Source organism: Setaria viridis, chromosome 2, assembly GCF_005286985.2.
Source record: "Setaria viridis chromosome 2, Setaria_viridis_v4.0, whole genome shotgun sequence".
Taxonomy (NCBI): Eukaryota; Viridiplantae; Streptophyta; class Magnoliopsida; order Poales; family Poaceae; genus Setaria; species Setaria viridis.
Genome location: NC_048264.2, coordinates 9,024,551 through 9,096,027, shown reverse-complemented (window position 1 = coordinate 9,096,027; position 71,477 = coordinate 9,024,551). Strand labels below are relative to the sequence as shown.

The following is a 71,477-nucleotide window of genomic DNA, read 5'->3' as shown; positions in this document are numbered from 1 at the left end:
ATAAGAAAGTTCCGTTTCAACTCCAATTCGGTCAGGACTCCAAGATTCATCTTGGACTCGAGATGACCGGTCTGACTGCGCCAGCGATCGTGCCGACTCCTCCGACCGCTCGAGACTAGTCAAACCGCCCACCCATAGAGACCGGTTTGACCAGCTGGTCCAGCCTAGTCGGCATTGCTGCCACTTTTAGGCTCCAACACTTGCCAACTCCAACTATTTGTCCTTACATTTGGACCTAGGCCTGCATGCCGGCCGAAACACTGCAAAACTGTGCCGCCGATTGTCACGGACATGGGCCACTGAACAGGAAGTGCTAGTCGAACAAGATGACCAGAAGTCCGGGGTTACCGAGTAGTTCAAGGCGAATAGTTCAGATGAGCACGCTTGGGGCATACTACATCTGGATTTCGCAGGGTTATTTAATTGGAATATATGGAAAAATAGGAATTAAAGATTCCAGGCGAAGGGAGCGCTACTATCTTCCTAAATAAGTGACGTAAATGGGTATCTGTTGTAAACATGATGTTGATTTGGTTACTAACTGGTTAATAAAATATAACGGATTTTTTATTACACAACTAATAAGTTGATTACCAGAATACCGCGCTGATGTTATGGTAATAATCTTCTTGGCAACAAAAATACCACTCATACCTTGCATGCTCATATTCTCCATCCTACCGTGTAAAGGAAGCTAGCTGCTAGTTGCAAGACATCCGCCTTTGTAAATGCATCTAACAAAACCAGTCAGCTGCAGTTGGCCTCCACTCAAGAAAAAACAACTTCACTCCACCAACTTCACTTTTCCGCAGCGCCACCCAACCAACTTCAGAAAAATATGGAGTTGATCAACCTGTTTGGCTAATGACATGACTCCAGCTCTCAAAAATGTAGGATTGGGTGGGAATAGTCCCTTGTAAATTGGTCCCACATGTCAGCCTCTCCGCTTTTCCCTCTTCTCTCCCTCCTTTCTGCTCGCGCTCACCTGCACCAACGCAGCCCCACGTCCAACTCCTCTCTCGCAGTCTCCACCGGACCACCACTGAGCACATGGACGGCCACCCCCAAAATCCACCTCTGTCAATCTGCATCAACGTGTCGAATGCAAAAGGGGAAGTTTTTAGGCTCTCAGCCATGCCCTGCACCCAGCGAAATTCAACAACAATGGTACTTGCACGCCTCTGTTGATCAGAACAAAGAAACCAAAAGATAATCTCTGGTCCTGAAGGTTTGCCAATTCCCATCCCAGCAGCACGTACATCTTCTCGTGCTTCCACGAGACAAAAAAAAATGAATACATGCTTCTTTAATTCCTGGTTGCGGTGGCCACTGTAGGCAGCACCAGTGCACCACGGCCGTCCAGCCAGGGGCCGGGCGGGGCAACGCCATGGCTGGGCAGCACCTGGGTGCTGTAAGGCCGACGAAACACTGGCCGTCGTCCAGGGCAGCATCTAATTGAGGCCATTGCTGGGATCTATTTTGCTTGTTTGGATGGCCAGGGGCGGCTCGATCCGACGAGGCTAAGGCTGGCGGCGGCGGAAGGCAATGGGGCGTGAGGCACGACGGAGAAGAAAAGATGGGTGGACTGTTCTTTCTTTTCTCGCGAACCGGTACGAGAGAAGTATGTAACCAATGGCATTGGCGGTTTGAAATATTGTTTCCTGGAGCACCCTTTGAGGAGCTCCACAGAATACTTGGAGTTGACCTTTAGATCCACATTTTTCGTAAAGTTGGAGTTGGTGGAATAGGAGGTGTTTGGCTTGAAGATTTAGAAGTGGAGCTAAAAAATATGGAGCGAAGCAGTCCCAAATAGACTTTTAGTCAATGGAACTCCTGCAGGCTGCGTCGCAGGAGCAGGGCCCAAATAGAGGCTGGGAGTAAGCATATATGTGGATCCCTTGGGCTGCAACAAAACTAGTCATGCCAGTGACAGGAGATTTTGGGTAACATCCCGATGTATCCTAATCCCATAAGAGCTTGCAGCGTCTGCGAAAATGATTAGTTAATCTGGCAGATTGGTTTCTTTTGCATCAAGTCAAAATGTCCAAAATTGCTAAAGGCCGACCAGACGGGTCTTCACCATCCTGCGCTCCAAAGAACTAGTCCTCTTGTAATGCAAAATGGAGATAAACAGCTTGCTGTATTATAAATAGAGGTTTGTTATGATGGTTGTTAAGTACCAGTGGGTATTTCCTGATACTTATTTTCTATAAAAATTTTTGACCGTTGATCTGATGAATATAATTAAAAAATAAATTAAATTAGTAATTGTACCTTTAGTACCATGTCATAACAGCACCCAGTACTAAAATGCTTTCAGGGATCTCTAAATTTGGATCCGGTACTAATACTAACATAAGTACCCGGGTCAAAATACCACCGGTACTAAGAGATGGGACGAAAGGTCAGTATGTTCAGAAAAACTCACGTGTGTTCTTGCTGTTAACAACGTGGACTGCTGTTCTTCATTTTGTAGTGGATGGTATAAGCATGATTACACATGTATACGTAAATTTGATGTTCAACTTAGGTCAGTGTGTAGCAGATATATGTTCTGAATACTACTGGCACTTTCCAATGGAAAAAACAGGCAAAGAACACCCAGGAGAGTTCTCAGGAGTTGAGAGATTGAGTAACCCAAGTGATGATCTGCCTCAGCTTAGTGCTCATCTTATCTCATTGTGGGGCACAAAACAGCGGAGAAACACTTCAGTAGCACCGCCGCTCGCAGTCCCGATGCATCCCACGCCCATGCATATAATCGATACCTTGTTCGGAGCATCAAGCAGCTATGATACCATTTGCTTGGACTGGGATAATGGTTTTGTAGGAGTCAAATAACATAATGATGATAATATAACAATAATGAATAAAGGCAGATGATAAATAATAGGGGTTGACATGTGTTGCGACGGCTGGTATAATGTTTATCACTCATAGTACACGGAGGCCTGTGCAATAAAGGCATCTGCCATCTTTATCATGCTGTGACATATGATATATAGTCACGACCCCATTTTGTAAGACTAGTCACAAAAGAAATCAAACCTATGAAATGATCACTTGTCCGTGCACGTCAGGGCAACATCTATGTAGATGGGCCTAGGATGCATCAGGATAGTAGCCAGTAGAGACACTGCTCAGCAGCGGCAGTGTTTTCCATCCCTGGGACCCACCATGCTGTCTCATATATGCCCATGAGAAAAGAAGCCCTTCAGGAGCGATGTCTACAATTTCAGGAACAATAATCACAAGATTCATGGTGTTGGGTGTCCCTGGCTGATAGCACGTCTTGGCGTCCCTGGCTCATAGTTTCACAAAAGCAGTGAAACAAACTTTAATTTCCGGGTGAATTTTTTATTTGACTTCAATATTAATGGAACAGGTCCCTCACGATATGACTCAACTATATCGAAGGGTCTTTTGACCGTACAAAGACATACATTAGATTCGTTAAGAGGAGGCACTCCATATCCTTCATCAACAGTATAGGATAAAAATATCAAGTCATATAAACAACACAAATTAAAAGGAACCTTGGCACCAAACATTCCACAGTTGGGCATATTTTGTGCTAGTGAAATCATCGACACTATAGGTCTGTAGCTTATCGTATAATGAAGCACACATGTACAATTATTGTGCTGCGAATTCAGCACCGGTTGTTGTAAAAGTATAATTAAGGAAACGGGCCAAGTAACAGGAACATTAAACTCGTAGCTAACCTTATACTCATGGTGCACCGGCTGACTACTAACGTTGTTCCTTCTATGAAGATGTTAGTTACAGCAAAGGGTGAAAGATTATGTGGTACTATCGATCTATTTTTAAACATGAACTAAATTGCATCCCGCTTATGTGGTACTTTTGGAAACAAAATGCTCATTGAGAATGCCCGGTTACATCCATATATAGTAGTTGACGGAATACACGGTGAATGATTAAAATGTGTGCCGTTTTGTGTCGGTGAACCTCGCCATCAGTTTGAAGCCTGTTTGGCTGCTGAGAAGATCGGTTGGTGACTCATGCTGCAAGGTCCTCCGGTGCTACAAGGCATCAAAGGAGTCCTGCACTTGGACTTTCTGATGCCTTCAAATCGTGTTCCAGTGATTGGAATCCAATCTGTTGTACCAACAATTCTCGAAAATACAAATTGCTGCGACAACAAATTATAGTCACCCTCAACTGGAGCAGCTAAATTCTTTCTGTACGTGCCAATGATGGGCCTTATGGTATCTATTATAATGATATTTTTGGGACCAGGTCACGTAACACTGCATCAGTGATAAAAATATATACGAGCCTTATCGATTCGTGTGAACTCGATGTTAATTATCTAAGGCAAGGGCGATTTTTCTCAATGACTCATTAATTTCTAGTGGCATGGAGCTGACTGCCCTCCCTGTCCCCACTGCCACGAGCTCACTGCCCGCATCGCCCGCATCACCCAGATCGTCATCACCGGTGAGAATCCTTCCCTCTCGTTCTCTTCTCTTCACTGATGTTGTTTGGTGTTGCCTAAATTGCAATCTCCTCTCTGATGTTGTTATGTGTTGCCTAAATTGTATTGCTCTGCAACTATGAACCATACCTTTGCTTGAATGCTTCACGCTCTTACCATGATGTGATGTGAGAATCCAAAATTCCTTAGGGACTTCATAGTTTTATTTTGCCAACTTGTGTTCTTGGTTCAGTGTTGTTTCCTAGTTAAGTTAGATGACTACAATAAATTGATGTTTTATTGTTTGATTGAGATTCATGGGTTTAGTGCTCATAGAAGTTTTTGTTTGCATCAGTGCTGATATGGAAAAAGGGTGGATGACAGCACCTAGGTATTTCAGTCACGAAGTCCTTGTAAAATTTGAAGTTATTCTATAGCTGAATCTGCAGCTTACTATTCGCCAATCTATACTAGGTCCACAGATGAGTTCCGTGAAGGAGTTAAAAGGTTCATTGAATTTGGTTGTGCCAAGTCAGCGGAACACAATAGGATCTTTCGCCCATGTAAGGTTTGCCGAAATGCTTATTGGTTAAGGAAAGAAGAAGTTTTCAATCACTTAGTTTCTGATGGGTTCATGGCTGGCTACAAATCATGGATTCATCATGGAGAGGGAATGTGGTCTGCTGATCCAGTTGTTGCATCAAGCTCACAATGTGAAGATGGCAATGCCAGCCATGATGACATAGACCGGATGCTCTTGGAGGGGTTTGGGATGTATGACACTCGTACTCTAGGAGGGGATGATGGATTGAAGGATGAGTTAGATATTGATGCTGAAACTTATTATCTTTATGAGTGGACATCAATAGAGTCTATCTTGCTTTTATTTTATCCTTATGAGTGGATTTTATGCTAATTTAGACTGGTCAAAGGCTTTTGTCAATGTTGATAAATCTTTCAAGCCTTGGGTGTTGAGATCTGCTAGCAAAAAATGGAAAGATTTCAAGGTTTTTTTGAAGAGGACATATTTCAATCCCAATATAACACGAAGACAAAATATCCGTAATAGTTGTGGCCAAAGGATACCAGATCAACAATGGGAGTGGCTGGTAAGGTATTGGAAGACAAGTGCAGCACATGTATTAGTATTAGGAGTTTGGTTTTCCTCTAGTTGCTAGGGCAATGTACCATGATTAATACTTACTTTTCTGTCACTTTATATCAATATTTCTAGGCTAAAAGTGAGAAAAATAAAGCCATTCGTGCAATGCAGCTCAATGGGACCCACACCACAGGGTCTAGAAGCTTTGCTGTCACACTAGATCAATTGGTATTGATTGAAATTCATATGCTTTCATTTAATCTGAGTTTCTATTTGCGCATATAAACATTATTAACTGATATTGTTGTAGGAAATGAAAGAAGCTAGACAAGTTGGGCGTGCTGAACTATACATTGTTACACATACCAAGAAAAATGGCGAGCCAGTTGATAAATACAGTGGCGATAACATTGTAGGTTTATTATTTGATTCAGTTTATAAATTTAAATTTTCATCACAAGGAAATCAGAAGGAAATATTGGTACCAACATTATATATTAACTCGTGATTTCAATTTTCCAGAAGGAAATCAGAAGCCAGTTTGCTGCTAATCCATCACTAGTTGGTGAGGAAGCTCGTGATGGAGATGTTTTCTCAGGGCTTTTTCCAAAGGAAAGGAGTGGAAGGTGGCGAGGACTTGGTTTATTAGTAGGTGGACGAGCTTCAACAGAACTTGCTGAAGTTAAGGCTGAACTGCAAGAAACCAAAAATGAGAACTTGAGGCTTTGGAGTGTAATCAATGCATTAGAGAAGAATCAATCTGTGTTGCAGGAGCAACACAATGAACTGAAAACTATGTTATTAGCATCTCAGGGGCGAGAACCTGCAGAGAGCAATCAGAAAATTGTACAAGAACCCAAAGACCCTCTGGATAATCAAGACAAAGAAACTTCAATTTCATCTAGAGACAGCAAGAGATCTAAAGTTAAAGCTGAGGTATGTCCACTTAAAATGAGTTCTTACAGCTGACAGAATGCATAGACTTTTCTTTTTTCTATGATTTATTTGTAGCATCAGCTTACATCAATTTTGTTTTATTACATAAATAGTTTGTGGAAAGGAAGACAATGTCAACTCAACAAACATTAAAGAAGGGACAGCCGACCCGGCAAATGGAGAAAGCACCTCCTAGTCTTCAGCAAAAGTGGAAGCCCATTGTTTCAGACAAGGATTTGCATAAGAAGCCAATAAAATTTCAAAAGGTGCGATGCTTTTTTTCTAAATATATTCAGTATTCTCCTGTAAGTAAGTAGAAAAGAGTCTTAGTAAGAGTTGGTTTTTGTAGGGTGGATTGGCTGTTCTTAAGCGTGGGTTGGATGCAACGCTTGGGATGGGGTACCAATTTAATTAAAGCCTCTTCACCAAGAACCCGCCTGCTGCAATTGACTGCCTCTGAATGCAGAAAGCTTTATGAAGTGCTTTTCAATGTCTACCATAGTACAGGTGATGTAAATATAATAACTGTCTTAATGTAATAGATAATAAGGAAACAATTACGTCCATCATTTTTTTGTAAATATGCCAATTCATATTGGTGTCATTCACAAATAGTCTTGGGTTATTGAGCAAGCTCTCTATCCACAATGTGTTTCCTTGTTCATGAAGCTCTATGTCTACAACTGATATTAATGAATCAGAAAGGGTAAAATATATAGGCGGTCTCCAAACTTGTTATGGGGTATCATCAAAGTCCCTAAACTCTCAAAATGTGTTTTTAGCTCCCTGAACTTATCTCAAGATGTCATCCGAGTCCCTAAACTCTCAAAACACATTTTCAAGTCCCCCAATTTATCTCAGTGTGTCATTTGAGTCCTTAAACTCTCAAGTGCATTTTAAGATTCCCCAATCATGCGCCAAGCAACACATTCGTGATCACTAGCATAATGTGGTTGTGAAGATAACGAGCAAGAAGGAAGCATTGCCATCAGTGACAGGTGACAAGTTTTAAGATTTGAAAATCTATTTTGAGAGTTTAAGGACCCAAATGAAAGCCAAGGACAAGTTTAGGGGCCAAAATATGCACTTTGATAGTTTAGGGATCCAGATGACACCTTAAGATAAGTTTGAGGACCTGAAAATGCATTTTGAGAGTTTAGGGACCCGGATGACACCACAAGACAAGTTCAGGGACCGCCGATGTATTTTACTCAATCAGAAAGATACACCAGTTGCCGGTTTTAACAAGAACTGTCTCGGGTATGTTGAACACCGCTTCAGCTGTTGTTATGAAGTATGAATACACGAGGATTTATCCATGTAAAGAAATCCCTGAGCGTCTACCATGTCGACCACATCACCATGAATCACCTGGACCTCAATGTGGACGGAACCGACAACTCCTCCATCAAGAACACCATATCTACAATCCTATTTGAACCCGAGCAATATGACAATTATAGGTCTGGAACGAGGTTGAGTACTGCTACCGGCTCATCCCGGCAGGAACGGCAGCGGCCTCGCTGCGGCCGCTGGTATACGACGACTACCCGCAGGCTGCATTGTCACCTTAAAAAAGAAAAAGAAGCACGCCAGGCAGAGCGCGCAGGTGCGTCCATGTCTATGACTCGTACGTGTACCCAGTCTAGCTGAGTATGCTATAGCTCGCTGTCAATTTCATTGGTTAAGACAAATATATTTGCAGGATTCTGGCTCGTTCGCAAAATGATACTAAAAATAAAGAAATAGTGGTAGGGAACGACTGAACAGCAACACACAATACAAGAACTAAGTGTATTAAGCATGGGAGAAATCCATGAACGTTTAATAGTGATGGTGTGATATTTAATTAGCGGTATTTGTGAAGGAAAGGGTATCTACATACTTGTTCATCTGTGGTGCAATAAAGATAAATCACCAGTTTTCACATGACAGAAAAATGTGGTGGACTATTATTGATCTATTCCAAGCTATAAGAGGGATGAGATAATTTTGAAGTGGAAGTAGTAGTATTGTGCACCGTAAAGAAAAACGCTTAGAGGAGGCACATTGCTCATTGCTTTCGTAGCAAAAGAAACCAGTCTGCTATTATGTACAATGAGCAAACAATTCATTAGCGAGCACTGTTGCCATCATATCGGGATGGGATGCATCTGGATATACGCTAGTGAACCCTCCCAATGATCTTGCCGTCTCCAACTATTAGTCCTTACAATTGGACCTAGGCCTGCATGCCCGCAGGAACACTACAGAACATTGCAGACGATTGCCACGGACATGAGCCACTGAACAGGAAGTGCTAGCCGAATAAGATGTCCGTAAGTCAATGGTTGTCCAGTACTTCAAAGCGAGTAGATCAGATGAGCACGCTCGAGGCATACTATACAAGGTCCTTCCTCTTCCTGATATTGACGAGAAATTGACATCATAAATGGTGTGTGGTGTGCCTAGGGAGATCCATGATCGAGGTTGACCAGGACCACGCAACATCGCACGACTACCTCAATGTTGAGTAAAGGGCTGTCTATGATGAGATTCTTGCCATGATTGGCAGTCACAGTCCAGGAGGCATAGGCAAAACTTTTTTGCACAAAGCAGACTACTTGCAAAGATAAGAGGGCAGGCAAAGATTGCCACGGCAACGGCCACGTATTAATTGCAGCTTTGGTAATGTCCAGAGTATGCCTTGCAACTCACTGTTCATGGCTATAACACTGATATGATTATGCAGAAATAGGAACGATTCAGAAAGTAATTAAATGAGAAAGCTATACCGCATTTGATCCAGAATTTACATCAGAAAAAGTAATCCTTACAGAAGCAATACAGCACTAAATATAGCATGGTAATTCATTATATGAACAGAATCCTCACTTGACAGATTAAAAATTCAATGGGGTTGTACTACATACTTGCACAGTGCATTCAACTACTCCCTCCATCTCATGAAAAATGTAATTAGGTCACTCTTAATGGAAGTTTCATTCTCATTAAATTGCATGACACCTAGGATTGTTTTGATGATGTGGCAAATAAATAACGAAGAGAGATGAAACCAGTTTCATCCCCATAAAACTGCATGTACGCGGTTTTTTCCGACTATTAATGAGTCATAGGATTAAATGTGATGAGAACCTATGAAATACTAGCTAGTAATGATGAAACAATGCATTATAGAAGGAGTTTCATACGTGGTTTCATTTCTATTTTGTTGATGAGGAACTTTTGGACGAAACAACAAAATGAAATCTTCCATTGAGATTGGCCTTATAATTTTCCTAGACAGACACTACTGGAAAACTGAGCAGTGGTCCTAACCCTTAGTACCGGTTGGTTTTTGACCCGGTACTAATGTGAGTATTAGTATTGGGTCTAATGGCCAGTTCCCAGGAGCCCCCCATGACCACGTTTAGTACCGGTTGGAGGCTCAAACCGGTACAAATGTGCCTGAGGGCCTTTAGTACCGGGTGAAACCTCCACCTAGTACTAAAAGGTTCTCTCTGGCTCTCTCCGACTCCTCATCTCTCTCCCTTATCTCCCCACCCTACGCCTTATCCTTATCTCCCCACCCTCATCTCTCAACCAGCCATGCACTATCTCTCCTACCTCTCTCCTCCCTCTTCTCTCACTACCGCCGCCTCTCGGGGCCGTGCTGGAGCCACACGCCGCTGGCCTCCACACTGGAGGGCCGCTCGGAGGCCTGGAGGCGCAACGGCTGCAGCTGGGAGGCGCAGTGCTCAGAGGCCTGGAGGCGCGGCAGCCGCGACGGGAGGCAAGGCGTCGGTGGCCTGAAGGCGCGGCAGCCGGGCATGGCACGGCGGTGGAATGACGTGTGATGTGACAGAAAAGGAAAATGAGAAAAGAAAGAAAAGAACAGAAAAAAAAATGAGAAAAGAAAAGGAAAAAAAAAGACCTCAGCCACGTGTGACCTTTATTTCACCCGGTACTGAAGGACCTCCTTTAGTACCGATATAACAATACCGGTTGCACAATCGGTACTGAAAGGGGGTTTGGAACCATTGGTGGAAATATGAGCATTAGTCCCGGTTGGTAAGCCTCATATCTCTCAAAAAACCAACCGGAACTTAATCATTCGAGACTAAAGGTCCCCCAATTAGTCCCCGGTCAGGGGCCACCATGCATGCACATGCACGTGACCCTTTTAGTCCCGGTTGGTAATACCGGGACTTAAAGGTTAAAAAAATAAAAAAACTGATCCCCCGCTAAATTATTGCAGATAAAAAATAAGAAAATATTCACTTTAGAAGAAAACAACCTGCTAACAAAGAGGAAAAAAACACACGCAAATAAGAGAACCGAGCCAACAACCATTAACTTTTGTTTTTCTGATTTTGTTCTGATCAACTTATGTGTTCCGTCAAGCCAATAATTACGAACATATTTCATAAAACAACTTCTCAAAAGCTTTGTACAACCTATTGTACACCATTGGCATTCACCTTCAAAAAAAAAGTAAGAGGATGGAAGGAAGGAAAATAAATAGTTTGCAACAAGCATAACCATCGGGGCACAATAAAAAACAGATGGAGGCGCTGGCAAAAAAACAAGAAAGGTTAGTTGGTAATGAAAAAAATGAGAAAGTAATAAGACAAAAATCAATTTGTTCTAGATTGGTGCGGAAGACTCAACCTGTTTCTGAATTCCATTTCCACCTGCAGATTTAGATGGCACAGCCGCACACTGAGAATTGGGGATGAGCGAGGCATGAAGGAGATAGGAATGGAGCGCACCGCTGCAAGCGCCCGCACGCCACGTTGGACGGCGGCTCGGTGGCCGCCGCGGCGGCATGGCGGACGTGCTGGGTGGCGCACGGCAGCCAGGGGCAAGGACCGGCACAGCAAGGTCGTGACGGTGCGGGGTCTCCGGGATCGGCACGTCCAGCTTGTGCCCACGGCCATCCAATTCTACGACATCCAGTACTGCCTCGGCATCGACCAGCCTAGCAAGGCCATCGAGTGGCTCATCCACGCCGCCAAGACCAGCACGAGCTCCATGCTTTCGCTTGCCAACACCCCAGCCCACACTGCTCCTCATCTCGATCCTTGCGCTCATCACCGTAGCTGCCGGGAGCCACCGGCCCCGCACCGCCACCGGCTACGGGGGCCAGTTGGGGAGAGCCCGCGCGCCGGTGGCGGCTAGCGGCCAGGGGCCGGCCGGGAAGGCCTCGCGCGCCCACGTGGCCGACGGCATGGGAGGCCCGCGCGCCGGCGGTCAGGGCCCGAGCCGGGGAGGCCCCACGCACCGATGGCCAGGGGGTGAGCCAGGGAGGCCCCGCGCTCCGGCGGCCGAAGGCTAGGGGGCGGCTGGGGAGGCCCCACGCGTTGGTGGCCAGGCAACCCGGTCGGGGAGGCCCCTCGCGCCGGCGGCAGACAGTGGAGGGAGGAGAGAAGAGGAGAGGAAGCGGTGGAGGAAGAGAGAGAGAGAGGCCGGTGGTGGGTTGGGAAAGAGGATAAGGTAGTGGGGAGAGAGATAAGGCTGTCGGTGGGAAATAAAAAAAGAGAGGATATAGTCCCGGTTGTTGGTTTCAACCGGGACTAAAGATCATCCTTTAGTCTTGATTGGAACCACCAACCGGGATTAAAGGCCACTCATTTAGTCCCGATTGGTGTTTTCAACCGGGACTAAAGATTTAGTCCAAGTTGGTGGTTCCAACCGGGACTAAATGTCCCACCTAATTTCCTCGTTGTTCCTAGCCATTACAACTGGGACTAAAGGGGCTCTTTAGTCCCGGTTGATATTACTGACCGGGACTAAAGAGCCCCGTCGGAGCTAGTTTTTGGACCCGGGACTAAAACTCCTTTATTCCCGGGTCTAAAAATAATCGAGACTTTTGTAGCTGGATGGACCCTTCCAGTGAATCGGTACTGAAGGCGCATTCCCCAACAGTGAGAGGAGTATTTATTGTCGAACGACCTAGGTATCCTTATTAATTAGTCAAGTCTACCTATTTAGGTACGGTGCCTTTCCGATTTTGCTGGCGCAAATCATGGCCTGCAAGATAATTATGGCTGATAAATCTGTTTTGGCCACTTGATTAGGCATGGTAATTAAGTAGGCTCACATGTGGTTCATTTTCTAGAATTGCATTCTTTGTAGGATTTTTTTTCAAATGCCAAAATTGTCGTTTTCATGGGATGGAGCAAGTATACATTAATTATTTCAAAAAAATATAGTATACTCTAGTTAGCACCAACCTAGATGTTGTGTTGTGTCAAAATGAGGAAATAGACGATAATAGAAATCACAAGAGCAATCAGAAAATATAAAAATTAATTAACCGTAATGTGAGTACCATAGGTAGTATATGACCAAAGTGACGTAAATGTGTATCTGTTCTAAACATGATGTAGTTTGGTTACTAACTGGTTAATAACATATTACGGATTTTTTGTTACACAATTAATAAGTTGATTACCAAAATACCACTGATCTTTTGGTCATAATCTTCTTAGCATCAATAATAGCACTCATACCTTACATCCTCTTATTCTCCATCCTACTGTAAAGGAAGCTAGCCGCTAGTTGCAAGACATCCGCTTTTGTCAATGCATCCAACAAAACCAGTCAGCTGCAGTTGGCCCGCCGTTAGTCCATGGACCATGGACCATGGCCCAGATGGAGGCTGGGAGCAAGCATATGTGGATCCCTTGGGCTGCAATAAAATTAAACTAGCCAAGCCAGTACCAGGAGATTTTGGGTAACATCCCAATGCATCCTAATAAGAGCTTGCAGCGTCTGCGAACATGATTAGTCAATCTTGCAGATTGGGTCCTTTTGCATCAAGTCAAGATGTCAAAAATTGCTTAAGGCCGACCAGACGGGTCTTCACCCTGCAGCGCTCCGAAGAACCTGTCCTCTTGTAATGAAAAAATAGGTTACTTAGCAACTCCAGCAATAACCCTCAAACCAAAACCCCTAGAGATCTAATGGGGTTATCTCTATTTTTTAGAAGCCATAAAAATATTTTTAACTTTAGCAATAATCCCCATGGATAGAGAGCTCCCTAGAGACCCCTAGGAATGGAGGGTGGAAGGGGGAAATTGGAGGCCTCCCTAAAATAGAAAGCTAAGTAGAGGGGCTGCTGGAGTATGGGGCTGTTTAGAGGGTCTGGGTCTGCTGGAGTTGCTCTTATAAAACACTTATGGTGACAAATATAATTGATCTATTTCCATATGATTCATAACAGTTTAAAGTATATTGAAATAATGCAGTTTCCATCCACGAAGAAACAAAACAGGCCAAGGACAGCAAAAAAGTGAACCAAAATGGAGCACTTCGATTGAGAGACTCTGCTCGTTAGTCAAAATATATATGTGGTTACAGAAGAATGCATATATGCTTACATTTTGTAACATTTGGGAATAGTGCCACCTTTCTTGTTGACAGTGGAATAGCACAACTTATAAATGTGGGGGATTGGTCACTTATCAGACTAGCCATTGGATGGCCCAAATATCACTTAATTTGTTGTTATTGTTCATGCTAGGCCGGCTTGTCATGCAGCCCAAAGGTAGGGGGGTACCTGAGCGCTGCGCCCAACGCATGTGCTGACTCCATACATCGATGATAATAGTCCCTGTGTTTTTATTGTAACATTTTCTATCTTCTGTAGTGTTGGGGATAGTGTTCATAGTTATAGCGTTACATTTAATTTGCGGTATTCATGCAGGGAGGCATATGTACATACTCTCGCATCCTACAGTAGTGCAATAAAGGTATATCCTCAGGTTTTCACATGACAGAATAATGTGTTTAGCCATTGCTCTAGCACATTCATGCTATAAGAGACACGGGAGAGTCTCGAAGAGTTGCATTGCTCATTGCTTTCGTAGCAAAAGAAACCAGTCTGCTTCAGTGAGCAAAAATAGTTTATTTTCAAGAGCATCTTGATCATCGTATCGGCATGGGATGCTCAGGATAGAAGCATCAGGATATATAATGCAGAATCAGAGCATGTGCATAACATCAGCGGAGGGCAACAAAGCAAAAGAGGCACGATGATAGTATTTTCTGTTTAGTAAATGATGATATCCTCTGCAGTAAATGATGCTCACATCTACTCTGCTTTGTCTCCATCATTTGTTTCTTTGGGTACGTCTACAATCTACAGAGAAAGAGAACCCATCAGTACCGCATGTCTGCTCAGCATGGAAAACTGCAAAAAAAAAAAAAGTAACTATAGGAGCGAGTTCCACAATACCATATTTGATCCAGTTCGAATACAATTTACTTCAAAAAACTACATCTTGTTTACTACAGCAACTTGGCGCTAAAAATCTCGGCACTTATATCTGCATCCAGGAGGTGCGGTAACAACCCTAGAACAGCGCTAGCGGTGAAGGGAACGTAGAAGGCACTGTAGTGCAAACCATCAACACTTGCGTCCACAATCTGACTGGGACTAACCCGTGCCGAAGGGTATCCTTCAATGACTAACCGCTCTCCGACTGGCCCCTTCTCTGAGGTACGAGCTACATCCTTGCGGCGCCTTCTCACTGTGTTGCATCCCTGCAGACCGCCGTATGTGTCACAGCTGAACTATTGAAGCTCTGCAGATTAACCGCATGCACAGTGGCGGAGCCAGGAATTTTTGAGAGCCTGGATGAGACAATACGCCTAGGAGCCCAGAGCAGAAGCAACGGTGCTGCCCCTCAGCGCTGGCCTTTTGCTCTATATATACTTGGCCTTTGAGCCTAAAGCGCAAGTAGCCGGGGAGGTTGGGCAACAGCCTAGGGTGGCCGGGCCTCGGCTCCGCCACTGTGCGTGCAGCAGCAGTGGTGAGAACCTGGAATAGGTTTTGGCGCGAAGGTGGGTTAGTGTTTCCTAGAATGAACAATCCTTCGAGGCAGATTTGGGTTTCCCGATGCATCCTAATCCCATGCTATCTCTACTGTTTTTCATGGCATTTGCTCAAGTGCATTGGGTTTTCGGCGTAGGCAGCAAACGTGCAACTGTGCAAGCAAGTAGTTCAGAAGGATTCTGCAATGTTGTATATATACTACAACAAAACCGGAAATTCCTATCAGTTTGAACCTTTCCCGTCGGTTTAAAGAAAACCGACAGGAACCTTCACGCAATCCTGTCGGATGGGGAAAACCGATAGCAAACAGCGTATGAAATCCTGACGGTTTAGTAGAACCGTCAGGGTAGCGAAAAAACGATAGGAAAGGTCTCACGGTTCCTGACGGTACGGTAGAAAACCTCGCTCCCTTGGTAGTGATATCTGGGTCATCCCACCAGGGAGGCATGTGCAGCTCTGCCGCCAGTTTTACTGCATCCAATGTTTTCAATTATTGTAACATTTTCTATTTGTAGTGTTGGTGAGAGTGTTCACAGTAATAGTGTGATATTTAATTTACGGTATTCATGCAGGGAGGAATATCTGCAGACTCTGGCATCCTACGGTGCAATAATGGTATATCCTCATGTTTTCACATGACAAAATAATGTGTTGAACCATTGCTTAGTTCATTCATGCTATAAGAGTTGCATTGCTCATTGTTTTGGTAGCAAAAGAATCCAGCCTGCTTCGGCATGGGATGCGTCGGGATAGAAGCTAGTATGTCCTTCCAATGGCCTTGCTGTCTCCAAACGTTTGTCCTTACATTTAGATCAGGATCTGCTTTCTCACAGAAACACTGAGTTGCTCATCAGTGGAGACGAGTTGCAGAAGTCAAGTGTACCGCATTGTACCTCAGGGCTCATACTGGCCATGAAGTGGTTCGTTGGGCAAGACTAAAATTCAATAACCAAGTGGCCTAACAGTCAGTGTGTCCATAACAAGTGTCATTGCTAGCTGCTGCCGCAACTATAATGGAGAATCAGAGCATATGCGCAACATCAGTAGAGGGCCGACAAGAAAAGGAGGCACGATGTATGATACCATTTTCTATTTATTAGTAAATGATGATAAATGGTGCTCACATCTACTCTGTTGTGTCTCCACTCTCCATCATTTGTTTCTTTGGGTAAAGCCTACACAGAAAGAAAACCCATTAGTACCACTTGTCTGCTTCAGCATGGATCCAGTTGGAATACGATTTACATCACAAAAACTATGACTTGATTACTGAAGCAACACGGCACTAAAAATCTCAGCACTTGTCTTCATCAATCAGGCATGGAATAAACTATCCAAGAAAAAAAATCATCTTTCGGAAAAACAAAGGGAAAATTGGTTCTATAGCATTGAAAATATCATTGAAAAATTGATCCGTGAAAATAACATTCTGTCATAATTCGTTGTCACGTCGTGAACCCGTCAAGCTACGACCTCCTGGAAAAAGGAAAAGAAAAAAAAAACGACCCACGAGCCTCGCCGTCCACTTCGAAACGCCCGACGCGCAGCTCTTCGCCCTTGGCCGCCGTTGCTCGCTCATCCCTCTCCCTCAGGCGGTCAGGCCTCTCACTGATTCCCTTCCTCTTTTCACGAGGACACACAGCAAGCAAGCAGCCAGCCAAGCATCAGCACCATCACGCCATTGATCTCTGCTTCTATTTCTGTTCCCGATTGAAGAAGCAACGATAGTTTCCCCCACCAAGCCAGAAGCACCAGCAGCATCTCACGCCAGCCATGCCTCCCCGCATCATGCAGCTATGTTTGATTTCAACTTCCAATCAGCAGCGAAGCGAGGCCAAGCCACACGACGGCGGGAAGCGTGCGAGGGCGGCGGCGGCAGTCGAGCCATCGGCGATGGTGCATCAGCTCCAGAGCGAGCTCGCGGCCGTTGACCCGCAGCAAGCCACGTGCTGGGTGCCTGGGTGCGCTGCCGCACGATGGAGGTGGAGGAGCAGCAGGTGGCCCTAGAGTCGCACTAGTACGAGCGGGAGCAGCTGCTTGCACGGTGTTTGCTCACTTCGAGCTCCGCGCCGCAGCCGCTTGCACAAAGCTTCGGGAATGGGACCTCGACGGGGAGCGCCCTGCGCCACCTCAGGGATCCGCCCCCACCCAGGATTCTCCTGATCTACATCGCCACACTCTTCCGTGCGCTGACTCGCCTCCGCCGGAGCTCAAAGAAGGGGGGAAAGAATTGCCCATCCGAGCTCAGCGTGAGAAATGAAGAGCTGCACGGGTGGTTCACGACGTTAACTCCAAACCGTGATGGAATGCTATTTTCAGATAATGGATTCTTCTTTCGATGGTATTTCACGTGATCGAGATCTTTTTTCAATGATATCTTTCGAAAATGTTGATCTTCCGATGCTACGGAATCAATTTTTCAAAAACAAATGGTGCCCGATCACTCAGTGACTAATGGCTCTAGGACTGGCCACTTCTCTTATTTGCAAAACGCATTGATTTGCAAGCTGCACATGTCCTGCATTTAGGAGGTGCGGTAACAACCCAAGAACACCGCTGGCGCTGAAGGGATCGTAGAAGAAGGCACTGTAGCGCAAACCATCATCACCTACGTCTACAATTTTGCTCGGATTAATACATGCCAAAGTATATCCTTCACCTATTAACCGCTCTTAGACTGGGCGCTTCTACAGGTTGCGAGCTCACTTGTAGAGAAACGACTTTTCATCCTCAACAAAAATCTCGATCGTTTTTGGACTTGGAACTAAAAAGACTTTAGTCCCGGATCTAAATTTCGTAACCCGTGGGGACCCTTTAGTCCCAGTTGGTATTACAAACCCTGACTAAAGGATCCCTCACAGGTGAATATAAAAGAATAGCATCCCCTACTCAATCAGATGTGCTGTGTAGGTGAGATGGTAAGGAAGCAAGCTGCGAGTTCAAACTCCCACGCACCAAGGCAAGAGCTTTTCTTTCTTTATTTATTTTTTTTTCTCTTTTTCTGAACTCATTTTTTCTTTTGTCTTTTTGCCTCCTCAGAAATTTTTGCAATATAATACTTACTCCGGGGATTTCTATTTTTTTGGCGCAAAACCCTTTAATCCCAGTTAGTATTATGAACCGGGACTAAAGATACCTCTTTAGTCCCGGGTGGAATAACCGAGACTAAAGGTCTCGATTAGTTAGTCTCAGTTGGATTTTTTGAGACATATGCGTCTCTCCAGCCAGAAAAAGCTCAATTTTTGCTTTTTTGAGACCTATGCGTCTCTCCAGCCAGAAAAAGCTCAATTTTTGCTTTTTTGAGATCTATGCGTCTCTTCAACCAGAAGAAGCTCAATTTTTGCTCTGCCGCGTCTCTGAAGTAAACCATCATTGATCTGTTGCAGCTCTGCGGATTCACTGCGTTCAGCAGCAGTGGTGAGAACTTGGGCCAAGTGTTGCCCCCAAGAGCTGGGTTAGTGTTTCCTAGAAAGGATAATCCCTCGCAGCAGATTTGGGTTTCCCCATGCTTCCTAATCCCATTTTATTTCTGCTGTTTTTCATGGCATCCGGCGTAGGCAGCGACTGTGCAGGCAAGTAGTTGAAAGGGATTCTCCAATGTTGTATATATATATGGGTTGTCCCGCCAGTGAGGCATCATGTGCATCTCTGCAGACAATTTTACTGCATGCTGTGTCCATTACCCGTCTGTGCAGATCAGAAGAAAAAGATGGTGACTGGTTAACTCCATAACTTATTTTTGTGTTTAGAAATGGTTCAGGAAAAAAAAAGATTTTTGTTCGAGGAACATAGAGAGAACATAGGGGGTAGTTATTGTGCTGAGATATAAACTGCGCAGTGCTCATAATGTGGAGGCTTCATTTATCTATTTTCATCTTTTAGAATTCACATCAGACCTTCGAGGAACAACTCACTTAATTTGCACTAGATAAACGTGGTACTGTTCAGCACACGGCTGAGGGCCTGTTTGGATACAACCTCATAAACTTTAGGACTTCACTTTTAAGTTACTTTTAGGACTTGTGCATCCAAACTGGTGTCATAAAAGTGCATTCATAATGTTTAGGAGTGTTGTTTTCATTAGGAGGACCAAACCATCATAATGGGTCATTTTTCTCATAAAAGTGGTCCCCAACCCATCCTTTACCCCTGTTACCCCTCCCCTTCTCTCTCCACGGTCGCACCCTATCCTTTTCCTCCCCCGCTCTTCTCCCGCATAGCGCATCTACGCCGCCTCCTCCTCCCTCCGCCGCCTCCTCCTTCCTCTACCGCCGCCTCCTCCTCCCTCCGCCGCTTCCTCCTCTTCGTACCGGCATCTCCTCCCTCCGCCCTCCCCGTACTCCTTCCACCGCCGCCATCCCCTTCCGGGGCCGCATCTACGCTGCCGCCCTCTCCTTCCTGGGCCGCCGCCTCCTACTCTCGCCGCCTCGTCCACCTTTCCCCGCCGCCATCTCCTCCGGCCATCGCCTCCTCCCTTCGCCGCCGCCTCCTTCCCTCGCCGCCTCGTTCCCATTTGGCCGCCGCTTCCTCCCCATTTGGCCGCCGCCTCATCTCTATTTCCCCGCCTCCTCCCCATTTCGCCACTGCCTCCTTCCCTCGGCACCTCGTCCCCATTTCCCCGACGCCTCCTCCCCAGTTCCCCGCCGCGTCCTCCCCATTTCCCCGCCGCCTCGTTCCCTCGCCGCCTCCTCCCCATTTCCCCGCCGCCATCTCCACAAGATCCACGATTTCCTCAACCCCTCCAGTCCTCCGCCATGCTTGAGTTCCGTCGGTTCCTAATGGCGGGCAACGGCGATGACGGATTGGAGGATTTGTTCCCCCAGCCCGATCCACAAATTCCCCCCTGCCAAATCGATTTTTTCTCTCAGTCCGAGTCTTCCAGTGCCCCCCGTCACGGCTTGGAGAACTTGGACCTCAATTCCCAGGCTAAGGAGTACGCAGATCTGAGCATATACTCAGAGTACCTTCGGGGAGATGAGGTTCCCCGGGGCCGCGGTAGCCGTACTCTTGGCTTACGCGCGGCTCGCAATGGTGGTGGGGGCAGCAAAGGGGCCGGCGGGAGCAGAGGGGTCGGCGGGAGCAGAGGGGCCGGCGGTAGCACAGGGGCCGGCTCCAGTCAAGGTGCAGGCGGCAGCAGGATGGCTGGCGGCAGCAGGGGGCCTGGTAGCAGAGGTGGAGTAGGGCGTGCAAGATCATTGTTTCGCGGTGGTGGTTCTGGCAGTGCAGGTCGTGGAGGAGGCCGTCGAGGTGGTGCTCGTGGTGGAGGAAATTCAGGCCCTCCAGAAGATGCTTTTGATGCCTATGAACACAATGTAGTTGATGATGCAGCTGTGGAAGTTGTGTTTCCTGCCTCAAAGGTAAAATCTGTGACTTGATAGTATGAATTTAGGGTCCATTTAGAACTTCATAGTTTCTGAAATTGTGAATTGTTTGAATTGTGACTTGATGCATGACAAAGCTTCATGAATTAGTGGCTAGATGAATTAGTGGCTTCATGAATCTGTGACTTACTGATATTGTAACATGCTGAAATTGTTAGATGTTGAATTTGTGAGTTCCTGAAAATGTTGCTTCATGTATTTGTGGAAATTCTGTCTAGATAAATTGATTAAATAGTTGCTGAAATAGTTAACTATATACTACCTGAATTAGTTGGTGTATTACTTTGTTGATTGCTATTTGTGTGTTGCCTTGAAATTCACTGTTCTTTATAGGTTTATTACAATACATTTTTTGTATTGGTATCCAATAGATTAAAAATGATAAAGCACAGTGGACAGAAAGGAATACTGGGATATTCTGTGATTTGTCAGTTGAGCAAATTAGAGAAGGAAACTGTCCCAAAGGCAACATGTCCACTAGAGGGTTGAAGATAATTTAGCAAAAGTACTACATGGCTACTGGTTTGAAGCATGATCTTGGACAGTTTAGGAATAGAAGGGATCAATTGAAAAGGTTATATACCTTTTGGAAAAGCCTACAGAAGGAATCAGGTCTAGGTAGAAATTCAGATGGGACAGTGCTAGCTCCAAATTGGTGGTGGGATTTACACACAGAGGTGAGAGATAAATTTTGTACTAACCCTTTAATTTTCAGGATGTAGTGCTCCTAACTTAGAATGACATGTCACTTGCAGAAACGTCCTGATTTGAGGAAGTTGCAGCATGGTGCTCCAGAGTACTTAGATCAGTTGGAAGAAATGTTTCATGAAACTGCAGTTGATGGAAGCACAGCATACATTCCAGAAGTGGAGGAGGAGGAAGAAGAAGATGGTGAAGATGATGACATTGGAGACCCTTCAGTTGGTGGAGAGGACTATGATGGTGAACCTGCCTCTTTCTATGACAGCCCAAAGAGCTCAAACACCAGGAAGAGGTCCAATGCAAGCACCAAATCAACTGCTACTAGCCCTCCCAAGAAATCAAGAAGCTCAATGATCACTGCTGTGACTAATTACTTCAACAGACAATCAGAGAAGGATGATGTGACCCATAGTATTTTTAGGAATGTTGGTGCATCAATTGTCAAATTCACAGAAGATAAGAGGCAGAAGATGAACACCAATTCAGTGGCAGATGAAGTTAGGAGATGCCAACAGTTAGCACTAGATTGTGGTGCAAGGAAGGACAGTGCTGAAATGTTTGCTTGTTGGGACATATGCAAGGATAAATTCAACAGGGAATTCTTCTGCAACCTTGATGATGCAGAGGCTAGAATGGCTTTTTTGAAAAGATGGTGCAAGAAGGAGAACTTAGATTAGAATTTAGTAGTAAACTTATGTGGTTGTTTGAACCTTGAATTGTTGGTTTGTGAACATGTTATTTCGGTTGGTAGAACATGAATTTGTGCCTGTTTGAATTTGTGATCATGTGAGATGTTTGAATTTGTGGTTGAGTCAATATGTGGTTGTTTGAATATGTGGCTGTTTGAGTACTGGACTATTTGATTTTGGTGAACATGTTTGATTTTAGCTTGTGAACATGGCTCGGCTACAATAGTAATGTGCCTGTTATGGATTTGTTTGACTAATGCATGCCTTTTTTTTGTAATGGTTAATTAGGATGATGGTGAAGGAGATTTTGACGATGAATTCATAAATATGGCATGCAAGTTCATGGAGATGGAAATCATACGTCGAAAGAGGAATCGAGAGATTATGGAGTCCTCAATAATGCTTGGTATGTACTATGACACTTACTTCAACAAAGGGCCACCTAGAGTACCCACTGTACCGGACATAAAATGGGTGCAAGAGATACTATCAAATCCAACTTCATGCTACAACATGTTTAGGATGTCTTGCACTTTATTTCACCAACTTCATGACCTGTTGGTTGAGTCTTATGGTTTGAGGGGAACTAGAAGAATGTCAACGATGGAGGCTTTAGCTATGTTCTTATGGATAAATGGTGCACCCCAGTCGCTAAGACAAGTTGCGGATCGGTTTGTAAGGTCATTGGAAACAATAAGCCGCACATTTGATTTGGTTTTGTCATGTGTTATTAGGCTAGCAGTAGATATAATTAGGCCAAAGGACCCTCAGTTTACAAAAATTCACCAGAGGTTGAGAAACCCTAGGTATGCTCCATATTTCAACAATTGCATAGGAGCTATAGATGGGACACATGTACCAGTTGTGGTGCCAAGTAATAAGGTGGTGCAGCATACGGGCAGACATGGATACCCTACACAGAACGTGCTTGCCATTTGTGACTTCGACATGAGATTCACATTTGTTGTTAGTGGATGACCTGGATCAGTTCATGATATGAGAGTATTCAGTGATGCCTTAAATAAATATGCTGACAAGTATCCATACCCTCCTCCAGGTACAACTTTGCTCAATAATGTTTTGAAAATAATTTATATGCCAATGTTGCTAACCATATTCTCTATTAATTTGTAGGAAAGTTTTATCTAGTAGACTCTGGATATCCTAACCGCCCGGGGTATCTTACACCATACAAAGGTACGAAGTACCACCTTCCTGAGTTCCGGAGTGGCCCAAATCTGAGAGGTATGAAGGAGACTTTTAATTACGCGCATTCATCACTTAGAAATGTTATTGAGAGGTCGTTCGGAGTTTTGAAGATGAAATGGAGAATTTTATTAGGAATACCAAGTTTTCCAATTGAAAAGCAAAGCAAAATAATAGTAGCATGTATGGCACTTCAATATTTCATTAGGGAGAACGATAATGCGGATAGGGCCTTTCATATGTGTGATCGTGATGAAAATTTTGTTCCTTTGACCGAAGAATCAAGCATTGAAGGACATGAGGGAAATACCGAAGAGTCAGACGGAGATCAAAATATGAACGAATTTCGTGATAGTATAGCTAATGGTTTGTTCAATAGATTGTAGAGGTTTTGTATTTTTTGAGTTGTAATGACAATGACGATGGACTGTGCTTACTGTTTTTTGACATTCCACTAGAATTTAGTTGACAAAGGCGGCAGCAAAGGGCCGGCAAAAAAAATGGCGGAAAAAAAAACCGGCAAGCAGCACCTCTGCGCCAGAGGCAGGACTTGCGCGCCAGGCAGTGCTCTGCTCGCGCCGTGCCAGAAGAAGCGCTCGCTCGCGCCAAAACCAGAGGACCTGGCGCTAGAAAGGGACCGGCAGTTACTTCTTAATTAGGGGTAGGACAGTTATTTTCCCTCTAACATCCTAAAAATTATGAGTCCATCCAAACACCTCACTCCTAAATTTTAGGACTAGCAATTTCTAGCTCATAAACTTTATGAGTGTCCTAAAGTTTATGAGGGTGTATCCAAACAGGCCTTGAAACTGAAAAGCACCTAGTAACTCAAAAGTTTAACAAGACTAAAAAGGTCTATCACTTTACAGGAACTTAAAGGGTGTGCTTTTGTTGCTTTCAATTAAAAACTAAAAAGATTATTGTAGTTTTCCACATATTTTGTTTAAGCTCCTTTGGGATAGGGATGTGCAGCTCACCCAACACTAGAACACAACAGATCGGAGGAGAGGAAACATTGTGCTCAGATAGATGCAGAAAATGGTGTCAGGATCGGACCTGATTATGGCATGAAGAATTCTCTCATGCTCCGTCAGAGCATTCCAATAAGTCACTCCCTCCTATACCTAGGAACCCAGCTGGGTGGCTTGGTAGTGCAATAACAAATTGATTTAAGCTGCATAAAGCCAATAACCCAGCTATTCAGCAGTGCACCAAACTGTTTATTATTGCAAAGATGAAACCAAAACCAAACATCATTTTTGTTGGAAATATGCGTGTTATTCTAATTGAAGGTTTATCATGAGACATATTATTTCATAATTTTTTGCTGCTGCTTCGTAAACATGAACTTTTATGCAAACGGTGCCAACAGTATGTACTAGACATAGATGTAGCTAGCAGATATAACATCAGATATAGCACACTTCACCAAAGAAAGAACAAGAAAAAGGATGTAGTGGAGTTCATGGGAATCTTCTCATGAAAAAGAGGAAGATGGCAACCCTCTGCATTTACTTATTCAGTGAAGCAAAAGAGCTCTTCTACATATTAATTGGTCAACACCAACTTTAACTAGAAATATGGGACAATTCCATCATAGAAGCTGGAGGATGTTATTTGGAACATTAGAAAAAGGATTGGAACCTTCCTAGGAAGTTGTCATCCTTTTCGTGCTATTTTACAGATCAGAATGTCGGATTGAGTTCACTGGAATATAGTGTCAAGAAATGAAAAGGCAATGAAGTTTAGGCTACAAAATGATGTGGCTCCTGAATTCGGTTTGATTTTGCGCCAACAGTCATCCTCCGGGAGACCACCATGTGCTTTGATCTCTTTTGGCATGGCCTTGCATTGCAATGTCCTGAGTGTTTAAATGGTTTGCATGCAAGACAAGGTATTTTTTCAAGAAGCTGAATTTCACGATGCATCCGAATCCCATAATGTGTTGATATATGTGGTGCACAAACAATAAGGTTTTCAAGACAACTTGCATTGCCCATGCATCTAAGAAATTTTCTAAAGCGTGCTAGAGTAGATGACTTCATGGCCCTTTCAGTGGAGTATATATCAAACACTAGCACACGCGGTTATATGTCATGCATGGGCCCGCGCGTCTGGAAATCAAGAGAGGTTAGCTGGACATTGTACCTTTCTGATCTGTAGGACGAGCACATCCATATATCTATGAATCATAGCCAGGAAAAACTAAATGTCAGTGATCCGTTTATCTAATAATGAGAATAGATTAAATGTCTTTAGTATACTGCATAGTATAAATACAGAACAGCGTATATGGTGTTGGCGTGGCGTCCCTACTACCACTACCACTACCCCTACCCATGTCCAGTTGGAAATTCAGTGCTAACTATAGGGAAATAAGGTGATCATGGTTGGATCTAGATATGCTAAAACTCCTTGATCTCGATATGATGAACTCATCAAACGCAATATAAACAAATTGATCGAGATGCTGAACTCCTCAAATGCAAAATAAACAAATGAATAATCTTGATTAACTCATTTGATGACGAATCTGAATTAAGAAGCATAAAAAATTTAAGCTCATACAAATGATAGCACAAGATAACAATGTTAAAATGTTTTGTCCCGTGAGAATTATTAAATGTTTGAAAAAGCTTATTTAGGTAAGAGCACACACCACCCCATCAATACATACACTTTTCACACAACACACCATAAAGCTATGACCTAGTACTGCTAGTAGGAAGTTTGTCTTTCACTAGATGCGTAGGTTCCTGGCCACAGATTGGAGTCAGGCTCGGATTTCGTGTTGACCAATTACTCATGGGTCTATGAACTAACGGAGGGAGTACTTAAGTACTTTCCTCCTAAAAAAGACTACTTGAAACGCTCACAGTTGGAGTCGGCACTGATCTGAACTTGACCATTCTCTGTTTTTTTTTATTGAGAGAGAGAGGATGCTCAGTCGTCTCTGCTCAGCTCAAACAAGTACACCAAGGTGGACTTGCCTTGCAAGTTCAGATCATGAATATATCCAATTAGCCAAACTTTCTCTATACAGGCTAGTTTTACAGTTATGATGGCATTTCTAAAGTACTTTGTTTTTTTAATCTTAATGGAAAGAACGGATGTGTATGGAAAAACTATGGATAGGTACACCTAGCTTTATTAGATATGGATCCTTATTCTAACATAAATCTTTGATTTTGATTCTAAATATCCATATCAGCATAATGCCAGAATCTGTCGAAGCGAAACCCAGCACACGTAAACATGGGCCTGTAGTGTGCACCGAGCCCAGGGCAGCTAGTCGACCAGTTCCTGAAGGCTTCCCGCGCCATCCAATGAAACCCACTACCACGTTGGGACCAATTGCTACCTCCCCTCCCCTCCCTCCATGGAGACCCCACCGCCGCCGCTGGGGAGGACGCGCTAGATGTCAATGACTCCGACATCCCACCGTTACGCCACCCTGACTGCCCACCCCCACCATGACAAAAATCCGCACCCCTCCCATCACCACTGCATCCCCAGTCCCGCCGCCGGTGCCACCGAGGCACCGACGCTTAGATATGACGTGTCTTTACTCCGCTGCCCGCTTGCCTCTCACTGCCCTTGGGTGCGAGGATGGCGATTCGCACACAAGATAAAATAATTCCCTAAGAAGCTGGGTTTCTCGATGCATCCCAACCCCATGCATTCATTAGATAGCTGTCGTTATATATGTTGGGGCTGTTCGGCTGGAATATAAGCCGGTTGAAAAGCTGAAACGACTAATTTGTTGTGAGAGAAAAATACTGTTCGGTGGCTGATAAGCCGGCTCATAAGCTGAAGCGAACAGAGCCGTTGTTGCAACTCCGTGACACTGTGAATAAAAGAGGGAGCTATGTGTAGAAGTTGATTTAATTTGAGACAAAAAAAAATTTAGCTGGAGATTGATTTAATTTGGTACGTATGGGTACTACTACGTAGTATAACATTTAATTGATTCTTACTATTAGATAAATGCATCACGGACATTTAGTTTGGCTACCTTTCACGAGATGGTACCCCATTGTCCAGCCATGATGTTAGGGTCATCAGAATATGTCTGATGCGTAGACAGAGGTGCTCGTCTTACACATCAGAAAGCTCAAACAGATGATAGCACAAGGAAACAACGTCAAAATGTTTTATCCCGCAAGAAATAATTAAAGGAGAGTACACACCACCATATATCAATACATGCACTTCACACGCCAGACCACACCACACCACACCACAAAGCTATGATGTTGTAGGAAGTTGGGCTTTACTTGGATCGGAGTCATGCTCGGATTTAGTGTTGACCCATTATTCATGAGTTTTAATGGATCTATGAACTATCATGGGAAGTATGTGAGGAGCTGGGCCATAAGTAAATTTTGAAGCGAGGTTACCAATGGCATTTAGAACATAAACAATTGTTGCATGTGCGCGTGTGGCTAGATCCACGACATGCATGTGCGCGTGTGGCTAGGCCCATGGCATAGCTATGTACCGAGTGGTGATTCTTAGAGTATGCTAATATGTGGTGAGCTGATGAGGGTGTGAGCCCTTAAGTAAAATAGGGTGAATGTAATACCCTAACCTAATATTCCTTAGTGTAGTAGTTGTTGGCCCATATGGTCAAGTTATGATTGTAGCTAGTGTGTTTAGTAGCTCCTTGGAAGTTTAGGGGGTGAGGATCAGCGTTCCAAACATAGCACTTATCTACATGAAGCGAGAACGAAAAGTGTAGGAGAGATGCTATGAATATGAGGACACGTTCCATGTGAGGAGCTAGGCCGCAAGCAGATTTTGAAGCGGGTACATTCCTTCCTTCCGATAGGAAAACGGTACTAAATGCATTGAAAAGCATACAGATTTTGGAGCAGGGTATTATATTACGTTCCTTCACAAAAAAAAAACAGACTAAATGCATTGAAAGGCATGTGCATTGGAATAAGCACTGTGATCGATCGATCTGAACTTGTTCATTCTCTATTTTTTTTAATTGAGTGGGAGGATGATCATTGTTTGCTAAGCTTAAATAAGTAAATCAAGGTGGACTTGCCTTGCAAGTTGAGATCATGAATTTCTCCAATTAGTCAAACTATTTCTCTATTAAGAATTTTTAAAGTACTTTGTAAATAAGTAAACCAAGGTGGACTTGCCTTGCAAGTTGAGATCTTGAATTTCTCCAATTAGTCAAACTATTTCTCTATTAAGGATTTTTAAAGTACTTTGGTTTTCTTCTAGATTTCGAGGCAAGAATGGATGTGTTCGGGATAACTATAGCTAGGTACACCTAGCGTTATTACTCCATTCGTTTCAAATTATAAGTTATTCTAAATTTCTTAAAGAGTCAAACTATTTTATGTTTGATCAAAAAGATCACAAAGGTTTATGGCACCAAATAGATATATTTAATAAAAAAACTAATGGTATCTATTTGGTATCATGAATGTTAATACTTTATTCCATAAATTTGGTCAACCTTGAGATGTCTTGACTCTCCAAGAAAATTGAAATGACTTATAATTTGGAACGGAGGGAGTAGATCATATTCCTACATAAATCCTAGATTCTAAATATTTATATTAGCAACAAAATGCCAAAGTATTTCTAACACATGGGCCTCTGATGTGCACCGAGCCCAGGCCCATGCCGATCTGCGAGGTAACCGAAAAGCCAAGCCGGTCGGCCACTTCCCCGACCCTGGGCCGGCTTCGTCACAAACAAACGAGACCCACTACCACATCGCCGCCAGTTGCCGCCTGCTCTCCATCCCTCCCATGGCGCAACTCCCAGACTCCGCCGCCGCCGCGTGGGAGGCGCTGGACGTCGACGACTCCGACATCCGCCTCGGTCCCCCCTCTACCTCGCGCCTCCCCCGCCCCTGCTCCAGCACCCCCACCGCCCACCCTCACCAGGACGAGCCCCCGCACCCCTCCCACCACCACCGCATCCCCGAGCCCGCCGCCGCCGCAGCCCAGGATATGACGCGTCTCCGCCCCGCCACCGGCTCGCCTCCCGCCGCACTCGGACGCGGGGACGCGCGGGCCCCGGACGCCGACTTCCTGCTGCCCCCTTGGCTCTGCGCGCTCCAGTTCCTCGGTGAGGGATAACTCCGAGCATGTCGCGGGCCTCGCCGCTGATGAGCTTTCTTCTCATTTCTTACCGAGTAAAATCTCTCTGTGTGTGATTGGTCCACCTTTGCGGGCTTGGTGGGATGCAGGGAGGGACCGCGCATGGGAGCAGCCGGGGATCAAGGCCATCAAGAAGGAGGAGACATTATGTCGAGCACCTCTGGTGCGTGTTCGGCGCATGCCAAGCTTTCGATTTTGATGGCTATTTTGTCCGATTGGAGCGTAACTGCGTTGTGCATTGACCGTTTGGGGCTTTACATTGTTGTCAGGTGGCCGGGGTGGTGACATCGTGCAAGCCAAATGGCCTCGGCGATCTCTTGGTGACGCTGAAGGTTAGCATTTGGCATCATTGCCTCATTCTGCTCCCTGTCCTGTCTTTTTTTTTTTGTTTTCAGTAACTAGTTTAATACCTGTGCGATTTCTACGGCCACAGAATTCTATGTCACCTCATGCGATGTACCCTCAAGGCCTCAACTATTGCCCATGTGTTGTGGCAGAAAAAAAAAACATGCACATAGTAGCATCAAAGTTGGAGTCCTAACCAGCAGATGTTGCAAATTACAGGTGCTACCGAACTGCAAGCCTGGTTATGTACATGAAAAATTCATAGGACAAGGCCAATGGACTTCAAACACATTGTTCATTGCAATCTTCCATCATGTCCAGCATTACAACCTCTGTATATCATCTTTCTTCCACGTTCATAGTTCTCTTTAACATGATGCAATTTTATCATGGCATCTTCTAACTTTTGTCTACTTAGGGATAGGTTTTGTGATGACTTATGAGCACGCCACCATCTGTCAATATTGTATGTATGATGATTAGTATGGTAATATAATACACATACAACTGCAATGGCAACACTTGAAACCTACCAAAAATTTGGTACTGGTCAAAATGACACCTTGAGTGAGAATATAGTAGAAAATGCTCCTGGGGGTTTAGGCTGAAATCACTAAACAGAACAATCATAAATGTGTCAATACAGATTTTTTCAATGTAACGTAAATATACTCAACCCGCTTAAAGCTGACTGCACTACAAGGACCAATTTAGTGCTGTACAAACTTCTTTAGCTTTCCTGGTTGTCTGAAGGTGATTTTTTACTAGGCAGGATGTGGGAAGCAACGAAGGTAGGGGTGACCTACCATTGGGGTGCAAAATGGGAACCTAGATTCTTTTAAGGAAGAAGTCCAGATTACACCCCCCATCTCTTCACGTGGTCTAAAATTCAACCCCCATCTACAAACCCGTCTAACGGACCCCCCCAAACTTCCCAAACCAGGCACCCCCCCCCCCTGAGCCCGCTCCACGCCGGTTTCGGCCCGAGCTGGCATCGACGTTGACCCGCGCCCGTCCATGTCAGATTAGGGTTAGATAAAAGAAGCAGCCCCTCACTTTCCCCTTCACGCTGCCCCTCAAAGCTGGCGGCTGCCCTTGGGCTTCTCTGTTGCAAATGCCGTAGGACAGAAGGAGAATCTCGTGGATTAAGGTGAGTCCTCTTCTCCGTAGGCTGTAGATCTGTTATATTCTTATGATTTTGGTTAGGGACCAAGGTCTGGATCTGCTATTTTCTAGATGGGTGATATGGATAAGCTGGCAGTTAGATTTCATTTTGGAGGAGAGTTTTTCTTTGATGGGAAGATGATGCACTATCTCTGTGGGTCTGAAGGAATGTCTTACATAGATCAAGACTTGATTTCTTTACCTGAGATCATGGCCATCTGAGGGATCATGGAGTGGGTTCAGATGATGTTTTGCTGCATTGGTTGTGTCCTGGTAAAGACTTAGGCAATGGGCTTAGGCTGTTGTATGATGACAATGTGTGCCTGTTAATGTCAGATGTTATCACAGGTAGAGAGATTGCAGATGTGTTTGTTGAATTATGGCAATGCAACTGGAAGCACTCGCAGGTGATGAGAGAAGTGATGGTGAAGCAAACGAGATGGGAGGAAGAACAGTTATTGATGTTGATGATGGTAGCTCAGATGAAGTGCAATTCATTGGGGAGAAGAAGACAAGCGCTATCCAAGGCAACCCAATCAAACTAGAGGAGTCAAGTCTACACCTATAGAAGTGCTCCAGTGAGGTGGGGGAGGAACAAGAAATGGACAGCAGTTCAGATAGTGAGTACCTTCCCAGTGGTTGTTGTTCTTCAGAAGAGGATGAGGAAGCAGTGGAAATTAAAGCAAAATTGATGGAATTCAAGAAGAAGCTTAAGTCTGGAGATCTAGAAAATTTAGATGGTGCTATATCTGCATATGCTCATGTTAATGAAACTGACCAACTTGATGGATGTGGCCTTGAAGATGGCAATTCCGCATCTAGTGGTAACTCTAGTGATCAAGAAGATGAATCATTTGAGGCTCTGATGGAGAGGTTATTAGGAAAGGAGACAATTTTCCCAGGTTTGACAAAAAGGCTGTTGTCCCTAAATTTGATTTAGGAATGAAGTTCAGTGATAAGAAACAGTTCAAGGATGCAATTATTCAGTATGGTATTGCTGTAAGGAAGGTTTTAAAATTTATCAAAGATGAAGGAAAAAGGGTCAGAGCTATATGTGATTGGCCCATGTGTCCATGGGTATGCCTTTTGAAGAAGACTACTTTATCAGATAGTTGGCTTGTGACCAGCCTGAATGATGAGCACACATGTCCCAAAAGGAGAGATAACAAACTTGTGACATCAAGAAGAATTGCAGATAGGTTTGAAAGTTTGATTAAAGCAAACCCAACATGGAGCATACATCACCTTCAAGCCACAGTTCAGCAGGAAATGTTTGCAAATGTCAGTTTGTCTAAGTGCAAGAGAGCAAAGGCTATTGTAATGGGCAGATGGTTGGATAAGATAAAGGGTGAGTACACCAGAGTGTATGACTACCAGGAAGAACTTCTAAGGAGTAACCCAGGCAGCACAATTGTTATAAAGTTGGACCCAGAGTTTCATGATCCTGTGTTTCAGAGAATCTATGTGTGCCTAGATGCATGCAAGAAGGTTTTTTTGGCTGGATGTAGGAAAGTAATTGGTCTTGATGGTTGCTTCTTCAAAGGAGCAACTTATGGTGTGCTATTGTGTGCTATTGGTAGGGATGCAAACAATCAAATCTATCCTATTGCTTGGGCTGTTGTCGAGATGGAGACAAATGATTCATGGGTCTGGTTCTGTTATTTGTTATGCACAGACTTGGGGATTGGAGATGGAGATGGTTGGGTTATTGTCTCAGATCAGCAAAAGGGGATTCTAAATGCAGTTCAATCCTGGCTTCCTAGAGCTGAGCATAGAAATTGTGCTAGGCATATCTATGCTAATTGGAGGAAGAAATTCAAGAAAAAGGAATACCAAAAGATGTTCTGGAAGTGTGCTAAGGCTCCATGCATCACTCTGTTCAATATTGCAAGAGCTGAGTTGGCTGAGAAGACACCTGAAGGAGCACAAGCAGTGATGAACACAGCCCCACATCATTGGAGCAGGGCATGGATGAAGCTAGGATCAAACTGTGACTCAGTTGACAATAACATTTGTGAGTCATCATCACAGGGTAGGGCTAAAGTCTCCATTAATGTCACATCTGGGACTGCAAGTGCAAGAGTGAATGCCCAGGAACCATCCAAAAAATGATGTAATGTGCCTGACTGATGGCAATTAAGTCATGTAATTGGCCAGACTATAGGCTACTAAGTCATGTAATATGCCAGACTAATGGCTCCAATTTGTGCCAAACTTTAGGCCACTACTTTCTGTAATATGCCAAACTAATGGCTCGCATGCCAGTGCTATGCAGTGCTACCTGTTCTACTTCATTTGTCATTGCTGGGACCAATTCAGTTAGCTTGAAAAATAGAAAATAATGCTGGACAACCTTGCTCATTCACTTTAATTGAAAAGTAGGCATACTGCTCATTCAGTAACATAACATTGTACATTACTGGGAGCATTTCAGATAACACAACATGCCACTGAACCTACTACTTAAACATCATGCCAAGAACAACACCAACATAACCAAATAATGCTGACAGTAGCAGCACTCTATATCTCTGAAATTTCTTTACTTTATCACTGAGTGCAATGACTTGGTCCTCCTTCTCTGCTACTGTCCTCCAATCAGTTTCTCTCTGAACAAGCTGTTGGTCGATCTGTGCCCTTGCCTCTGAAATTGAAGCTCTCAATTTTGCATTCTCCTTAGCCAAACCCCAAACCTTGTCCCTTAAATCAATCAACAATTACTTGACAAAAGGGGAGGTGTTGTCATCATCATACCACTTCCAGAACTTGCATCCCCCAGCCTGCACAAACGGACACAAACTGAACATGCGGCTCCACACCAAAATCAAACTGAACAAACCAAGATGAAGCAAATACCAACCCAGCGTCTCATGCATGCAAAGTACCTCCTCCCAGGGTTCAGAATGCTCCAGGAAATCCATCTTGTTGCCTTCTTCTTGCACCTGCAGTAAATGGCTGGCTCGTAGTCCAGTGGCCCCTCCTGATAAGCAACAGGGGACCAACAAATCCCATCATCTCCGGCGCTGGGGACCGAAGACGCGCTCAACTGGGACGAGCTCCCACTTGCCGTGCTCGCCATCTCCCTCCGCAGCCGTCGCCTGGAGTTTACCCGATGGGGAATCACCTGGATGAACTGAGAGAGAGAGAGAGAGAGAGAGAGAGAGAGAAACAGAGATAGAGAGAGAGATGGAGGCGGAGAAAGAGAGCTGCCGACAGAGAGAGGGAGGGACGCAGCCTGACGGCATCGTTATGCTGACGTGGATGCCAGCTCGGGCCAAAACCGGCGTGGAGCGGGCTCGGGGGGGGGGGGGGGGTGCCTGGTTTGGGAAGTTCGTGGGGATCCATTAGATGTGTTTGTAGATGTGGGTTGAATTTTAGACCACGTGAAGAGATGGGGGGTGTAATCTGGACTTCTTCCTACTTTTAAAGTTGCAGAGTTTTAATTGACTACATTCATTGATGCATGGAAACTTGAAACAAGAAAATTGATATGCTCAACAGAAAATACCATCTCTTTATCTGATTGACTAATGATTGGTATTTTTTTTATAGGATCCTACCGAGACTGTTGCCGCTTCTGTACACAAGAAAGTTCTTTTGGAGGGTAATAATGGTCAGGATATTTCTATTGGCTGTGTCCTTGTTCTCCGTAAGGTAAAATACATAAGCTGTGGTTTCTTTTGTTTTCAAACGACTCTACTGTGGTGGCTATTGGCAAGTGATTGGATCAACAGTTGAGGATGTTTTCAATTTCAGGTAGCTGTTTTCCGTCCAACTCGTAAAGCATGCTACCTGAACATTACCAAAGTGACTAAGGTATTGTCCATACCTGCTACTAATGCCTGCAGTCTATTCTCAGTGTTCATGATGATGACAGTGTTGAAATGTGATTTGCCATTCAATAAAAAAGAAAGGAAACTGAAGTAAAACACACTGTAATTTGTAGAAAAATATCTTTACTGTGCACTGCAATTTTTGGGATTTAACAGATGATCTCGGTTTTTGACTGGAATTGTGCATTGGAACTGTGTTAATGAGATACAAACCATTACTTGAAGGCACCAAATCAGGCATGAATCCTCAGGTGCAATTTTTCAATCAGCCATTGCCCATTAGTCTGGGAATGGACTACATATTAAAATCTTGAAATGTTAGCACTTTAGTCATTACACGATTACACTGAAAAAACAAGATGGCACTTGATATCTCCCTTTGAATTCATTTGCATTTCAAGGGACTTCAAATGCAGTTTTGCAGTGGTGTTTTGTCAATACCAAATGCTCTCAAACACATTGCATCATACTGTTTTGTATGAGAATCCTCTTATGACATAGGAATATCATGATGCAAATGTTTTCAGGTTTTCCAAAAAGATTGCGATGCCCCATCTAAGCAAGTGATTTCATCAGATACTACTGAAAGAAGTGAAGTTTCTACCAACAATATAATGAAGAGACTTTTAGGTCATGAAAGGATGATGCCCGGTAACAACGAGATGGCAGATATCAAGGTTTCTCTTCGACACCAGGGAACATCTGATTCAAATAATGGCACTTCAACATGGGATATTTATGGTAGATATAGTATAGGAAATAACCAGGAAGGTGGACTAGAAATGTTGGCAGGAGATCAACGCAGAAAAAATACATTAAACTGCTGTACTGATGGGCCGCCCCAGCAAAATTTTAACATTCGAAACATGACATGTTCTCAGCCTAGTCTTTGTGGAAGCAGAGTCATGTTTGGATACAGATATTCTACTCAGGCTAGTGATAATGAAAATCTTAGCGGACCTTTCGATAATGCGAAAGTGCTCCACAGTAGTAAAAAGCTGAAGAGTGATGCAACCCTTCCTGATGGCTATGGTGAAACTGCTAACTCGAGAAATATGAACACTGAGCTAGATGGTATGTCAGAACAGTTTAATGGTCAGGACGCCTCAATAAGGGAGCCTATTGAGCATCAGCAAAGGAACTTCATTGCTGTGGATGCAGGTAGTGAATATGCTACTACCACCAGTGGTTCACTTATCAACCCCCAAAAGGCATTGCCAGTTGCTTCTTTAGGAGGATGGACAGATGACCAGATTTCTGAGCTATTTGCTGACTACTAATATTGTAGTGTGTATCTGATCAATAAGTAAGAATCTCTTGCTTTTATATTAATGATACTAGCGTGTAAGAATTTCTCGCAAGTTCTGTACACTAGCTCTTAGCATCTAGATTTGTATATGGTTGTTGCCCAGGAGTTCACATGTTTTAAATGGTTGTGACATGCCGTCTTGTACATAAATCTTAAGTGTGGGGAAGAAAAGGCTTCTCGGTACCCATTTTCCCTTCTAGGGACAAGAGAATCTAAGATAACATTGCATTTCTAAGCATCTTCAGATTTTTCTTTTACACAATTATGAATGTGCTTACAAAGTAGTGATTTAAGCTGGACACATAACTCCGGTTTTATCTTTATTTTCAACAATGTACATCAATACAGCATGTGGTCCAACAACAATGTCGGGCTGCCAAGTCTCACCAGACGAACGTAACATGTAACTTTACACTTGTAATAGAATCTCTATGAAACGTGTGTCAGGTTTGGCAAACGAGCCGATCAGAGCAACATGAAGTCTGAAGCCCCTATCATAATTGATGGGAGTGAATTGTAATGCATTACTCAAAGTTTAAACAAATTCAGAGACAGTGCCTTTTTATGATAAAAAACAACCCAACCCACCACGAGATCTACCAACGGACCATTATATGGAGATTGTTAAATGCATCACACATCAGTTCACTATATTACGTAAGGATGCCATTACATCGCATCTCATTATGAGCAGTACAGCATGATGCCACCAGCAGCACCGTCTAATTGATGCATCATCCAAAAAAATAGCAGTTTGCATCTATAAAGCAGGAGAATTTGGTGTAGAAGTTTTGCTTAACGCCTAGTTAGAATACTAGTACTACAATAGCTCTGATCGTAATTGTCACTTCCTGCCACTACAATCTGTGTCCTTCCCAGCTGCAGTGTTGACTTGTCGGTTGAGATAGGCTTCATAGATCTCCACGACGAGCCTTGGGTCCTTCTCGACAAGCTCCTTGTATTCTTCCCTATCTGCAAGTGTGGACATGTTGTCCATGAGCACAGAAAGGGAGGACTCCAGCAGCTGCTTTGCACTGTGGCGATGCGCAAAAGCGTAGTGGGTAATGGCATTATCGTTGTTCACTTTGGATGTTATGAACTTCTCACAGTAGGCCTTCAGGTGCTTTACTTCGTACTTCTCAGCCAACACCAAGAGATCAGATGCCATTTGTTCATCTAGAAGAGCTTCTGCTGTGTACATGTAATGGACAAATGCACGAAGGACGTCATATGACACATCATAGATTTTGATGATGCCACTCCTGCTTTCTTCCATCTCATTCTCAAGCATCGCTCTGAAAACTGGAGATCTGCTGGCCTGTTTGAAAGAAAAAGGTCATTAACATATAAGGCAGTTCTAATGCAACAAAAAGGGCAACCAATCCTTAGAGATACAATTAATACAAAACTGAGAAATATCTCGAGCAAAACCAACAAAACACTATTGAAGTGAACCTCAAGCGACTGGAGAAATTAGAAGAATGTTAGCATGACTGTAAATCTGAGAAAAGGTAAAGTTCAAGCTACCTGCTGAAATTTTCTCAGTTACCTATGCATCTGACTAGAATATGAGAGGCATACTGAAAAGTAAATAGCCAAGGACTTCATCCAAATATTTCATAGATCAAGAATCCTAAATGAAAAGGTTGGGCAGAGCAAAAAATGAATATATTTTTTTACTGTGTGAACATAATCTCATCCTGGAGCAAAACTAAAAATTAATGTGTATGTGACTATGGCATATAGTTAATCAGCACAGACACAAGCAAGATTAAACTTTTATTATATGTGTGTGACTGAAAGGCTTTTTGACTGTGACATGTATATCACCCACTAAAATGTACCCGCGGCGCCTAGGACGTACATAAAAAGGTTAGAGATAATGGCTCACCTCTCTCATATATCCAACTATTCAATGCATCGAATTTAAGGTTAGCTTTAACACATCAAGAAAATTATAGATGGTGCACGGACATTTGATGGGGCCAGCAAACGCATTTTAGAGTTGTTGCTCCAATAAATTAGCCCCTTCCTTGAGGGGAAAAAAAAAGAGGCTGTTCTTATTGTGCTCCCTCCACTTCACCTCATAATTTCGATGACAAGGCAAGCATTCAAATATGGTTGCTGGAATCTAGATGAAAACCGGTATATGTATGGTTTGCTACATTCGAAAAAAATGCAAACTGTGAGAGCTTTTGCTATGTGTGCAAAATTTGTTCCATCCATTAGCATAATCCTGGTAAATCCAAGTATAATTTTATGTTTTACATGTTTGGGGCAGCTTCAGTTATTTCTCATGTGTCTGAGTCTGATCTGGAAACTGAAATGACCACAGAGAAATTCACAAACAACAATATGTCGAGGACACTCCTGGATCAGACATCTCAATAACACAGTGGTACCAGTAGTGGCAAAAATCCCAATTTTATCCAGGAACAGCCTGTGATTACCAAACTACAGGAATGGATTAGTAGGATAGTGAGCTACTAGAACTATTCAACCGGCTACTAGGAATCAGGTCTATGAATGAAATAGAAAAGCAAAAACAAAGGGGCCTTCAAGCATGAATCGCACGAGCAAAGCAATCAAGCATGAATCGCACCAAGAAATCCTCTAAACAGCCCAGGGAGAGGTAGAAAGGGGAAGGATTACTCACGAGGATGACGCGATGGGCGGGGACGGCGGGCGTGTCGGGGACGCGCGCGGCGTCGCCGTCGCCCCCCGCCCCGGAGGTGGAGCAGGAGGGTATGGCGTGGAGGAGAAGGTCGGAGTGCGGGGCGGATGCGGCGTCGAGGGTAGGGGAGGGGAGGCGGAGGAAGTGGAGGCGGGATCGGAGGTCGTCGATCTCGCGCTTGAGCTCCTCCTCCGTCTCGCTGGCCTCCTCGTAGCACTCCTTGCAGGTCCCCGCGTCCTCCTCCTCGTACTCCTCCTTGCACGACTGGCACCACATCTTCGGAGCTCCTTCCTCCGCCGGCCGACGTCGCCGCCGCGCTACGAGGGCGTCCTTTTTCGGGGTGGTGGGGTGGCCGCCGCCGCCGCCGCCGCCGCCGGTAGGACGGCGAAGTGGCGGCGCGGATGGGGTGGTGGGTTCGACGAGGAGGGCTGGGTGAGGTTTGCGTGGGCTTTTCTCACGGGCTCTTGCGGAGTTCGAATCTGGGCCTCTCTCAACTGTTTTGTGTTACGGGCACGTGGTAACCCGGCCCAGTAACGATCACCCTATCTCTTTTCATAAACATCTTGTAAGTTTTTTTTTGAAACAACATCTTGTAAGTTCGTTTAAAAGGAATAAAAAAATTGCTAGACTAGATGCACCATATAAATGCTTTCATAAGCATTTTTTAATTGAGGTATCAAATTTTTATCGAAGTTACTTTTTAATTGAACTAGTTAAAGTGTTAGGTTCTAGACCGTACTTATGTTCCAAATACTTTATATCTTGGATCATCTGGGGTAATATCATGAGCACTACCGTTCATGTAAGGAGGACTGCAGCTCCTGCTACAAGGGTCCTTTTTTGTTAAAAAAAAAGAGGAATGAAATTTTACTTCTTATTTCGTAGTGCAAAAAAAAACATATGTAGATTGGGTAGGGTTGTTTTCTTGCTTCTGCATCGTTCTAAGCATAGCATATTCTGATCATTAATAAGTCAGAATTAAAACGGCATACAAGTGATTCTAGTCTAGATTAAAGAGTTTCAAAAACTAATGCTTCGGTAGAAATTTGTATCATGAACAACTCAGAGATCTAACTCCTTCATGCTCGTTCTCACTAATTGGCTTTGAACAATTCCTAGAGCTTCTAAGTATCAATGCCAGTTGTCTTGCTATCATTCTCTCCAAGTGTGCGGTATGAATATCAATTAGCAGCAACATAGTTTCTTCGAATATTAGTCATCAGCTTCTCTAGGACCGTTGAATCAACCTCCAGACTTGATTGATGACTTGATTCTATTCTAAACGTGCTGCTGAAGTACAAGTCATTTCTGTTTCTTCGTAATCCGTATGGTCCTCGCAAACGTCACATACAAGCATTTACCGAAGCATGCCTGTAAACTGGGACTAAACAAGATCCTCCTTGTTTTCCTCATTGCTGCTATCATTGGCAACCTTTGATTTGTCAGTTTCAATGGCCTGCAGCTCACCGCGAGACGCAAACTTGACAGTGTCCTTCCTGAACGTCAGGTAGATCACGGCAGAAATGTAGAGCAGCATGAGAGGGAACATGATGATGCCGATAAGCACGTTAGTGTAAATCGGAAGTTTGTTGTGGAGGATCCAGCCAACTAGTTTTGAGCTGAGGAAGTAGATGTTTATCCCAATAATAATAAATCCCAGGATCCACGAGAACCCAATAATCTGCATGTGATCAGTACATGCATAATTAGTTAAGATGTTTATCCCAAAATATAAAATTTTGTTAGTTGCTACTAACTTCCATACTTACATAGATGGAGTTCTTATTTTCACCCATCTTGTTGCTACTACTGCTGAACTTAAGAAGTGGGATGAGAGCAAATGGGAGCTCAACGGACAGTATCATCTGTACCAAAGTTACAGCAAGTTAACCAAACCAATCAACAGTAGAGTTTCTTTATACAATCAAAAGATTAAGTCAATGCATTTGTTATTAGTTCAGACAACTAAATCATCAAGTTAATCAGAAAAATTTCTGAAATAATGGTGCTTATATAGAAAAACAGTGAATGCACTAGATGGTCGAAAATAATACCGATGCGATGATGATGAGATGACCAGCACCGCTGGACCCACCAATGATGGCAACGATTAAGCTTGGTACTATGGCAATACTACGAGTCATCAAGTTCCTCAGCCACTGTTTCATCTTGATGTCCAAGAAACCCTGAGCAAAGAGCCAAAAACATGCAAAATGCAGATCAAGTATATGTATGATTGCTTGTAGGTTTAGCACTTGAAATGTGATGGTTATGTATAACAGTTTATGTACAAGGTATGTAAATGTTTGAGAGATTCTGTTAGTTTAAGGATGATAATTGAAAGAAAGCAGTGACAAGATCAACCAATTCATCCTGGAGAAGACGATAATAGCCCATAGGTGACTTCGTTTTGTTTCTGAGCGAAAACAATTGGGGAAACCCTTATTGATCCGATTTGCTTGCTGTTAGGATAGATGCAGATCCTTTATGCATCTTCAGACACTATGTTTTCAAGCATATATTAACAAAACCGCATATGATGTACAACTTGTAAATTTGATGATAAATGTACTAAAGCCATTCTCACATGATAAATCTGAATTCTTTGATAAAAAATAAATATTGTCAAAGTTTTACAGGTTTGATCTCAAACATTCTGTGACGACATCTATTCAGACCAGAAGTAGTACCTGCATGATGTATTGCCCGGCGTAAGTGCCAGTGATGGTTGAGCTTATTCCACAAGCCAGGAGTGCCACACCATACACAACTGCACCGTTCTTGCCTAGCACATTCTGAAATACAATATAAATAATCCATTATAACTAATAGTCAACAATTTTAGCCAAAAAGCTAGAGACCAGGCAGTAATCACAAATAATACCCTGAGGAGGAAGGATGATGAGTCTAAGGTGATGTCACTGCATTTTGCAGAGTCATCCGGTGAGAGGTTCCTTGAGTTGCAGACGGTTCCAGAGACAGAGATGATACAGATGTTGATGAGAAGTGCCACGAACAGAGCTATGCCACTTTCAAAAAGAAAGAACCTGCAAGCATCCTGAAGTGCAAATAATTATACAAATATATCCGCTGATTATTGCCACTTTTTCTTCACTGCAGAGTGTAAGTTGAATTATTTTCTCAATTCTTAACGTCTGCTCTATTTTGTCTGTTCACCTTGATTCCTCTTACTGATGAGGACGTGTTCCTTGACAGTACCAGGGCAGAGTGCAGGAATAGATTATGCCTGTAATTAATTTAGGAAATAATTTATTTATACTGAAAAGGAGTTTGAACTATTTGAAGCAACATCTAAAAATATAAAATAGTGGCGTGATCAGAAGTTCAGAACTGCAATCATAGAGTAATGGAGTTCTAGCAGATAAAACTCAAGATAGTAGGTAGCTAAAAATTAAAACTATAGCTGCTTTTATCCAAAACAAAATCTCCTAGAAAGAAAAACAAAAGAAAGATACGCCGTGCCACATACACACAGATAAGAACAAAAATACTGTGAAGATTACTTACGGCATCACAAGAGCCCCAAGAAGGGCTACAGTGTCTCCAGTAGCACCAGAACCACTTAAACTCGGTACAAATAGTCCGTGGATAACCTCCTCTGAAGGAGGCTTCACTATGCTCATCTCTATGAAGAAGCATGCTGCCATGATGAACACCAATAGCGCAACTAAAAGCTCCAGTTTCCTAACCTAGGTGAATGTACAAAACAAAGGCTATATGTCAGGCTATGTACGAAAAAAATTCTTTTATAAATGGTAAATTATTAGTAATATGAAGAGTTCAGTTTTGGAGGTAGTTTATGGTGAGTTTGGTTTGAGGAGTGGGATGAATCATCATCTCATTCCTGATTTTTCTTGTTTCGTTTGAGGAATGGGATGCATTGATCCATCACCATGTGATTCCTCATAAACACATGTCTAGTGTAAATATTAATAATGGAGTCATCCCACCAATATTCATAGGATTGTCTCATGATGGATCATTTCGTCTAGGCCAACTCAAACCAAACACACTACTAGACCAGACGGGTTGCATTCCACATTGTTGGCTGAATGCTGCTATACGCACCACCCATTTGTACAACCACATTACAGCCAGGAGATCAAATGGTTAAAATTGCTTGGGTGGTGTTTAATTATTTATCAAAGGGGTTGGATTACCTGATTCTAATGCGCTCATATTAATGGGTTGTATCTGAAGCATTTCCCTTGTTTGTATTGCATCTAGATTCTAAATGAAGTGCACCTTAGGTGGAATTCTTGATAGAGCTCACAACAAACATAAAAGAGTTAATGATATCCATAACTATTTCAGTTACAAAACAAAAGCCGTGCGCATCATAGAAGTCGTGCTGGATACACGACCACCCAGCCCAACACATACCAAGCAGGCTGACCAAGTGGTTGGAAAAATTACCCATTCGCTCTGACGGTCATGGAGAACACCTCACCATGCGGCGATTTTTGGATGATCATGGCCAATCTCGAGTCTGAGAACCCGGTGGCCAACATCATCTATGAACCAAGCCTCGGTGTTGATAGCTGGAGGTAAAATCCCTGAACCCCTACTCGTGTGCCGCCTAATCGCTGGCCTTGTTTCCAATTTGCGAAGCCTCACCATGAAATTGCCATCAAGAGGGGATTCCACTCAATCTTGAAGGCAATCTGGGCCGCCATAATCAGCAACAACATGAACATGGACTCAGCTCGCGCTGAGGCTCTCCATGCGTCTGGTGTTATTTAATGGATCAATCCTTTCGCCGTATTCAACATCACGCAAGTATGGTGAGGATATTTACGGTCTCGGAACAATTGACTGTGGTGAAAATCATATGTATCTTCTTCCGTAGCTCACCGGGAATCATCAATGACACATGGTGTGTGAGAGCCTTTGCCTCGCTGATGTTGTCACCGCATGCCAGCGTGGTGTGTGCATGCGCAGGCGCCCTTCCCTCACTGTCCCTTGTTGTTCCAGGTTTTGCATTTGCCGTGGCAAGAGCCTATTGCAATATTCTAATAGCATTCCCACCTCAATCATTACTTCAGATACCCAGCGTGGTTTTAATGCTTGACAGGCTGAAGCAGATTAGCACGACTATGGTGGGTCACTCAAGGTTCGATGACCTGGCCATGGATGTACTAGGGGCTTTGGCAAATTGCAATTTTGCTGTGCAAAAGAAGGTTCTGAACCTGGCGGTGAGCCTTCTCACCCCAGGGAACATCAGTAATGTGCTATGGCTCCTTAAGAATGAACTGGATTTGGCAGCCACTGCTGACATCCCTATCGAGTACCAACAGATGCTGGAGGAGGCGATTAGAGAATGCCACTCTGCTTATCCGGACAGTATCATGCAATTCGTACAACATCCCAAGTACCTTGTGTTCATCGATTGTATTTGCTACATCAAGGACATCATGGACCGCAACCCCATGTTGCGTGCCCAGCTCCTGGAGGGTCTTCTAAGGGCGCTCCGGCATGTGAAGTCATCAGCAGTGTGTGCTGCTGCTGTCTGGGCCATCTCAGTCTGCTCTGAATCAATGTCGAAGTCAGTGGCTCTGCTGATGCAATTTCGTTCCTCTTTAATGACCTACTGGCTCGACGTGATACGGAGAAAGAGATACTTACAGGTAGAGGAGTGGAGGATGACTACATGCTTCCTATTAATTATTATGGTGTCAAAGACAGAGATGCGCAGGGAGATCACCTGAAGCCATGGCTGATGGAGATGGAAGAACCGTTATTTGTGCACATAGGGCTCACACAGCAAGAGGATGGGAGCTATACCATTGCTTCAAGTTCCAAGAGCAGTTCTAGTTCTGAAGATGTGTTTCGTTTTATTCCATCATTGGACCATACAGACAATCTGCACTTCCTTGTGCACTCTGGAGATGCTCTCTTGGCAGATTTTGTGGAAAACATACTGTCCAATATTGAGGAGAAGGCAAAAGAATTTCTTCAGTAATATTACATTAGTGTTATTGAGTTCATTTGAACTAATAATTTAAAGGTCTTGGGAACAGTGGCCATACTGATTCATTTTCCACTTTGTTCCATAGAGCTAGGGCTTGAAGAATCAGATATGCACTACTCTATCCTGAAGTTGAACCTGGATTGTCAGTACCTCAATATGATAATGCTATCTTTTTTCATGGAAGGAAAAATTGTTAATTTTTCTATGTGCTTATTACATTTGTTACTAGTGCTAATACCTCATTTTTAACCTTTTATCCTCTGTTTCGTGTGACTGACTCTTGTGTGTTTCATATCTATATCCTAGACGAACCTACTTTGGATTAAAAAGCATTACTGTTGTTGGTTATGAGCTGTTAACAGGATTGAATGCGCTTTTATGATGAGCGAATAAGATGTTTTTGGGAGCGAAACAGAAAGATTAGTACTATCTGCTGCCTTCAGATTGCTTCTGAGCATTCAAAATATTTGGTGATCTTTGCTTGCTTGTATTAAGAAGTTAAGATATGTAGAATGGATTAGGGATCATCTTTATGGGTAACATGGCTAGTGACCCCTTTTTTTCTAGTGAGGGTAGGCTGATGTTGATCCAGCTATTCATTTTCATTTATCACTACCTAGCTCCACAGGGTATTACTTAGTGGTATGATTTGTGTGGGAACCAACTTGAAAATAACCTCGGAAGTATCAAAATGTTCCTATATGGAAGTTATTTCGTGAACTGTAGGGCCAGAGATTCTAAGATGTATTAGATTTAGAAAAACAGATCTTGTTATGAAATCACTACATAATCTCTGTAATACAAGTGGCATCTGGAAAAAAAAGTTATAGCTAGGAAACGTCCTAGGGAATAACTCTTTTAAAGTCTTGTTGGTTTTCAGTAAAATGTTGTGTCAAACTCTTACCAGTTTTTAGATTTGTTTGTACGGCAAGATGCACTCCTTGGAACAAGAACAAAGAATCAAAGGAGAGAATACAATCTGACCGACTGACCCAATCGATTGAAACACATGCAGGTGCCCAGTTAAAAAAACACATTGGATGACACATGTTGTTGGGGAACTTTAAATGCCTTTACAGATTATTATCTTCCCCTGCTGGTCTGAAAATCCTCCAAAGTTTGAAACAAGTGGTTTTCTGCTCACATGATAAGATATTGGGTTAAATCATCTTTTCATATGTTGGAGAGCTACAGAGTTTTCTTGTAGAGTTCCTATCAGTCAAATTATTTTCATTTGCTGAAATAGTGTATCAAGCACCGGAACACCTGTGTTTCCGAAGGGGTCTCGCCCAACGTTCAGGGGCTTCTCCGAACAGTGGCTGAGGAGTCTAGCCTTTGGTGCATGGCTGGCGCTGCTAAACTGCAAGAACTCCTTATTAGGCTGCTTCCATCTGAGCTTTAGGTTCGGTGGGTAGTGCTGGTCATCTTTTTTCTTTTTAGTGTCACGTTTTTACAGGTTTTGTGGGTGTGTGGTGTGAGTCCGAGTGGGGCTGCTTAGCCCTACCTTTGTACTGTTTTCTACCTTAATGAAATGACATGCGGTCCTGCATTGTTCGAGAAAAAAAATAGTGGATCAAGCATACAGGAGAAATTCGGCAAGAATAGTATTTGGAGGATTTTTTCTAAAACCCAAGATGGTAAGAAGCATGCTGCCTACACAACACTCGAGTTTGTTGATGGGAAGAGAAGTTCCAAATGGCATCAACATACTATTTTGATCAAAGAACCTGAAGTATGTGGAGGAAATTTTCATGAAAAAATGATAAGAAGCATGACTAAGGCAGTATAGTCAGGAAGAACCTGAAGTTGTCTGTTGTTGGATGAATGTTGTTTGTGATAACATGAGTAAAAATATTTTTTATATGCAAAGTCTGTATATATATCTAGTAATAAAATGATTACCCCATATTTTTGCAGTCCAAGGAGGAGAAGTGTGCTTGAGCCGGTGATGAGAACCCCCACCCATACAGGGATGTGGAACAAGAGGTTGAAAGCAAAAGCTGTCCCTATAACTGAAAAATGCTAACATTTGTAAGAAGCAGACGGAGAAATAACCACCAGCCAGCAAAGAGTTAGATCATTGTTGTTATTTTCTACTAATCAAGGCAAATGAAAATAGCAACTGACAGAGTTCTCTATATTGGTAAAAATAAACATTTCCATTGATTTTCATTGTACTGATTTCTAAATCCTTGAAATTGAACATATACACAACGTTTCTCCAGAAAGAAACAGTTGATCAATAAAATTGAAAACTAGCCAGAAGAATGAATCTGGCATTTTAGCTTCTGCATTAAGGGTTGGTGTTGAACAACACTATTGCTCTTTCTTGATATCCATCTACCCTCAGTAATATCATACATGACTAGCATAAAATTAAACATCGCAGTTCAACATTAAATTTCTTTTTAATATAAGACTATCATGTTGGTTCTAACCTTCTGGGATATCTGCAGCAATCACAGCTAACTCTGCCAGCAGCCATAGGCAGATTCTAACCCATCTTGGATATTCCGTCTTGCATAGCTCGGCAAGATGCCGCCCTGTGTCAGTGAACAGCCATTAACACTGACGGATTTAACAGCGCATTCCTATGCATGATAACTAGTTGTCTCTATAATACCTGTGACTACTCCTAGATTAGCAGATAGTGACTGGATAATTAGTGCGAAGATGAGGCCAATCAGGATCACCCAGAGGAGCTACAGATGAGGAAATCAACAGCAACGTAGTTAGTTTTTGTCTAGCACAAGGCCAGAATGTAGCTTGCTAGCTAGGATGACAGGCGTTCAAAACCAAATTAATTAAGATTAAGATCTAAAAAAACGTACCTCATATTTGTGATTGGCTCCAGCCTGCAAATCTGTTTCCACTGTTTAAATAAAATTTGACAAACATGAGAACCATAGTGGGAATGTGGGATACAGATTTGGAGGTAGAGAGAAAAAGGAAGAGTGCATCACATACAGTTTCCGGGATCAAGGTAGGCCAAGCATACCATGAATCCTGGTCCAACGTGGCACAAAAACCTTTTCCATGCTGGCTCCTGTGTTCCACAGCACCAAGGCGTTAGTAAGCATGGACGACAAAGACAATGGCAAGACATGCAACTCAAACTCTGTGACAGAACAGAATTGGCACTGGTGGAAACAGAATTTGAATAAGACAATGGCAGAGGAGCCCAGAGTAGCAACTGCCGTGAGGATAGGAGCTACAGCAGATGTTCATGGATCCTTGCCTCTCATGCACAAGAACAACGCCAAGATCATGCAGGCATTTCCACAAACAGGCAGCGCACACGTGAAAAAGGTTCCAGTTTTCCCGGCCACAGCACCGGGAGTCGACAATGCAAGTATGGAGGCGACGTCGTTTACCTTAGTCGCGGCGCTCCCTCTCCGTCCGGCGAGCGCCTCGACGTCGACCACCACTCCCGCAGGCGCCTGCGCGGCGTCCATAGGTCGGCGGTGGAGCAGCCTCGCACGATTGGCGCGCGCGCGATGATGATGATGATGGGCAGGGAAGAACCGAAGAGGAGGAAGCTCTCCGACTACGCTGGTTGCGAGATCGGTCTCTGCGGCTCCGCGCTCCAACTCCCCTCTCTAGAACCCCAACTAATAACCAGGTGGTGGACGCGCGCCGCGTCAGGCGAGCGCATGGTGCCACGGCTGCGCGCGCGCCCGCCGTCGCGCGACCCGAGGCGGGAGCGCGCGCTGCACGCGCCGCCGGGGCTGACGTGGGCTCACGTGGCCGGGGCCGCGAGCGCGCAGCTGGGGACGAGGGCCTACGTCACTCGGCCTGGTGCGTGCGCGGCTCGTGCGCGCGCGCGGATCGTCGCCGTTGGCGCTCCGCCGATACTCCCGGGCTTGCATGCGATCGGGATGATCTGGCGATCGATATGCATGCTTGCACGGTTCCTTCCGCCAAAATCGCCTTCGAGAGGTTGCATCGGTTGAGGGCAATCAAGTTCAAACTCGGGTCGTATCCGGTTCAAACAGGCCTTTTTCATCTTGCATCTTTTTTTTCCGAAGCTGCACGTCCCAGAGTGTGTAACACCCTAACTTTCATCAGTTGCAAGTTAATAAAAATTAATTAGAATTTCTCTAGAATTTGTTTGAGTTCTCTTAAGGCCTTAAGGTTTCTTTGTAAATTTATTAGGCATAAAAATATTTTTCTAAAATTAACTTAATGAACCATAGGTTTAAGTGTGTTGCATTCATGCTGATTGCATTCCTTATTCCTTGAGTGTGAAAAAGTTTTAAAATGCGTTCAGACAATGATTAGATTCCTCTAAGAATTTTCCAGATTTTTCTGAAATCTATTCTTAGTTTTTAGAGCTTAATCCAATTTTTAGGTGGTCCTTCAAGTCTTTCTAGGAGCTCCAAGTATTTTATTTGGGTTCCTTGTTTCCTGAACCATCTCCAGGATTTTCTTGAATTTTTTGAAGTTTTTGGAGTATTTTTCGTGATTTAATTACGATTTCAAGATTTTCTAGAATTGTTTTCAAATCCGAAATTAATTCCCAAAACTAGAAAAAAAAAGAGGAAAATAAATCCGGACTCCCACCCGGCCTAAAAATACTTTTCGGTAATCTCCTGGACGTCCTCTTTCCAATGCCGTAAACCGCACCTCATTTCGACAACCCTAACTCCCGCAGTTCGACGCCGAACATACGGATCTGTTAAACTCTAGTGAACTTCCCGGTGAGAACTCCGGCGAGCAAACCAGGCAAAACCGTCAATCCTCGACCAAAGGTAAGCACACCACCGCGTTGGTCTCGTCGACCTCATTCCATTTTGTCGCTCAAGCGTGAGATCGGTTGCCATTCCTAGCAATCCTCCTTTCTCTCTCTCTATTTCCTGGCCGCCGGCCATGGCTGACAGCCCTGTGCGCCCAACCCCTGCCGGCCTGCTGAGCCGAGCAGCGCGCCCCTACATTGCTTGCTGCTGCCTCTCGCCGCCAACGCCGCTCCACGAGCCGAGCCCCCACCTGCGCGCCTATCGCTCTTGTGCTTCGCGTCGCCGCCAGCCGCCGCTGCTATTGTCGCTCGCGCCTCTCTCAACGTGCCCAAGGCCTCCTGCGTGCTGCCACCGCTTGCTTGCGCTGCGCCGGCGCTGACGGCTACCGCTGAGCACTGTCGGTATTTATACCCGGCAACCTACCACGGGAGTACCTGGAGTAGTAAATTGGTTGGTGGGGAATTACCGAACCTGGAACTCGAAGGTAAAAGTGAGGACACAAGACACGGATTTATACATGTTCGGACCGCCAGAGTAGCGTAATACCCTACGTCCTGTTTGAGGAGTTGTATTTTGCGCCCTGTGCTTGGGTATTGCGTAGCGTGATTGTTGGCTATTGATGGTGGTTCTGAGGGTTCTGAGCTGCCGATCTAGGTACCCCGCCCTCCTTTATATACTCCAAGGGTCAGGATTACTAATCGGTTATAAGCAGGAGTCCTAGTAGGACTACATGGTATGAGTCCTAGTAAGATTATGGTGGAATCCTAGTAGGAGTCCGTCCTCTTCCTTCCTTGTGGGTATTGGGGATCTATCCTCGACAAGCACCCCCCTATCGGCACGGGCGCCACTGCCAAGCCTGGCCGGCCGAGTGGATAGGACTGGCTGGAGGAAGAAGATAAGCCAGTTTTGCAATTTGGACCTTGAAGAAAGTTCTAATCCCTTGATCTAGTCAAATCTCTAAGTTTTTAACACGTTTAAGCCCTCAGTTTTCTCAGATAGGCCCCTAGAAGCTTAGTTTTCTTGCAGTTAAGCCCTTACACCTTGTTTAGATAGTATCATTCACATTTTAGCTCTGTTTTGAGTGTTACTTTTGCTCACATGTTCATCTTAGTGTGTAGATTAGTTTTGTACCGCTTTTTAGTACTATTAGTGATGTTTGGTGTATTGTTTTTTATTTAATTCATTTGTTTGCTTGTGTGTGCGTGCTCTGGATGTTTGCTTTGGATGATTGTCACGAGTAGAACGAACACACTTTGAGGACATTCAAGAGTAAGGAGACGGAGACATTCTGAGCAGCAGCAGTACTGTGGATAAAGGCAAGTTGTGTCCTTGATCACATTCTATCCTATACAACATTTATATATGAAACATATGCTATGCACGCTTGAGTCTTAATTTAATGGGTCCTAATTAAGGATTTACCTAGTTTCCATATTATTCCTTGTCAACTTAGGTTTTACTTTATGGTTGGGTAGCTAAGCTAGTTGTTATACCTGGTTTATGGTGAGAAGTAAATAAACAATAATGAACCTGATTTATTTATGTTATGTACCTTTGTTAATTACAACCACTCACATACCTTAATTGGAACATGAAGGGACCACCCAGAAAAATAGTACAACCATAAAACTAACATGATCTGATCTTGGCTTACTAATTAGAGACTCTAGTTTGTGGTGGTCTTACTGAAAGGGAAAGAGGGGGTCTTGTGATGGGGTATAGCTCGGCCCCTTTGAGTGGTATTCTCTTTGTAGATACTCACCTTAGGGGAGGGTTATGCACACGCAACTGTCGAAACCTTAGCAGACTACACCTACTAGGGAATCTTTGTAAAGGTCTCGTAGCGTCCCTATGCAGTCACATGTCGGTAGTGTGATAAGTGACTACTTTTGCATAGCATGGTTAGGTCTAAAGTTCTCTGGAACTTTTATGCGACTTATGGTGAAAGTGTACAACCTCTGTAGATTGTAAAACTGGTATATCAGCCGTGCTCACGGTCAAGAGCAACTTGGACCCCCACATGATAATTGAACTTGAAGAATAATTGACATGTGTTTTATTTATGTTCGTGATATATTCTTTCGCTTATGCTTAATTGGGTGGTATAAATTTACATTCTAGTAAATAACATGCTAAGAAAACTTGACCAACTTTAAAAGTGCTTAAATGCAGTAAACCAGTCATTCCTTGATGGGCCTTACACTACACATTTGCCTACACCTGCTGAGTACCAACCATAAGTGTACCTACACTTGCTATATCTGTTGTTCAGTATAAAGATAAATCTGTTGAAGACTTTGAAGATTTGCTTGGCGTACGTTTCCTCTAGTCAACTGCCTATGGAGTTGTTGGAGATCTGCTGCTTATACTAGAGATTTTTATCTCATTTCTGGTTATATAATTTGTGTAAATCTCTCTTTACATTATAACACTAGTATTGATATTTACTGAAGTCATCATATGTGTGAAACTTGATCCTAGCACACATATAATAGTTATCTGGTTTTACCTTTAAAACCGGGTATGACAGAAGTGGTATCAAAGCTGTGTTGACTATAGGACGTTAGCCTAGTTAGAAAATGGTTGAATTTAAGGATTATAATGTTTTACTAGCCTTTCTTTCGTTATTCTGCTATCTTATTGCTACTCCTCGCCCATTGATGATTCATCTCACCCTTGCTGCTTAAAGCCTTGCTTATTCTACCCTACCTTGCTCTATTTTCTTAAGATTTATTCTAAAGACCTTCATGTTATCCTTAGATGACTAGAGAAAGGAAGACCGCTCGCAAGAGTGCTTTTGAACCTTCCTAGCATGTGCAGTTAGGGGAACCACCAGATGCTTCAAGCCACCCCATACTGCCATATTCCTTGCTGAGCTAGTGGAAGTAGTAAAGCACCGCAGATATCCTGAAGCCTTCACTGACCACTCAGATGGCCTTGACAGCTGCCCTCAACACTATTTTGGATGGTGCCGTGTATGAGCTTTTCATCGCAAACATGTTGCTAGAAGAAAATAGGAGGAAGAATGAGATCCTAGAATCAAAGCTAAGAGGAGATAAGAACCTATCAAAGGAGTTGGGAGAAGACTTGGATGAAGAAGAGAGTGTCTAGCCAACTCTCTACCTCGCAAGATTGCCCGCTATGGCTCTCCTAGCTCTAGGACCAGTGTACCCTTTGATCTTCAAGTAAACTTAGAAGGTTTTTTTATTAGTTGTAAAACATTAGAATCTAATCGTTTGAGAAGTCTTGTTTAGTGTGCTTGATATGCTTATCATTGTGTTAAGTTGCTTGAGTTGGTTCTTTGTAATGACTATGATGTGTTGTGGAGTGATGACCACAATGACATCAGTTTTAGTATCAAAGTTGTTTAGTTGGGTTTTATCTTATCTCAATCAACCTTAATTTTGCGCAATCTTTTATTTATCTATCCATCTATCTATCATACAAGCCTTGATCTGCTCAAAAATCTCTTCTTCTCACCGTCCGACATAGCTGTGCTATTTGAAATATATTTGGAGCTATAGAACTATGATTGACATGAATCCAATTGGGTTAGTTCCAAAATTTAATGGGTTATTTTTTATCAAAGTTTTGTGATTTTTGGAATTTCTTGGAGAGAGAAACCTGCGTGTTAGTGGAATATTCAGAATCTGTCATTTCTCTCTGATAGTTACACCTGATTGAGTGGGATGACCAAAATCTGTTGTAACTGGATCTCATATCGCTCTATCTTCTAGATTTATCTCTATCTACAACTATCTGAGTCTCATATTTTTAATGATCAGATGGTGAACACATGGTCTGGATCCTAAGTTGATCAGCCTGCATAGCCCTGTCAGAGGAGTAGCAACTCCAACCTCGATCCTCAGCACAACCAGGTGCCACAAGAAGGGATGGAGCAGTTTTTAGCCACCCAGACTCAGCTGTTGCAGAACCTGGCCAACACTGTGGCTAGTTTGCAAGCTCAAGTGAACCAGACGCCACCAGTGCCACATGTGCAACCTAGGGACAAGCATAGGGAGTTCATGAGCCATCAACCTCCTACCTACTCTCACTCAATGAATCCACTACAAACTGATGATTGGCTTAGGAGTGTAGAGAAGAAGCTCGAGATCACCCAGTGTAATGATAGGGAGAAGGTCCTATATGCTTCAGGAAGATTAGAAGGACCTACTGCAGATTGGTGGGATTCATACATAGGTGCCCATGTAGACACATCTACCATCACCTAGTCAGAGTTCAAGAATAACTTCAGAGCACACCACATTCCAGCTAGTGTGATTAAGCTTAAGAAGAAGGAGTTTCTCAATTTTAAGTAGGAAGGGATGTCTGTGTGTAAGTACCAAGATAAGTTCATCTAGCTCTCTTGCTATGCACCAGAAAAGGTGGATAATGATGAGAAGAAGCAAAACCACTTTCTAGAAGGTTTGAATGAACCTATTCAGTATCAATTACTAGCCCACACTTTCCCTAATTTTCAGCAACTTGTGGACAAGGCGATACTAGTGGAGGACTAGCACCATGAGTTGGTGGAGAAGAGAAAAAGTTCAACTCCAAGGGACAATTCTGCAGTAACACTCATCCTCGTTTCACTGAACCACAAGGACCCTTATTATCTTCTAGGGAGTAGAATGGAAACCTTGGGTAGGATCTGTTCCAACACCTTGATGAGGAGGTTCAACACTCCAATTCACAACAGAAATGTCAATTCACCCATCTTGACACCACGGTTAAGATTAATGCCACAAATATTCCTAAAAAGGGGAATGAATGCTATAGTTGTGGAGAAATTGGTCACTTCACCGGTAACTGTCCTAAGAAGATTGTTCAACTCTAGAAGAACAAGGGAAAGCAGAAGTACACTCTTGGCAAGGTAAACCATGTGACTACCGATAGTGCTCAGGAAGCCCATAATGTTGTGCTCGGAACATTCCTTGTCAACTCGAACCCCGATGCATCACATTCCTTTATCACTACTCAATATGTGGCCAACCACAACATACCCAAGCATATTGGAGACCTATGTTAGTCAGTTTCCCGGGGGGAGAAATGAAGGCCCAATATATTTGCCCACGAGTGAAAATAAAAATAATGGATAGAGAATTTCCAGCGAACCTCATCATCTTGGAATCTGGAGGGACTAATGTAATCCTTGGGATGGACTAGTTAGGTGGACGTGGTGGAGTACGTCTTGGAATCTGGAGGGACTAATGTAATCCTTGGGATGGACTGGTTAGATGGATGTGATGGAGTAAGTCAGAGTGCCAAGAGATCAATACTCCTTACAAGCCCAAGGGGAAAGGATTGAGTATGTGTCTACATCAACAACATATTGTGTGGTTAATTAGATGAAGGGTATTCCCATGAAAGATATTAGAGTGGTTTGTGAATTTCTAGATGTCTTCCCAGATGACTTGCCAGGCATGCCACCAGATTGAGTAGTGGAGTTTGTTATTAATCTTATACCTGGTACTGCACCCATTTCCAAGAGACTATATAGAATGTCGAGTGATGAGTTACAAGAGCTTAAGAAACAACTTAAGGAACTATTAAATAAGAGCTTCATATGTCCTAGTTCATAACCTTGGGGAGCACCAGTTATATTTGTAGAGAAGGAAGATGGTACTCAAAGGATGTGTGTGGACTACAGATCACTTAATGAGGTGACCATTAAGAATAAGTATCCACTACCTCGGATTGAAGATCTATTTGGTCAAATGAGAGGAGCCAAAGTTTTCTCCAAGATTGATTTGCGATCAGGTTACCATCCGATGAAGATCAGGTCGTCAGATATTTCCAAGACCGCATTTACTACCAGATATGGACTATATGAGTATACAATGATGTCTTTTAGCTTGACTAATGCCCCCACTTACTTCATGTATCTCATGAATAAGGTGTTTATGGAGTATTTGGATAAGTTTGTGGTTGTCTTTATTGATGGTATTCTAATATACTCCAAGAATTAAGAGGAGCATGAAGAACACCTGAGACTTGTGCTACAGAAGCTTAGAGAACATCAGTTGTATGCTAAATTCAGCAAGTGTGAGTTTTGGTTGAGTGAAGTCTCATTTATTGGACATGTCATCACCAATGGAGTTATTGTAGTTGACCCAGGGAAAGTCAGATATGTGTTAAAGTGGGAACCGCCTCAGACAGTGACAGAGATTAGGAGTTTCCTTGGACTTGCTGGATACTACCGCAGATTCATAGAAGGATTCTCCAAGATAGTAAAGCCACTTACCTTACTACTTGAGAAAGGGAAAGAGTTTAAATGGACCAAATCTTGCCAAGCTAGCTTTGAAGAGTTGAAGAAGAGGTTGACTACAACCCTAGTGCTAGTGATGCCTGATATTCACAAGAGTTTTGATATTTATTGTGATACATCTCGACAAGGTCTAGGTTGCGTGCTTATGCAAGAAGGACATGTTATAGCCTAAGCCTCTTGGAAATTGAGGAAGCATGAGTAGAATTTCCCTACTCATGATTTGGAGTTAGCAGTAGCAGTTCATGTTTTAAAGATTTGGAGGCACTACATCCTTGGAACCAGATGCCAAATCTACACTAACCATAAGAACTTGAAATATATCTTCACTTAGAAGGACCTCAATTTGAGATAGCACCATTGGTTGGAGTTGATCAAGGACTATGATCTGGAGATACAATATCATCCTGGCAAAGCGAATGTTGTTGCAGATGCTTTGAGTTGGAAGGGACATGTTAACATGGCTCTAGTACACCAGTTACCCGTGGAGTTGTTTAAGGAGTTTGGGAGACTCAACCTTGGAGTAGTTGCTTGTACAGGAGTAACTATGGAAGTGGAACCTACCTTGGAACAAGAGATATGGAAAGGCCAGCTTGAGGATGCCAAGATCAAAGAAATTAAACAACTAATGAAGGAAGGGAAAGCACTTGACTACAGGATAGATGATGAAGGAATGCTTTGGTTTGAAAATCGAATCTGTGTGCTGGATTTGGAACCTCTCAAGGTGCTGATATTGAGGGAAGCCCATGATTCCACCTACTCCATTCATCCCTGCAGTACTAAAACGTATTAAGATCTCAAGGAACAATATTGGTGGTATGGTATGAAGCGAGATGTTGCTTAGTATGTTGCTCCGTGTGATACCTGTCAGAGAGTTAAAGCTAAGAGAGAATTCCCTATTTGACTCTAGAAAAAGTACTCGTTCGTTTCTTAGCCCTCAGAAAATTTTCGTTCCCTATTTCACACCGAGTTCAACTTTCATTCCTTATATGACACTCTATTGGATTTTCAATCCGTAAACCATTAAATACCCTATGAAAAGATGATTTTACCCTCGTGGCCCCCACCACCCTTCTCCCTCCTTTCCTCTCCTCTCCTTTTCCCTCTACTCCACACCGGCCTACCGACTACAGTTGCCCCCGCGGGAGGCCAAGCCCCATCAGCCGCCGAGCCCCTTGGGAGGCCGTGCGCCCCCGCGTAAGGCAGCGAGACCCTTTCCACAAGGAAGACATCGTAGAACGCATTGTCCGCGGTGGCCTCATGCGCGAGCATGACCGACAGTGCGATGAAGGTGTTGGTAATGGCAGCACGGCTGATGTAGTGGTAGTACTAGTTCCTCTACCTGTAACGGCCTTGGATAAAAATCCTTCGCGTCAATCTTAATCCGAGCCCCTGATCACCTGTCTTAGTTTTTCCAAGCCTAAGTGTTCAACCTCCAGATCTTCCGACCCCTGCGATCCGACCCCTCGCCGTGGTCTTCCCAGTTCCGACCCCGCCGACCCCCAACCCACCGTCGGATCTTCCTAAGCCATCCCGCAGCATCGCCCTCCAATTCGAGCAGGGGACCACCGAGACTGACTGGTGGGCCCACGAGATCTTTTCCCCCAGATCTCCCGCGACAGGCGCACTCGAGTTGCATGCCCGCTTCAGTTTTCCCCCGCCGCGTGGCTCAACTCCTCTGACGCCCGCCGCTCCGCCTCGTCTTCGGCCCGCGACCGGATAGAGTCTCGCGCCCCCTTCCCCAATCGCGGCGGAAGCTCCCCTGCTACCCTTTCTGCAGCACCTCGCCGCCCACGCCCATCATCACATCTCTAGATCCCGGCCGCAGAGCCCGATGCCGCCCGTCTTTTCCATCACCTCGCCACAGTCGCGCCGCCCCGGTCTTTGCTACACGACGATTCCTCCTCCGCCAACCCAGACCGCGGCAGCGACAGCTCCTTTTCCCGCCCGATCAGAAGCCGCCCCGACAATCTGTTGCTCCGCGCTCGCCCGCAGCCGCCTGTCTTCTCACCTGTGCGCCCTCGATCCTAGCGCCGTTTTCCCGGTCACTTCCATCAGATCCACCGCACGACGACGCCTGCCTCCGCCAAATCTCAACCACCGGCAAACCCGCGCCTGCGCCGCCCTGACGTCAGTGCCCAATGACCGCCGGCGTCATCCCCGAAGTCCTGCTCCACCACCCTCGTCGCTCAATCGCTGCCCGGGCAGAGCACTCCATCGCTTCTTCCCCGGCCTTCGCGCCGCTCCCCTTCCCTCTCCCGCGCCGCTATAAAAGGGAATGCAGAAGTCCCGCCGGAGTTCCCCTTGCCCTTGCTGCCATCTCTCTTGCTCCCTGTTCGAGCTCACAGCGCCACCACCTAAGTCTGAGGAACTCTCCTCTCTGCTCAAGCACCACCGCTTTCCCCGATCCGCCAGCCACTGCTTTCAGTGCTGCCCAAGAGCTTGCTTGTGATCCACAAGAAGCACCGCCGCCGCCGAACATCCTCGCCGCTGTCCCAAGCCCTTAGTTCTTCCGCCCAAGCCTCCTCTGTAAGACGAAGGTAGGCTGCCGACCCTTGTTCGCTTCGCCCGACCCCTTTTATCCGCCCGACCCCGGTTCCGTCTCGCCCGACCCTGTCTGTTCCGCCGACCCTTCTCCGCCTCGCCCGAGGGCTCGGCTGTATCTTTTTCTTTGAACCGAGGGTGTATGTGTAAAAAAACTTAGGGACCTTTCAGCGTTGAGTCTGAGGACCCCTAGTACATCAAACCCTCTAGACTAAGGGTCAGATCATAAGTTCCTTCCCTCCGACCCTTACCTCTTGACCTCCATCAACTCCATTGAACCTCCCCACCCTCCTGTAACTTGTCGCAAGTTTCTGGGCTCAGACTTGCAAGTGTTGCTGTTGAAATAACCGTCTATGCTAACCCATGCATTGCATTCGTGTAGAGCTGCGTCTCGCCGACGGCTACTACGAGCTGCACCCGGCGCCAGAAGACGACGGTGTAGCTGAGCTCCTGCCCCCAGAAGCCGAAGCTGCCCCAAAAGTCGAGCAGTTCCCTTCCTCCTTGCTCGAAGGCAAGCCCCGGATGCATGAATCCCCCTATGTTTTACTAGTCTTGCGCATGCCTTCTTTAACATGCTTGTGCATTTACGTATAGGAGTTGTTTGGAACCCTAGATGCATAACTTAGCTCCCCTGATCTGAACACTAGCTGTTGGACCGAGTAGATGCTTGCTTAAATAGGAAACGGTAAAAGCCGAGTGATTCCCTGTCACTCGCGAGTTGTAGGAGTTGGATGTTTACCCTTCTGTCACAACTATAAGGACGATGGACGGGGCAGGGTTTTGGGTAACTCTTTGGTGGTCGGTTGATCGCCCCGTCTGTCTATGAAACTTGCTAAGGCCCGACAGTGGTGGTGTTCATGATCAAGTGTTTGAAAGTACTAATCTCATACCTAGTATGGGATGGGGAAGCCTAGTACCTGATTGAACTAGGGCGTGGCTTATACCCCTGCTGTCCCTGGAGCGAGGTTCCCATGGTGCATCATGTGGATGCAAGTGCGGTCACAGTACGGCAGAGGCCGGGACTGTGGAGCATTGCATGCCAAGGGAAGTTTGGACCTGACACACGCCTGGGAATTGATGGGGACGGCCGACACAGGAAGCGGCCCTTGTGGTGCGCGGATGTCGTGAGATTAGGTTCCCCATGCATGGTTAAGAAACTCGAATCGATTCGTCTACCTCTCACAGTTTGAGACTGCTTGATCGCTATGTCACCCTGAGTAAGTAAGGAATCTGATGATGACATGGTTTTGCTGATGTTGTATATACCTTTTGGTTGGTTCTATGATTGCTTAGAATAGGTTGCAAACTTAGACCGGATAATGAACTTAGAACCGGAGCTAAAACTTGAAAGTAGGGATACATCTAGCGCTTTTGGCAAACAAACCCCTCAGCCAAAAAGCCTTGCATGTCTAGAAGAGGTAGTTTAGAGCGCTCCCTGTCGGTTAAGTCTTGTTGAGCTTAGTAGCTCAGCCTTGTTGTGGCTCTTCTTTTTCAGGTGAAGTTGCTGCTTTTGAGCCCCCTTCTGCTGGCACTTGGCCGCCCCAACTCCCTCCGGGTTGGACGGTCGAGTGGGATCCCTCCTCGGACGGCGAGGAGAGGGATCATTGACGTCCCGGTTGGCCTCACCAGGGATGTCCGACCCCGACGAAATAGCTTCCGCTTGTTGTTTTATCTTCTGTGGTTTTCTTTCAAACCTTGTAAACTCTGATGATGTTTTATAATCAAACTAGATGGTTAATTTGCTTAACTTAGTGGACTTGCTGTATTCTCTGGAACCGCTCACCTTCGTGTGGGTTTGCTATTCGGTCCTGTTAAAGTGGTTAAATCGGATGAAATCCGACGGCACTTCGTGTTTACTTGGTTAAGGCATGAGTGTCGCATATCAGGCGGCTAAATCATGTTTAATCAAGCAAATCCGAAGTGGATCCGCCACACTACCACCTCACCTTTGACCTGCCCGACTCACTAGGAATGCCAGCACCTGGAGGCAACTGAAGACGATGATGGCGATGTTGAGCGCCTGCTGGTGTCAGTCGGCACCGGTGACTCCGTCGCCGCCGTCCAGGTTGAGCCCAGCAATGACCCCGGCCGTGCTGAGCATGAACCTGACCCCCTGCATGGAGACGTGCGCGTAGAACGGGTTGTGCCGCTTGAAGTACCACGCTAGCGTGGCGCCCCACTTGAGCCCAACCATCGCGTCGTGCCACTTTCTCACGTCCAACGACGGTGACCCACCCTGTAACATCCGTAAAATTTACTAACTCAAATCATCCGCTAAAAATTCGTCTTCAAAATCTTTTGACCGTTGAGCTCCCAAAAATCCTTTCCTTCCTGGCGACTTCGCTGTCCCGGCACCCAACGCTGGCAACCACCTTTTCTTCCTCCACAAATTTCACCGCGTACCCGTCAAAATCCGTCAGGCGTGCCTGATCGTTTTCCGCATTTTTCACCGACTCTCCCTCTCTTTCCCCTTTTCTTTTTCCCCTTCTCCTTTTCCCCTTCTTTTTTTTCTTCTTCCTCTTTCTTCCTTTCTTCCTTCTTCCTCCTTTCTTCTTCTTTCTTTCTTCTCTTTTCTTCCTAGAGCACACTCCCGCGCCCGCGGCTCCTGGCACCTGGCGCCAGCGCTCGGCCCATAGCCCACCCGCGCCCTTCCCTGGCATGCCTCACCACGTGCGCACCGCGCGCCGGCCGCCGCTCGCCATTCCTTCTTCGACGCGCCTCCCCACACCGGTCATCGCCCCTATGCTCCTCACCGCCCGAGCCCGGCCCCGCCACGCCATCCACGTGGAGCTCCCCTCCCGCACGCCACCGCCCGAGAACCCCCGCCACCATTAAAAGCTCGCCGGCCACCAGCCCCACCGCCCCTGTGCACCACTTGCCCCGCCCCCTCCCGCGGCCTATAAAAGGAGAGCCGACGCTCAGTCGCCACCGCCACCGCCGCCAGGAACGCTGCCGCCGGAGCCGCTCGCCGCTCCCTCTCCCGTTGCTACCCACCCAAGGTGAGGGCCAAAATGGGTCCCCCATGACCCCCTCTACCTTCCCCTGCCGCCATTCCTCGCCGCCAGCGAGCCTAGGCTGGCTAACTCGCACCGGTATCCCCTCCTCCCCATCTCCATGTCACGGTCCAAGGAAGAAGAAAGCAAAATTCCCTCCAATTTCGATGTAACCCCCTACTTTTCCCTATTCACAAACCAGCCCTCCCACCTCTCTCAAAGTTCTCTCGCGAATATGCCCTTCCACCTTCCAGAAATATTTGCGAATAGGTCCCTAGTTCTCGCAGTTTAGTCCTAAACCTTATTTTAAGCCACTAACACCCCTTAACTCCTCATTTCATGCACCAAACTTCCTCCAATTAATCCCAAATTCGACCATGCCATCCTCCAATATACTTCCGCCAGGTCATCTCCAAATTTCATGAAAATACTCACTCCTTCTATTTTCCGTTCGCGTTCTCTATTCGAGCTCAACGGGTAAAGCTTTAATTTTCTTTTATTTATTGTGTGCCTGATTGTGTGTGCCGTAGATCGTGGAGTACCCGAGGAGGAGAACAAGGAGTTTGACCGTGAGCCCGAGCCCAAAGACCAGCACCGTGAGCAGGAACTCCCGGAAGGCTTTGAGGACGGCAAGTCCAATCTCACCCTTTGATGCATATTTATCCTAATTTTCAAACACAACCTATTAGCCTAGTTTATAAATTGCATATTGTTTTACTGCTAAAATAAGGTTGGATAGCCACCCCTTGATTGTTATGATTATTCCTTGATTGTCCTATAATTATATCTAAATATGACTTGCTTTGTTTGGATGATAATTACTACTAGAATGCTTAGGACCTTGTTACTCAATTTAATCATGACTACAATGTGTTTCGTCAAAGAATAAATGTGTGAGTGTTTTTAAACGGGAAAATGGGTTTCCAGAAATGAAGGAAAAACATGCTTAGATGGATGGGTGTTTCTTGTGTGAAATGCCAATAAGTTGGGCTCGTACCTTGGTGGTTGAGCAAGGTGGGAGATATCCATCTTGTCACAAATTAAGGATCAAGTTGATGTGTCATATTGCCTAACCCAACCATCGTGCAACCACTCTACTGTTGTATGCGGCAACGGCTTAGCATAAATCCCACTAGCTAGTTTGTTAGTCATCAGGAGAGCTGGTGAGCAATGGGAGACCATGGAGAAGGAATAAAAACTGTGTGAACTTAGATCCTAGTTAAGACCTTGTTGGTGGGTCATTAACCCCTTGGTTGCTTCCGTGTTGACTAGTCAGGCTTAGCTAAGGTGGATAATGGCTTTGTTAGGATCTGCACGGACACTAAGGTGATCGTCCTGCGGTACCCTACTCTTGGGAAAAGTGTACAACCTCTGCAGAGTTAAAACCTATCTGGGTAGCCGTGTCCACGCCATTGGATGAGTTATGGCTTGGTCACGTAACTAGTGCTTGGAGATGGATGATTTTTTTTATGGCATGTGTTGGATTTCGTAAGTGTCTGGCAGTTGTGCCGTGAGCTATTGCGGACGGGGAGTCCGGTAGCATTAAAACTTGGATCCTTTGTGTAGGATCAACCCTACTTAATGATTCGGTTACCAAAAGAAACGCTTTGTGAAAACTCTTTTGAAAATGAACCCTTGCATGTGTTAAAATCAAGCTTTACTGCAAATAAACCTTAGCCTTATTCTTGTTATATCCTGTGCATATTCTTGCTTGTTTTCCCCCTCCGTGGTTGGGGTTGGAATTGTTGAGTACTTTTTGTACTCACCCTTGTTTTGTTGCTTCAGAGGAAGACCCAGACTTTGTTGCCGAGGATTTCAAGTAGGAGGTCGCTTCCGCACCCAACGCTGCCTGTGGTGTTGGCCTTTGCAGAATGCTTCCACTGTCGCTTAGTTCCGATTACAGCCCGGGTTCCAACTGGACTACAACTTGGATCTGTATCGTTGTTGGTTTGTTTCTCCTTTGGGTGTGGCTTGCCCGCCCGCTCCTTCTGGAGTTGTACGGTTTTTAAACCATCTGTTGAATAAATGTGTTATCAGCTTACTAGAACTGATATTTGTATCACATTTAGTCTCTACTTATGTGGGGATGCTTCACACCTGCGTTGGATGCCACATCGGTGGTGTACTCAATGGCGGCAGGGTCTTAGCTACAGTCGCACATGAGGTAGCTATTGGAGACCTGGGCCCCGCCCCTCGAGATGCTGATGGCATAGATGAGGTAGGGCGCCGGCCGCGCGTTGGCGAACTAGAAGGTGTGGTAGAGGCGAGACGTGCGCCCCTCCAGGAGCGTGGTGCCGGGGACCAGCGATAGGATTCCCTGGTTTGGCGGGCGGCTCCCAGGGCATGGCGGCCGGCGGCGCGCGGCCTCCCGTGAGGGCACGGTGGCCAGCGATGCCCAGCCTCCCACGGTGGCGCGCGACCTCCCAAGGGGCCCAACGACTGACGGGGCTCGGACTCCCACAGGGGCACGGCAGCCGGCAAGCCGGTATGGAGCAGAGGGAGAAGGAGAGGAAAAGAGGGAGAAGGTGGTGGGGCTCACAGGGGTAAAATCACCTTTTCATAGGGCATTTAACAGTTCAGGGATGGAAAATCCAACAGAGTGTCAGGTAAGGATTGAAAGTTGAACTTGGTGTCAAATAGGGAACGAAAATTTTCTGAGGGTTAAGAAAGGAACGAGTACTTTTTCTAGTGTCAAATAGGGAATTCTCTCTAAAGTTGAACACTAGAGGCCAACAGGATTGCTTCAACCATTGAAAATACCAGAGTGAAAGTGGGAGGAGATTATTATGGATTTCATTGTGGGATTGCCTCGCACACAAGCTGGATATGATTCTATATGGGTTATAGTGGATCGATTGACCAAAGTTTCTCACTTTATACCAATTAAGACCACTTATATAGGAGCTAGATTAGTAGAGTTGTATATGTCCAGAATTGTCTGCCTACATGGAGTGCCTAAGAAGATTGTGTCAGACAGAGGTACCCAGTTCACATCAAGATTTTGGTAGCAATTACATGAGTCTATGGACACAAGGTTGAACTTTAGTTCTACTTTATATCCTCAGACAGAGAGGACCAATCAGATATAGGAAGATATGTTGAAAGCCTATTCTCTCCAGTATGGTAAAAGTTGGGATAAGAGTTTACCTTATGCAGAGTTCTCTTATAACAATAGTTATCATGCCAATCTCAAGATGGCTCTGTTTGAAGCTCTATATGGAAGGAGGTGCAGAACTCAATTATTCTGGAATAAAACTGGAGAGAGACAATTGTTTGGGCCAGAGATCATATGTGATGCAGAAAGGAAAGTGCAGGTCATTAGGGAGAATTTTTGAACTGCACAATCGAGGCAAAAGAGCTATGCTGATACCCGTCGTAGGGAATTGACCTTTGAAGTAGGTGATTATGTTTAATGAAGGTATCACCTATAAGAGGATTATGGAGATTCAAGGTCAAAGGCAAGTTAGCACCTAGTTACATTGGCCCATTCAAGGAATTGGAAAGAAGAGGAGAAGTGACATATCAGTTAGAGTTACCAACTCAACTTCAGATGTCTATAATGTCTTTCACATATCTCAGGTGAAGAAGTTCTTAAGAGTACTAGAGGAGCAATTGCCTATGGGAGAACTAAATGTGCTGGATGACTCAATCTATACTGAGTATCCAGTTAAAATATTGGAGATGTTGCAAAGGATTACAAGAAACAAGGTAATCAGGATGTGCAAGGTACAATGGAGTCATCATTCAAAACATGAAGCTACATGGGAACGAAAAGATGAGCTGAAGGCAGAATTTCCTCAACTCTTTGCCAGCCCATCCGACTCTTGAGGATGAGATTCATTTTAAGGGGGTAGGTTTGTAACACCCTATTTTTCATTATTTTCAAGTTAATAAAAATTAATTAGAATTTCTCTAGACTTTGTTCGAGTTCATTTAAGACCCTGAGGTTTCTTTGTGAATTTATTAGACATAAAAATCTTTTTTCTAAAATTAACTTAATGAACCATATGTTTAAGTGTGTTGCATTCATACTGGTTGCATTCCTTATTCCTTCAGTGTGAAAAAGTTTAAAAATGCATTCACATGATGATAAGGTTCCTCCAGGAGTTTTCCAAATTTTTCTGGAATTTATCTCATTTTCCTAGAGATTAATCCAATTTTTGGGTGGTTCTACAAGTCTTTCTAGGAGCTCCAAGTATTTTATTTGGGCTCCCCATTTTCCAAAAAAATTCTAGGAATTTTAATGAATTTTTTGGAGTTTTCGAAGTATTTTTCATGATTTAATTACGATTTCAGGTTTTTTGGAATTGTTTTTGAATCCGAAATTAATTCCCAAAATTAGAAAAAAGGAGGAAAACAAAACCGGACTCCAACTCGGCCAATAAATACTTTCCGATTATCTCCTCGACGTCCTCTTTCCAACGTCGCAAACCGTACCTTGTTTCGACAACCCTAGCTCTCGCAGTTCGACGTCGAACATACGGATCTGTTAAACTCCGGTGAACTTTCCGCAAGAACTCCGGTGAGCAAATCAGGCGAAACCATCAGTCCTCGACCAAAGGTGAGCGCACCATCACGTTGGTCTCGTCATCCTCTTTCCGTTTTGCCGCTCAAGCAAGAGATCGGTTGCCGTTCTTGGCAATCCCCCTTTCTCTCTCTCTCTCCTGGGCCGACGGCCCTGTGCGCCCAACCCCTGTCAACTCGCCGAGCCAAGCAGCGCACCCCCTATCGCGGTTGCTGCTGCCCCTCGCTGCTAGTGCCACGCCCCCGCCTCCCGCGCCCCGCCGTCGTCGCCGCTTGCTTGCCGCCCAAGCGCGAGATCGGTTGCTGTTCCCGGCAATCCCCCTTTCTCTCTTTCTGTTTCTTGCACCCAACCCCTGCCGGCCTGCCAAGCCGAGCAGCACGCCCCGCACGATGCTTGCTGCTGCCCCTCGCTGCCAGCACCGTGTCCCTGCCTCCCGCGCCCCGTCGTTGCCACCGCTCGCCTGCGTCACGCCGCCACCAAGCACCCCTCCCCCCCCTGCCGACCAGCCTGGCCGGCCGAGTGGATAGGACCGGCTGGAGGAAGAAGATAAGTTGGTTTTGCAGTTTGGCCCTTGAAGAAAGTTCTAATCCCTTGATCTAGTCCAATCTCTAAGTTTTTAATGCGTTCAAGCCCTCAGTTTTCGCAGATAGGCCCCTAGAAGCTTAATTTTCTCATAGTTAAGTCCTTGCACCTTATCTAGATCATATCTTTCACATTTAGCTCCGTTTTGAGTGATTCTTTTAATGTGTAGATTAGTTTTGTTCCACTTTTCAGTACTGTTAGCGATGTTTGGTGTACTATTTTTAATTTAGTTCATTTGTTTGCTTGTATGTGCGTGCTCTGGATATTTGCTTTGGATGATTGTGATGAGTAGAACGAACACACTTCAAGGACATTCAATAGTAAGGAGATGGAAACATTCTGAGTAGCAGCGGTATTGTGGATAAAGGCAATTTGTGTCCATGATCACATTCTGACCTATACAACATTTATATATGAAACATATGCTATGCACGCTTGAGTCTTAATTTGATGGGTCCTAATTAAGGATTTACCTAGTTTCCATCCTTGTCAACTTGGGTTTTACTTTATGGTTGGGTAGCTACGCTAGGTTCTATACTTGGTTTATGGTTGGAAGTAATGAACAATATTGAACCTGATTTATTTCTGTTATGTATCTTTATTAATTACAACCACTCACATGCCTTAATTGGAACATGGAGCAACCACCCAAGAAAATAGTACAACTATAAGAGCAATAGGCTCTGGTCTTGGCTCACTAATTAGAGACTCTGCTTTGTGGTGGTCTTACCGAAAGGGCAGGAGGGGGTCTTGTGATGGGATATAGCTCGGCCCCTTTGATTGGTATTCTCTTTGTAGATACTCACCTTAGGGGAGGGTTATGCACACGCAACTATCGAAACCTTAGCACACTACTACCCACTAGGGAATCTTTCTAAAGGCCTCATAGCATCCCTATGCCCTTATATACATGGCTCATGGGGAGGGTTACATAGTGAGTCATTGCGGGAATTTCATTTAGTCAGACGCTCTCCTTTGATCAGCAGCCATGGGGCCCATCCCTCAGTCGGGGCTACTTTTACACTTGATATCCGCCGAAATCTTCATCCAAGACCCGCTCTTCCGGTCGCCAAACCAAGCTCCTACCCCAGTCACTTCACCTGATACCGTCATGATGGCTAATCGGGTGCCCTAACCAGGCTTGATCTGGAATAGTGCCACAACGCCGTTCCTGACTGGGATCCTTTGTCCTAGGGTTGTTTTCTTACCCCGAGGCACGGATGACGGTGCGCCCGACTAATCGGCCCGCGTTTTCCTCACCTCAACCCATGCGGGCTTGGCTATGGCTATCACATCGAGCAGGTCTAGCTATATGATAGGCATGACCCATCATTACGCCTAGACCCTCGTGTGGCACCTTGGGCCGGTCTAATGGCATGACTTCCTCGATTCCTGGGCCTTGGACTTGGGTTCCATTGGTCAGTCAGGCGGCGATGGTGGCAGCCTCTCGCTCGGCCCAATTAGCTTCGCCTTCTAATCCCTTCTTTGTTTTAGGCTTACCGATTGCTTAGGATATCCTAATCTGGATATTCGTCAGTAGCCCCCGAATCCTTCGGCTGGAAGTCGGGGAAGACCTGTATTCCGATGGCATTCTTCTGCTTTGCATGTTGCCCCAGGACCAGTGTGCATCACTATTCTACTGACGTTGGGCTGCGATAGGACAATTTCCTACCCCATGTCTTGTTGTAGTGGGCAGCTTTTATCTCAACCAGTCACCCCTCCTATCCGGGGCGGGGGGGGGGGGAGGCAAAGGGTCCACTACCTTTGCGTAGGTGCCTCGTGGTTCATGCTTATGAGGGATGCCTTCCCCGGTCCACGTGCGGCTATGGCTGGCTTATACATAGGGAGGAACGGCGCCTCCTCTTCCTCGTCCATCTTCAATGTTCCAAAGAAAATCATAACTCACCCTCTTCCCTGCAGTGGGAGGCCACCTGACGAAATCTCCATTCGCGCGTTGTGCGCGCAGCTCGTTCCTAGGTGCTAGCATAATGTCAGAGCGGAGGGGTGTGATGAAGGCATGTGGAGGTGGCGGGGCGGCCGGTGTCAGGATAGCTTCCAAGTTGCCCCTGATATTGCTAGCCATCTTGTCGGAACTATTTGTGTTGACGTCTGTGCTTGTTCCACAGTCGTTTGGTCGACCGTGGGCGTTGTCCTAGTGGATGCCAGCGTTCGTCCGGGTACCATCGTGGATGGCTCCCCATCTTTATCTAGCGCTTCCCACCGGGGGCCCAGTCGAGCAATGGGCCCTTATCCCAGATCTTCTTCCAGCCTTGTTTCGCCTCCTCTATCACGGCCGGGTTAAATGCTTTCTTTTGAGTATATTTGAAGTAAGCCTTCCCGGTGCCTGTACGTAGGTTGTTGATGCTAGCAGAAGGTTAGCGAGGCTCTTTGCTACCTCATTCCGCCCAATGGGCGGCGATAGCCAAGTTTGTATATTTAAACGGCTCCGGCCTTTGACGGAATGAATACATCTTTAAGGCATCTTTATTTTCCATCATGTGGATGATTTGAGTTTTACCATTTGTTCAGTTTTTAATCGACCCGCACTTCCCTCGGTAGGGGAAGGTTTTTCCAAGCTTGAATGACAAATTCCTCGATGGTCGCATGCGACGCTCGTTTTTGAGCTTCAATAGGTTTGTCCGTGCGAGATCCAGTTTTCCCTCGGTAGGAACCCTAGCTTGGCTCATCTTGGAGCATCTCACGCTACCTTGGTGCCTCTTCCGTTTTGGTTCCCGAGTCGTTCGACTGACTCAAGGGACTTTGCTATCCTCCCCTCGTGGGGTTAGCCCACGAGTGGGGTCATAACTATGGCTTTCGAGCAGTCAGGGATTTCCTTCAGTTAGGGGCTGTTCCTGACTCATTTGGGCCATTCTGGGGCCTATCCCTTACCATCCCTCACACTCTTGGTGTGCGGCGGCCTTGGAGCCCCTTGTGAGGCTAGCCCTCGAACCGTGCGCTTGTTCCATGGACTGGTGATTCCTTTCCCTCCTTTGGCCCAATGGGCCAAAGACCCAACGTCTGGGTGGCACCCTGCCATGCGATGCGCTGGCGCCGCCCACATCAACTTCCGTCAAAAGTTGGAGGGTCACCCCGTGACTTCATGCTGCTGGGGCTCGCCCCGTCCTTGCCACTGGCGGTTCCATTTCCCATGACCTGGCGTGGGTAGTGGTAGGCCCTACTGCACCCGCGTGTGTCTCATCGATTCCTCTCCCTTCCTTTATAAACCGTCCAGGAGGGGATAAGGCTCACTCTTTCTTCTTCCTTGCTTCGCATCTATCTGCTCACCTTCTCATGCTGCCGCGCTCACATTAGGTCCGCTGCTTTGTTGTCTTCATCAACTTCGCCACCCCCACATCATGGGTTCCTAACATCGCTTGGAGATCTTTGGTGCCCGAATTCGTGGGCTCATAAACAAAGGATTCCTCTCTCCGTTGGAGGAATCCAGATGGCGCCTTCCGCAGGGGGAGTCCTTCCTCGATCCTCAGCTAGGCGAGATCGTGGTCTTTGCTCCGTTCTACGAGCGGGGCTTCGGGCTGCCAGCGCATCTATTCTTACGGGCACAGTTGCATCATTACCTACTAGAGCTGCAGCATCTCAACCCCAATGAGCTCCTCCACATCGTGGCCTTCATCACCTTCTGCGAGTGCTTCCTTAGCATGTAGGCGAACTTCCTACTGTGGGTGTACTTCTTCACCGTGCATATCGAGTCCTGCTTTGAGCTGCGCGGTGAGGGTGGTGCCCCCATTGGCGGAGCAGGGATCAAGCTGCGAACTGGGAAGGAGAAGGACTACTTTGACCTCCCCTCCATCACCGCCAATAAGGGATGGCACAGGAAGTGGTTCTACGTCAACAACTCTTCCCCAAGTCTTCCTCCATTCACCGGCAGCGTTCCCGTCGTGTAGGATACATGGACCTGGGGCATGCCAATGGCAGACAAGAAGAATTTGTACCGCATTCTCCCAGTCTTCCACGAATGCATCTCACAGGGGATCACCGGGGCCGGATTGCTGCAAGAGTTTTTCAACCGGCACATCCAACCTTCGAAGCAGTGGGTCCATGCGATGTTCCAGTACTCGAGCCATCATGACTTGATTAGGGAGAGGTCTGAAGAACTTCTCGAGTTAGAGGTCCGCACGCGCATCTGGTTCTGCCTGGCGGGTGGTGCTGACGCCGTACCTAGTGACCACCCCGTGGCCTTTCACGTGAGCAACCCTCCCAACCTGGTTAGTCACTCGACTAGGTTCTTTCTTTTTCGTGATTTTTCCTTTCCCCAACTTCTTCCATCTCCGTCATCCCTTGGCGACTGATGTTGTCTTCTTCTTACTGTAGGGACATGAAGACCGTGGCCGCTGTGGAGGTAAAGCGGAAGAAGGATGCTAAGAAGAAGAAGAGTGAGTTCGAGGCATTTCGTTGGAGATGTCATGCCGTGGGCAAGGAAGAACTGGAGGAACCTGACTTCTCCTCTGATGATGAGTCGTCATTGCTTCCGGGAGGCATGACTGACAGCACCCACTTTCCCCTCGGGGTCTCCGCCCGGAAGCTTGGGCTGGGGATCATGATCGACGATGACACCTCCAAGCGTGCACGTGTGGAGGATCCATTGGCGAGTGCCGCCCCTAGTGCCACTGCTCCCCTAGAAGGTTCTGCCCCGATTGGAGCTCTCGGAGTCCTGCGCATATTCTCGCCCAAGTTCGTCTTTGGATCTTCTTTCCCATTTGTAGTTAGGGGATTAAGTTGAGTTCTGTCATGTCAGATCCCTGCTCCTTGTATGATAGGGGTCCCGCTCGGCCACTATCCAAGAGGGGGGTGACCACTGCCCCGACTGCGCCTCTTGCCTCCTCGCAAGCTCCATCCGCGTCCGTCATGCCTTTAGGTGCGGCAGTTTCTGGTAGAGTTGGCGGCTCCATCTTGCATAGGGAGCCTGTCATGCTTCAGTCGGTGTAGGTGGTGGTGCCATCGGTTCCTCAGCCCGAGGTTGCGGCAAGCAAGGATTCCTTGGATGCTACCACCATTGGCACTGTCTCATCGAGCCGTCGGATCCTGCTACTTGAGGGAGCTCCGGATACCCCTCCCATGGAGTGCTCGACGGCCATAGAGACGCTGCCA

The 71,477-nt window shown here is 45.1% G+C and overlaps 3 protein-coding genes and 2 pseudogenes across 3 annotated transcripts; 3 read left to right on the top strand and 2 right to left on the bottom strand.

Moving 5' to 3' along the window:
• Positions 1-28,998: 28,998 nt before the first annotated feature.
• On the top strand, positions 28,999-36,304 carry LOC117843944 (uncharacterized). The gene is made up of 6 exons (XM_034724729.2): positions 28,999-29,377; positions 29,499-29,572; positions 29,679-29,741; positions 34,471-34,572; positions 34,675-34,734; positions 35,279-36,304. Exons 1-6 carry the CDS (start codon positions 29,056-29,058, stop codon positions 36,029-36,031), a joined length of 1,374 nt encoding a protein of 457 aa, XP_034580620.1. The 5' UTR covers positions 28,999-29,055; the 3' UTR covers positions 36,032-36,304.
• On the top strand, positions 30,122-33,212 carry LOC140220072 (uncharacterized; annotated as a pseudogene).
• A 385-nt stretch (positions 36,305-36,689) lies between the features above and the next one.
• Positions 36,690-39,163, bottom strand: LOC117843946 (BTB/POZ domain-containing protein At4g08455). Its single transcript, XM_034724733.2, has 2 exons — positions 38,717-39,163; positions 36,690-37,378 (listed from the first exon to the last, which is right to left on the bottom strand). The coding sequence occupies exons 1-2, from the start codon at positions 39,008-39,010 to the stop codon at positions 36,905-36,907; spliced, it is 768 nt and encodes a 255-aa protein (XP_034580624.1). The 5' UTR covers positions 39,011-39,163; the 3' UTR covers positions 36,690-36,904.
• Positions 39,164-39,684: 521 nt separating this feature from the next.
• LOC117845608 (metal transporter Nramp1) lies at positions 39,685-48,348 on the bottom strand. Its single transcript, XM_034726674.2, has 13 exons — positions 48,101-48,348; positions 47,694-47,772; positions 47,558-47,598; positions 47,350-47,428; positions 47,165-47,269; positions 46,629-46,738; positions 42,263-42,444; positions 41,912-41,981; positions 41,619-41,792; positions 41,425-41,529; positions 40,789-40,920; positions 40,504-40,599; positions 39,685-40,415 (listed from the first exon to the last, which is right to left on the bottom strand). Exons 1-13 carry the CDS (start codon positions 48,179-48,181, stop codon positions 40,119-40,121), a joined length of 1,551 nt encoding a protein of 516 aa, XP_034582565.1. The 5' UTR covers positions 48,182-48,348; the 3' UTR covers positions 39,685-40,118.
• LOC140221978 (coatomer subunit beta-2-like) lies at positions 42,956-45,005 on the top strand (annotated as a pseudogene).
• Positions 48,349-71,477: the final 23,129 nt, after the last annotated feature.

Bases quoted from the DNA above. Each gene is read 5' to 3' on its own strand.
- LOC117843944 (XM_034724729.2), top strand. From the start codon at position 29,056: ATGGCGCAACTCCCAGACTCCGCCGCCGCCGCGTGGGAGGCGCTGGAC. The intron at 29,742-34,470 runs GTTAGCATTTGG...TTTTTTTTATAG, and splicing joins ATCTCTTGGTGACGCTGAAG to GATCCTACCGAGACTGTTGC. The intron at 34,573-34,674 runs GTAAAATACATA...TTTCAATTTCAG, and splicing joins GTGTCCTTGTTCTCCGTAAG to GTAGCTGTTTTCCGTCCAAC.
- LOC117843946 (XM_034724733.2), bottom strand. From the start codon at position 39,010: ATGTGGTGCCAGTCGTGCAAGGAGGAGTACGAGGAGGAGGACGCGGGG. The intron at 37,379-38,716 runs GTGAGTAATCCT...TCTTTCAAACAG, and splicing joins CCGCCCATCGCGTCATCCTC to GCCAGCAGATCTCCAGTTTT.
- LOC117845608 (XM_034726674.2), bottom strand. From the start codon at position 48,181: ATGGACGCCGCGCAGGCGCCTGCGGGAGTGGTGGTCGACGTCGAGGCG. The intron at 47,270-47,349 runs GTATTATAGAGA...TCACTGACACAG, and splicing joins TAATCTAGGAGTAGTCACAG to GGCGGCATCTTGCCGAGCTA. The intron at 40,600-40,788 runs GTATTATTTTCG...ACTTTGGTACAG, and splicing joins ATCTCATCATCATCGCATCG to ATGATACTGTCCGTTGAGCT.